We start from the raw sequence: 72,089 nt of genomic DNA, 5'->3' as shown, positions 1-72,089 counted from the left end.
CGTTAAGCAGCCATAGTGTGTTTTCTGCATGTGTGACTCTGTTCTGTTTTTTAATTCAGTTCAAGTGTAACGGTTTTTACATTCCCTCTATAAGTGACACCTTATGAGAAGTGTCCTTTTCTGTGTGACTTATTTCACTTAGAATCGTCTTACCTAAATCCACTCATCATGCTGCTACTAGCCTTATGACATTGATTTCATGGCTGAGTGTTATTCCATTGTACATAAGGACCACAACTTTTTGATCCATTTTTCGCTTTCCTGGCATATTTAAGGTGGAATGAAGTGGAGGTCCTTGTCAACAGAGCAGCCCTAAACTTTGGGGTGCTTGTGTCTTGCTGATTTTCAATTTTCCCACTTTATCTCCCCATGCGTGGAAGTGCCCTGTGCTCTCTAAGCTGTGTTTTTTAGATGTTTCAGGACACACCGTACACTTCTCCAGAGTGGCTGCTGGCAATTTACATCTCGCCCATCAGTGTAGCAAGGCTCCCATTTCTCCATGGCCTGTCCTGCATTTCTGGATTTGACACTTTTTTCAGCATGGCCCTTTTGACCGATGGGAAGCGAGACTTCTTTGTAGCGCTGATTTGCCTTTCCAGGTTGCTTGGTTGGCCAAAAAGGGCGTATGCGTTTTTTCCTGAATATATTCAGGAAAAAACGCATACGCGCTTTTTGGCCAAGGGCATCATTGTCAACGTTTTGCCGCTTTTCATGTGCTTTAAAGGTGATTCGAATCTACCTCCTGAAATCTGTTTCCTGCAATTCTGCCTTGATTTCAAATCCTCTTCTTTGCCTTCCCTCAATATATTTGTGGACGAGAGTTATCATTTATAACTCTGCAGGTTTGTGAATTGCAGTGCCCTGAAGCTCCATTTTACAAGTCGCTTTTTTGGGAGCTGGCCGCAAAAGCGCAGGATGGCTTCAGGCCCTGTTATGGTTCCGGGGGGCAGGCTGAGCCTGTGGTTAATTCTTCTTCCTGATGGAAAAATAGAGTGACCTCTGCCTGTCCCAACACCAAGAGCTAGTCTCTCATTGGTTCCCCGTCTTCCCGTTCATCCTCAGGACAAATTGCAACCTGTACGGAACAGGAGGTTAAAGGTGCTGATGCTCCAAGTAGGGAGATTGCTAGTAAAGTGGCTGGAATGGCGAACCCGAGCACAAGGAGATGAGAAATGAGGTGCGTTTTAGAAACCTTTCCCCATCACACGGTGTACCATCTTCTGGGTTTCTCATGCATGTTTTCGATGTAGGAAGATGCCCTTGAACCTGGAGATTTGGGACCCATGCGATGGGTAGCACGCAGTATTACTTTAAAGGGTCTGCATTTGCTCACCCAACCTCACCAAACCTCTCAGCCCCAAGAGTGTCCACCCTTATGTCTCATCCAGCTGTGGGTCTAGATATGGTCAATCCAGGTTGCATCACAGCCCCTGAACGAATTGTGTAAGAATTTCTCTCTCTTTCCCTGTCTTTGTTTCATGGGTTTTTAAAAGTAATTTATTTTTATAATGGGGTTTAGCTGCTTTTCACGGCTGTGTTTATGCCGCTTTACACCCACTTGACACACTAACAGAGAGATATCAATACATAGGTTTTAAGATTATTACTAGTCAGATATATTCTTGTGCGGTGAATCGGGCGTGTTGAGTCCAGTTCTCTGAGCAAGGAGTAGGTCTTGTCTATTACATATTGGGTTTATGGAACGGTATCTGAGCTAATTTGAAACTCTTGTTTTATGTATCACCCCACCTCACCTTTCCCGTTAAGCAGCCATAGTGTGTTTTCTGCATGTGTGACTCTGTTCTGTTTTGTAATTCAGTTCAAGTGTAACGGTTTTTACATTCCCTCTATAAGTGACACCTTATGAGAAGTGTCCTTTTCTGTGTGACTTATTTCACTTAGAATCGTCTTACCTAAATCCACTCATCATGCTGCTACTAGCCTTATGACATTGATTTCATGGCTGAGTGATATTCCATTGTACATAAGGACCACAACTTTTTGATCCATTTTTCGCTTTCCTGGGATATTTAAGGTGGAATGAAGTGGAGGTCCTTGTCAACAGAGCAGCCCTAAACTTTGGGGTGCTTGTGTCTTGCTGATTTTCAATTTTCCCACTTTATCTCCCCATGCGTGGAAGTGCCCTATGCTCTCTAAGCTGTGTTTTTTAGATGTTTCAGGACACACCGTACACTTCTCCAGAGTGGCTGTTTGCAATTTACATCCCACCTATCAGTGTAGCAAGGCTCCCATTTCTCCATGGCCTGTCCTGCATTTCTGGTTTTGACACTTTTTTCAGCATGGCCCTTTTGACCGATGGGAAGCGAGACTACTTTGTAGCGCTGATTTGCCTTTCCAGGTTGCTTGGTTGGCCAAAAAGGGCGTATGCGTTTTTTCCTGAATATATTCAGGAAAAAACGCATACGCCCTTTTTGGCCAAGGGCATCATTGTCAACGTTTTGCCGCTTTTCATGTGCTTTAAAGGCGATTCGAATCTACCTCCTGAAATCTGTTTCCTGCAATTCTGCCTTTATTTCAAATCCTCTTCTTTGCCTTCCCTCAATATATTTGTGGACGAGAGTTATCATTTATAACTCTGCAGGTTTGTGAATTGCAGTGCCCTGAAGCTCCATTTTACAAGTCGCTTTCTTGGGAGCTGGCCGCAAAAGCGCAGGATGGCTTCAGGCCCTGTTCTGGTTCCGGGGGGCAGGCTGAGCCTGTGGTTAATTCTTCTTCCTGATGGGAAAATAGAGTGACCTGTGCCTGTCCCAACACCAAGAGCTAGTCTCTCATTGGTTCCCCGTCTTCCCGTTCATCCTCAGGACAAATTGCAACCTGTACGGAACAGGAGGTTAAAGGTGCTGATGCTCCAAGTAGGGAGATTGCTAGTAAAGTGGCTGGAATGGCGAACCCGAGCACAAGGAGATGAGAAATGAGGTGCGTTTCAGAAACCTTTCCCCATCACACGGTGTACCATCTTCTGGGTTTCTCATGCATGTTTTCGATGTAGGAAGATGCCCTTGAACCTGGAGATTTGGGACCCATGCGATGGGTAGCACGCAGCATTACTTTAAAGGGTCTGCGTTTGCTCACCCAACCTCACCAAACCTCTCAGCCCCAAGAGTGTCCACCCTTATGTCTCATCCAGCTGTGGGTCTAGATATGGTCAATCCAGGTTGCATCACAGCCCCTGAACGAATTGTGTAAGAATTTATCTCTCTTTCCCTGTCTTTGTTTCATGGGTTTTTAAAAGTAATTTATTTTTATAATGGGGTTTAGCTGCTTTTCACGGCTGTGTTTATGCCGCTTTACACCCACTTGACACACTAACAGAGAGATATCAATACATAGGTTTTAAGATTATTACTAGTCAGATATATTCTTGTGCGGTGAATCGGGCGTGTTGAGTCCAGTTCTCTGAGCAAGGAGTAGGTCTTGTCTATTACATATTGGGTTTATGGAACGGTATCTGAGCTAATTTGAAACTCTTGTTTTATGTATCACCCCACCTCACCTTTCCCGTTAAGCAGCCATAGTGTGTTTTCTGCATGTGTGACTCTGTTCTGTTTTGTAATTCAGTTCAAGTGTAACGGTTTTTACATTCCCTCTATAAGTGACACCTTATGAGAAGTGTCCTTTTCTGTGTGACTTATTTCACTTAGAATCGTCTTACCTAAATCCACTCATCATGCTGCTACTAGCCTTATGACATTGATTTCATGGCTGAGTGTTATTCCATTGTACATAAGGACCACAACTTTTTGATCCATTTTTCGCTTTCCTGGGACATTTAAGGTGGAATGAAGTGGAGGTCCTTGTCAACAGAGCAGCCCTAAACTTTGGGGTGCTTGTGTCTTGCTGATTTTCAATTTTCCCACTTTATCTCCCCATGCGTGGAAGTGCCCTGTGCTCTCTAAGCTGTGTTTTTTAGATGTTTCAGGACACACCATACACTTCTCCAGAGTGGCTGTTGGCAATTTACATGTCGCCCATCAGTGTAGCAAGGCTCCCATTTCGCCATGGCCTGTCCTGCATTTCTGGTTTTGACACTTTTTTCTGCATGGCCCTTTTGACCGATGGGAAGCGAGACTTCTTTGTAGCGCTGATTTGCCTTTGCAGGTTGCTTGGTTGGCCAAAAAGGGCGTATGCGTTTTTTCCTGAATATATTCAGGAAAAAACGCATACGCCCTTTTTGGCCAAGGGCATCATTGTCAACGTTTTGCCGCTTTTCATGTGCTTTAAAGGCGATTCGAATCTACCTCCTGAAATCTGTTTCCTGCAATTCTGCCTTGATTTCAAATCCTCTTCTTTGCCTTCCCTCAATATATTTGTGGACGAGAGTTATCATTTATAACTCTGCAGGTTTGTGAATTGCAGTGCCCTGAAGCTCCATTTTACAAGTCGCTTTTTTGGGAGCTGGCCGCAAAAGCGCAGGATGGCTTCAGGCCCTGTTCTGGTTCCGGGGGGCAGGCTGAGCCTGTGGTTAATTCTTCTTCCTGATGGGAAAATAGAGTGACCTGTGCCTGTCCCAACACCAAGAGCTAGTCTCTCATTGGTTCCCCGTCTTCCCGTTCATCCTCAGGACAAATTGCAACCTGTACGGAACAGGAGGTTAAAGGTGCTGATGCTCCAAGTAGGGAGATTGCTAGTAAAGTGGCTGGAATGGCGAACCCGAGCACAAGGAGATGAGAAATGAGGTGCGTTTTAGAAACCTTTCCCCATCACACGGTGTACCATCTTCTGGGTTTCTCATGCATGTTTTCGATGTAGGAAGATGCCCTTGAACCTGGAGATTTGGGACCCATGCGATGGGTAGCACGCAGCATTACTTTAAAGGGTCTGCGTTTGCTCACCCAACCTCACCAAACCTCTCAGCCCCAAGAGTGTCCACCCTTATGTCTCATCCAGCTGTGGGTCTAGATATGGTCAATCCAGGTTGCATCACAGCCCCTGAACGAATTGTGTAAGAATTTCTCTCTCTTTCCCTGTCTTTGTTTCATGGGTTTTTAAAAGTAATTTATTTTTATAATGGGGTTTAGCTGCTTTTCACGGCTGTGTTTATGCCGCTTTACACCCACTTGACACACTAACAGAGAGATATCAATACATAGGTTTTAAGATTATTACTAGTCAGATATATTCTTGTGCGGTGAATCGGGCGTGTTGAGTCCAGTTCTCTGAGCAAGGAGTAGGTCTTGTCTATTACATATTGGGTTTATGGAACGGTATCTGAGCTAATTTGAAACTCTTGTTTTATGTATCACCCCACCTCACCTTTCCCGTTAAGCAGCCATAGTGTGTTTTCTGCATGTGTGACTCTGTTCTGTTTTGTAATTCAGTTCAAGTGTAACGGTTTTTACATTCCCTCTATAAGTGACACCTTATGAGAAGTGTCCTTTTCTGTGTGACTTATTTCACTTAGAATCGTCTTACCTAAATCCACTCATCATGCTGCTACTAGCCTTATGACATTGATTTCATGGCTGAGTGATATTCCATTGTACATAAGGACCACAACTTTTTTATCCATTTTTCGCTTTCCTGGGATATTTAAGGTGGAATGAAGTGGAGGTCCTTGTCAACAGAGCAGCCCTAAACTTTGGGGTGCTTGTGTCTTGCTGATTTTCACTTTTCCCACTTTATCCACCCATGCGTGGAAGTGCCCTATGCTCTCTAAGATGTGTTTTTTAGATGTTTCAGGACACACCGTACACTTCTCCAGAGTGGCTGTTGGCGATTTACATCCCGCCCATCAGTGTAGCAAGGCTCCCATTTCTCCATGGCCTGTCCTGCATTTCCGGTTTTGACACTTTTTTCAGCATGGCCCTTTTGTCCGATGGGAAGCGAGACTTCTTTGTAGCGCTGATTTGCCTTTCCAGGATGCTTGGTTGGCAAAAAGTGCGTATGCGTTTTTTCCTGAATATATTCAGGAAAAAACGCATACGCCCTTTTTGGACAAGGGCATCATTGTCAACGTTTTGCCGCTTTTCATGTACTTTAAAGGCGATTCGAATCTACCTCCTGAAATCTGTTACCTGCAATTCTGCCTTGATTTCAAATCCTCTTCTTTGCCTTCCCTCAATATATTTGTGGACGAGAGTTATCATTTATAACTCTGCAGGTTTGTGAATTGCAGTGCCCTGAAGCTCCATTTTACAAGTCGCATTTTTGGGAGATGGCCGCAAAAGCGCAGGATGGCTTCAGGCCCTGTTCTGGTTCCGGGGGGCAGGCTGAGCCTGTGGTTAATTCTTCTTCCTGATGGGAAAATAGAGTGACCTGTGCCTGTCCCAACACCAAGAGCTAGTCTCTCATTGGTTCCCCGTCTTCCCGTTCATCCTCAGGACAAATTGCAACCTGTACGGAACAGGAGGTTAAAGGTGCTGATGCTCCAATTAGGGAGATTGCTAGTAAAGTGGCTGGAATGGCGAACCCGAGCACAAGGAGATGAGAAATGAGGTGCGTTTTAGAAACCTTTCCCCATCACACGGTGTACCATCTTCTGGGTTTCTCATGCATGTTTTCGATGTAGGAAGATGCCCTTGAACCTGGAGATTTGGGACCCATGCGATGGGTAGCACGCAGTATTTCTTTAAAGGGTCTGCGTTTGCTCACCCAACCTCACCAAACCTCTCAGCCCCAAGAGTGTCCACCCTTATGTCTCATCCAGCTGTGGGTCTAGATATGGTCAATCCAGGTTGCATCACAGCCCCTGAACGAATTGTGTAAGAATTTCTCTCTCTTTCCCTGTCTTTGTTTCATGGGTTTTTAAAAGTAATTTATTTTTATAATGGGGTTTAGCTGCTTTTCACGGCTGTGTTTATGCCGCTTTACACCCACTTGACACACTAACAGAGAGATATCAATACATAGGTTTTAAGATTATTACTAGTCAGATATATTCTTGTGCGGTGAATCGGGCGTGTTGAGTCCAGTTCTCTGAGCAAGGAGTAGGTCTTGTCTATTACATATTGGGTTTATGGAACGGTATCTGAGCTAATTTGAAACTCTTGTTTTATGTATCACCCCACCTCACCTTTCCCGTTAAGCAGCCATAGTGTGTTTTCTGCATGTGTGACTCTGTTCTGTTTTGTAATTCAGTTCAAGTGTAACGGTTTTTACATTCCCTCTATAAGTGACACCTTATGAGAAGTGTCCTTTTCTGTGTGACTTATTTCACTTAGAATCGTCTTACCTAAATCCACTCATCATGCTGCTACTAGCCTTATGACATTGATTTCATGGCTGAGTGATATTCCATTGTACATAAGGACCACAACTTTTTGATCCATTTTTCGCTTTCCTGGGATATTTAAGGTGGAATGAAGTGGAGGTCCTTGTCAACAGAGCAGCCCTAAACTTTGGGGTGCTTGTGTCTTGCTGATTTTCAATTTTCCCACTTTATCCCCCCATGCGTGGAAGTGCCCTATGCTCTCTAAGCTGTGTTTCTTAGATGTTTCAGGACACACCGTACACTTCTCCAGAGTGGCTGTTGGCAATTTACATCCCACCCATCAGTGTAGCAAGGCTCCAATTTCTCCATGGCCTGTCCTGCATTTCTGGTTTTGACACTTTTTTCAGCATGGCCCTTTTGACCGATGGGAAGCGAGACTTCTTTGTAGCGCTGATTTGCCTTTCCAGGTTGCTTGGTTGGCCAAAAAGGGCGTATGCGTTTTTTCCTGAATATATTCAGGAAAAAACGCATACGCCCTTTTTGGCCAAGGGAATCATTGTCAACGTTTTGCCGCTTTTCATGTGCTTTAAAGGCGATTCGAATCTACCTCCTGAAATCTGTTTCTTGCAATTCTGCCTTGATTTCAAATCCTCTTCTTTGCCTTCCCTCAATATATTTGTGGACGAGAGTTATCATTTATAACTCTGCAGGTTTGTGAATTGCAGTGCCCTGAAGCTCCATTTTACAAGTCGCATTTTTGGGAGCTGGCCGCAAAAGCGCAGGATGGCTTCAGGCCCTGTTCTGGTTCCGGGGGCAGGCTGAGCCTGTGGTTAATTCTTCTTCCTGATGGGAAAATAGAGTGACCTGTGCCTGTCCCAACACCAATAGCTAGTCTCTCATTGGTTCCCCGTCTTCCCGTTCATCCTCAGGACAAATTACAACCTGTACGGAACAGGAGGTTAAAGGTGCTGATGCTCCAAGTAGGGAGATTGCTAGTAAAGTGGCTGGAATGGCGAACCCGAGCACAAGGAGATGAGAAATGAGGTGCGTTTTAGAAACCTTTCCCCATCACACGGTGTACCATCTTCTGGGTTTCTCATGCATGTTTTCGATGTAGGAAGATGCCCTTGAACCTGGAGATTTGGGACCCATGCGATGGGTAGCACGCAGTATTACTTTAAACGGTCTGTGTTTGCTCACCCAACCTCACCAAACCTCTCAGCCCCAAGAGTGTCCACCGTTATGTCTCATCCAGCTGTGGGTCTAGATATGGTCAATCCAGGTTGCATCACAGCCCCTGAACGAATTGTGTAAGAATTTCTCTCTCTTTCCCTGTTTGTGTTTCATGGGTTTTTAAAAATAATTTATTTTTATAATGGGCTTTAGCTGCTTTTCACGGCTGTGTTTATGCCGCTTTACACCCTCTTGACACACTAACAGAGAGATATCAATACATAGGTTTTAAGATTATTACTAGTCAGATATTTTCTTGTGCGGTGAATCGGGCGTGTTGAGTCCAGTTCTCTGAGCAAGGAGTAGGTCTTGTCTATTACATATTGGGTTTATGGAACGGTATCTGAGCTAATTTGAAACTCTTGTTTTATGTATCACCCCACCTCACCTTTCCCGTTAAGCAGCCATAGTGTGTTTTCTGCATGTGTGACTCTGTTCTGTTTTGTAATTCAGTTCAAGTGTAACGGTTTTTACATTCCCTCTATAAGTGACACCTTATGAGAAGTGTCCTTTTCTGTGTGACTTATTTCACTTAGAATCGTCTTACCTAAATCCACTCATCATGCTGCTACTAGCCTTATGACATTGATTTCATGGCTGAGTGTTATTCCATTGTACATAAGGACCACAACTTTTTGATCCATTTTTCGCTTTCCTGGGATATTTAAGGTGGAATGAAGTGGAGGTCCTTGTCAACAGAGCAGCCCTAAACTTTGGGGTGCTTGTGTCTTGCTGATTTTCAATTTTCCCACTTTATCTCCCCATGCGTGGAAGTGCCCTGTGCTCTCTAAGCTGTGTTTTTTAGATGTTTCAGGACACACCGTACACTTCTCCAGAGTGGCTGTTGGCAATTTACATCTCGCCCATCAGTGTAGCAAGGCTCCCATTTCTCCATGGCCTGTCCTGCATTTCTGGTTTTGACACTTTTTTCAGCATGGCCCTTTTGACCGATGGGAAGCGAGACTTCTTTGTAGCGCTGATTTGCCTTTCCAGGTTGCTTGGTTGGCCAAAAAGGGCGTATGCGTTTTTTCCTGAATATATTCAGGAAAAAACGCATACGCCCTTTTTGGCCAAGGGCATCATTGTCAACGTTTTGCCGCTTTTCATGTGCTTTAAAGGCGATTCGAATCTACCTCCTGAAATCTGTTTCCTGCAATTCTGCCTTGATTTCAAATCCTCTTCTGTGCCTTCCCTCAATATATTTGTGGACGAGAGTTATCATTTATAACTCTGCAGGTTTGTGAATTGCAGTACCCTGAAGCTCCATTTTACAAGTCGCTTTCTTGGGAGCTGGCCGCAAAAGCGCAGGATGGCTTCAGGCCCTGTTCTGGTTCCGGGGGGCAGGCTGAGCCTGTGGTTAATTCTTCTTCCTGATGGGAAAATAGAGTGACCTGTGCCTGTCCCAACACCAAGAGCTAGTCTCTCATTGGTTCCCCGTCTTCCCGTTCATCCTCAGGACAAATTGCAACCTGTACGGAACAGGAGGTTAAAGGTGCTGATGCTCCAAGTAGGGAGATTGCTAGTAAAGTGGCTGGAATGGCGAACCCGAGCACAAGGAGATGAGAAATGAGGTGCGTTTTAGAAACCTTTCCCCATCACACGGTGTACCATCTTCTGGGTTTCTCATGCATGTTTTCGATGTAGGAAGATGCCCTTGAACCTGGAGATTTGGGACCCATGCGATGGGTAGCACGCAGTATTACTTTAAAGGGTCTGCATTTGCTCACCCAACCTCACCAAACCTCTCAGCCCCAAGAGTGTCCACCCTTATGTCTCATCCAGCTGTCGGTCTAGATATGGTCAATCCAGGTTGCATCACAGCCCCTGAACGAATTGTGTAAGAATTTCTCTCTCTTTCCCTGTCTTTGTTTCATGGGTTTTTAAAAGTAATTTATTTTTATAATGGGGTTTAGCTGCTTTTCACGGCTGTGTTTATGCCGCTTTACACCCACTTGACACACTAACAGAGAGATATCAATACATAGGTTTTAAGATTATTACTAGTCAGATATATTCTTGTGCGGTGAATCGGGCGTGTTGAGTCCAGTTCTCTGAGCAAGGAGTAGGTCTTGTCTATTACATATTGGGTTTATGGAACGGTATCTGAGCTAATTTGAAACTCTTGTTTTATGTATCACCCCACCTCACCTTTCCCGTTAAGCAGCCATAGTGTGTTTTCTGCATGTGTGACTCTGTTCTGTTTTTTAATTCAGTTCAAGTGTAACGGTTTTTACATTCCCTCTATAAGTGACACCTTATGAGAAGTGTCCTTTTCTGTGTGACTTATTTCACTTAGAATCGTCTTACCTAAATCCACTCATCATGCTGCTACTAGCCTTATGACATTGATTTCATGGCTGAGTGTTATTCCATTGTACATAAGGACCACAACTTTTTGATCCATTTTTCGCTTTCCTGGCATATTTAAGGTGGAATGAAGTGGAGGTCCTTGTCAACAGAGCAGCCCTAAACTTTGGGGTGTTTGTGTCTTGCTGATTTTCAATTTTCCCACTTTATCTCCCCATGCGTGGAAGTGCCCTGTGCTCTCTAAGCTGTGTTTTTTAGATGTTTCAGGACACACCGTACACTTCTCCAGAGTGGCTGCTGGCAATTTACATCTCGCCCATCAGTGTAGCAAGGCTCCCATTTCTCCATGGCCTGTCCTGCATTTCTGGATTTGACACTTTTTTCAGCATGGCCCTTTTGACCGATGGGAAGCGAGACTTCTTTGTAGCGCTGATTTGCCTTTCCAGGTTGCTTGGTTGGCCAAAAAGGGCGTATGCGTTTTTTCCTGAATATATTCAGGAAAAAACGCATACGCGCTTTTTGGCCAAGGGCATCATTGTCAACGTTTTGCCGCTTTTCATGTGCTTTAAAGGTGATTCGAATCTACCTCCTGAAATCTGTTTCCTGCAATTCTGCCTTGATTTCAAATCCTCTTCTTTGCCTTCCCTCAATATATTTGTGGACGAGAGTTATCATTTATAACTCTGCAGGTTTGTGAATTGCAGTGCCCTGAAGCTCCATTTTACAAGTCGCTTTTTTGGGAGCTGGCCGCAAAAGCGCAGGATGGCTTCAGGCCCTGTTATGGTTCCGGGGGGCAGGCTGAGCCTGTGGTTAATTCTTCTTCCTGATGGAAAAATAGAGTGACCTCTGCCTGTCCCAACACCAAGAGCTAGTCTCTCATTGGTTCCCCGTCTTCCCGTTCATCCTCAGGACAAATTGCAACCTGTACGGAACAGGAGGTTAAAGGTGCTGATGCTCCAAGTAGGGAGATTGCTAGTAAAGTGGCTGGAATGGCGAACCCGAGCACAAGGAGATGAGAAATGAGGTGCGTTTTAGAAACCTTTCCCCATCACACGGTGTACCATCTTCTGGGTTTCTCATGCATGTTTTCGATGTAGGAAGATGCCCTTGAACCTGGAGATTTGGGACCCATGCGATGGGTAGCACGCAGTATTACTTTAAAGGGTCTGCGTTTGCTCACCCAACCTCACCAAACCTCTCAGCCCCAAGAGTGTCCACCCTTATGTCTCATCCAGCTGTGGGTCTAGATATGGTCAATCCAGGTTGCATCACAGCCCCTGAACGAATTGTGTAAGAATTTCTCTCTCTTTCCCTGTCTTTGTTTCATGGGTTTTTAAAAGTAATTTATTTTTATAATGGGGTTTAGCTGCTTTTCACGGCTGTGTTTATGCCGCTTTACACCCACTTGACACACTAACAGAGAGATATCAATACATAGGTTTTAAGATTATTACTAGTCAGATATATTCTTGTGCGGTGAATCGGGCGTGTTGAGTCCAGTTCTCTGAGCAAGGAGTAGGTCTTGTCTATTACATATTGGGTTTATGGAACGGTATCTGAGCTAATTTGAAACTCTTGTTTTATGTATCACCCCACCTCACCTTTCCCGTTAAGCAGCCATAGTGTGTTTTCTGCATGTGTGACTCTGTTCTGTTTTGTAATTCAGTTCAAGTGTAACGGTTTTTACATTCCCTCTATAAGTGACACCTTATGAGAAGTGTCCTTTTCTGTGTGACTTATTTCACTTAGAATCGTCTTACCTAAATCCACTCATCATGCTGCTACTAGCCTTATGACATTGATTTCATGGCTGAGTGATATTCCATTGTACATAAGGACCACAACTTTTTGATCCATTTTTCGCTTTCCTGGGATATTTAAGGTGGAATGAAGTGGAGGTCCTTGTCAACAGAGCAGCCCTAAACTTTGGGGTGCTTGTGTCTTGCTGATTTTCAATTTTCCCACTATATCCCCCCATGCGTGGAAGTGCCCTATGCTCTCTAAGCTGTGTTTTTTAGATGTTTCAGGACACACCGTACACTTCTCCAGAGTGGCTGTTGGCAATTTACATCTCACCTATCAGTGTAGCAAGGGTCCCATTTCTCCATGGACTGTCCTGCATTTCTGGTTTTGACACTTTTTTCAGCATGGCCCTTTCGACCGATGGGAAGCGAGACTTCTTTGTAGGGCTGATTTGCCTTTCCAGGTTGCTTGGTTGGCCAAAAAGGGCGTATGCGTTTTTTCCTGAATATATTCAGGAAAAAACGCATACGCCCTTTTTGGCCAAGGGCATCATTGTCAACGTTTTGCCGCTTTTCATGTGCTTTAAAGGCGATTCGAATCTACCTCCTGAAATCTGTTTCCTGCAATTCTGCCTTGATTTCAAATCCTCTTCTGTGCCTTCCCTCAATATATTTGTGGACGAGAGTTATCATTTATAACTCTGCAGGTTTGTGAATTGCAGTGCCCTGAACCTCCATTTTACAAGTCGCTTTTTTGGGAGCTGGCCGCAAAAGCGCAGGATGGCTTCAGGCCCTGTTCTGGTTCCGGGGGGCAGGCTGAGCCTGTGGTTAATTCTTCTTCCTGATGGGAAAATAGAGTGACCTGTGCCTGTCCCAACACCAAGAGCTAGTCTCTCATTGGTTCCCCGTCTTCCCGTTCATCCTCAGGACAAATTGCAACCTGTACGGAACAGGAGGTTAAAGGTGCTGATGCTCCAAGTAGGGAGATTGCTAGTAAAGTGGCTGGAATGGCGAACCCGAGCACAAGGAGATGAGAAATGAGGTGCGTTTTAGAAACCTTTCCCCATCACACGGTGTACCATCTTCGGGGTTTCTCATGCATGTTTTCGATGTAGGAAGATGCCCTTGAACCTGGAGATTTGGGACCCATGCGATGGATAGCACGCAGTATTACTTTAAAGGGTCTGCATTTGCTCACCCAACCTCACCAAACCTCTCAGCCCCAAGAGTGTCCACCCTTATGTCTCATCCAGCTGTGGGTCTAGATATGGTCAATCCAGGTTGCATCACAGCCCCTGAACGAATTGTGTAAGAATTTCTCTCTCTTTCCCTGTCTTTGTTTCATGGGTTTTTAAAAGTAATTTATTTTTATAATGGGGTTTAGCTGCTTTTCACGGCTGTGTTTATGCCGCTTTACACCCACTTGACACACTAACAGAGAGATATCAATACATAGGTTTTAAGATTATTACTAGTCAGATATATTCTTGTGCGGTGAATCGGGCGTGTTGAGTCCAGTTCTCTGAGCAAGGAGTAGGTCTTGTCTATTACATATTGGGTTTATGGAACGGTATCTGAGCTAATTTGAAACTCTTGTTTTATGTATCACCCCACCTCACCTTTCCCGTTAAGCAGCCATAGTGTGTTTTCTGCATGTGTGACTCTGTTCTGTTTTGTAATTCAGTTCAAGTGTAACGGTTTTTACATTCCCTCTATAAGTGACACCTTATGAGAAGTGTCCTTTTCTGTGTGACTTATTTCACTTAGAATCGTCTTACCTAAATCCACTCATCATGCTGCTACTAGCCTTATGACATTGATTTCATGGCTGAGTGTTATTCCATTGTACATAAGGACCACAACTTTTTGATCCATTTTTCGCTTTCCTGGGATATTTAAGGTGGAATGAAGTGGAGGTCCTTGTCAACAGAGCAGCCCTAAACTTTGGGGTGCTTGTGTCTTGCTGATTTTCAATTTTCCCACTTTATCTCCCCATGCGTAGAAGTGCCCTGTGCTCTCTAAGCTGTGTTTTTTAGATGTTTCAGGACACACCGTACACTTCTCCAGAGTGGCTGTTGGCAATTTACATCCCGCCCATCAGTGTAGCAAGGCTCCCATTTCTCCATGGCCTGTCCTGCATTTCTGGTTTTGACACTTTTTTCAGCATGGCCCTTTTGACCGATGGGAAGCGAGACTTCTTTGTAGCGCTGATTTGCCTTTCCAGGTTGCTTGGTTGGCCAAAAAGGGCGTATGCGTTTTTTCCTGAATATATTCAGGAAAAAACGCATACGCCCTTTTTGGCCAAGGGCATCATTGTCAACGTTTTGCCGCTTTTCATGTGCTTTAAAGGCGATTCGAATCTACCTCCTGAAATCTGTTTTCTGCAATTCTGCCTTGATTTCAAATCCTCTTCTTTGCCTTCCCTCAATATATTTGTGGACGAGAGTTATCATTTAAAACTCTGCAGGTTTGTGAATTGCAGTGCCCTGAAGCTCCATTTTACAAGTCGCTTTTTTGGGAGCTGGCCGCAAAAGCGCAGGATGGCTTCAGGCCCTGTTCTGGTTCCGGGGGGCAGGCTGAGCCTGTGGTTAATTCTTCTTCCTGATGGGAAAATAGAGTGACCTGTGCCTGTCCCAACACCAAGAGCTAGTCTCTCATTGGTTCCCCGTCTTCCCGTTCATTCTCAGGACAAATTGCAACCTGTACGGAACAGGAGGTTAAAGGTGCTGATGCTCCAAGTAGGGAGATTGCTAGTAAAGTGGCTGGAATGGCGAACCCGAGCACAAGGAGATGAGAAATGAGGTGCGTTTTAGAAACCTTTCCCCATCACACGGTGTACCATCTTCTGGGTTTCTCATGCATGTTTTCGGTGTAGGAAGATGCCCTTGAACCTGGAGATTTGGGACCCATGCGATGGGTAGCACGCAGTATTACTTTAAAGGGTCTGCGTTTGCTCACCCAACCTCACCAAACCTCTCAGCCCCAAGAGTGTCCACCCTTATGTCTCATCCAGCTGTGGGTCTAGATATGGTCAATCCAGGTTGCATCACAGCCCCTGAACGAATTGTGTAAGAATTTCTCTCTCTTTCCCTATCTTTGTTTCATGGGTTTTTAAAAGTAATTTATTTTTATAATGGGGTTTAGCTGCTTTTCACGGCTGTGTTTATGCCGCTTTACACCCACTTGACACACTAACAGAGAGATATCAATACATAGGTTTTAAGATTATTACTAGTCAGATATATTCTTGTGCGGTGAATCGGGCGTGTTGAGTCCAGTTCTCTGAGCAAGGAGTAGGTCTTGTGTATTACATATTGGGTTTATGGAACGGTATCTGAGCTAATTTGAAACTCTTGTTTTATGTATCACCCCACCTCACCTTTCCCGTTAAGCAGCCATAGTGTGTTTTCTGCATGTGTGACTCTGTTCTGTTTTGTAATTCAGTTCAAGTGTAACGGTTTTTACATTCCCTCTATAAGTGACACCTTATGAGAAGTGTCCTTTTCTGTGTGACTTATTTCACTTAGAATCGTCTTACCTAAATCCACTCATCATGCTGCTACTAGCCTTATGACATTGATTTCATGGCTGAGTGATATTCCATTGTACATAAGGACCACAACTTTTTGATCCATTTTTCGCTTTCCTGGGATATTTAAGGTGGAATGAAGTGGAGGTCCTTGTCAACAGAGCAGCCCTAAACTTTGGGGTGCTTGTGTCTTGCTGATTTTCAATTTTCCCACTTTATCCCCCCATGCGTGGAAGTGCCCTATGCTCTCTAAGCTGTGTTTTTTAGATGTTTCAGGACACACCGTACACTTCTCCAGAGTGGCTGTTGGCAATTTACATCCCACCCATCAGTGTAGCAAGGCTCCCATTTCTCCATGGCCTGTCCTGCTTTTCTGGTTTTGACACTTTTTTCAGCATGGCCCTTTTGACCGATGGGAAGCGAGACTTCTTTGTAGCGCTGATTTGCCTTTCCAGGTTGCTTGGTTGGCCAAAAAGGGCGTATGCGTTTTTTCCTGAATATATTCAGGAAAAAACGCATACGCCCTTTTTGGCCAAGGGCATCATTGTCAACGTTTTGCCGCTTTTCATGTGCTTTAAAGGCGATTCGAATCTACCTCCTGAAATCTGTTTCCTGCAATTCTGCCTTGATTTCAAATCCTCTTCTTTGCCTTCCCTCAATATATTTGTGGACGAGAGTTATCATTTATAACTCTGCAGGTTTGTGAATTGCAGTGCCCTGAACCTCCATTTTACAAGTCGCTTTTTTGGGAGCTGGCCGCAAAAGCGCAGGATGGCTTCAGGCCCTGTTCTGGTTCCGGGGGGCAGGCTGAGCCTGTGGTTAATTCTTCTTCCTGATGGGAAAATAGAGTGACCTGTGCCTGTCCCAACACCAAGAGCTAGTCTCTCATTGGTTCCCCGTCTTCCCGTTCATCCTCAGGACAAATTGCAACCTGTACGGAACAGGAGGTTAAAGGTGCTGATGCTCCAAGTAGGGAGATTGCTAGTAAAGTGGCTGGAATGGCGAACCCGAGCACAAGGAGATGAGAAATGAGGTGCGTTTTAGAAACCTTTCCCCATCACACGGTGTACCATCTTCTGGGTTTCTCATGCATGTTTTCGATGTAGGAAGATGCCCTTGAACCTGGAGATTTGGGACCCATGCGATGGGTAGCACGCAGTATTACTTTAAAGGGTCTGCATTTGCTCACCCAACCTCACCAAACCTCTCAGCCCCAAGAGTGTCCACCCTTATGTCTCATCCAGCTGTGGGTCTAGATATGGTCAATCCAGGTTGCATCACAGCCCCTGAACGAATTGTGTAAGAATTTCTCTCTCTTTCCCTGTTTGTGTTTCATGGGTTTTTAAAAGTAATTTATTTTTATAATGGGGTTTAGCTGCTTTTCACGGCTGTGTTTATGCCGCTTTACACCCACTTGACACACTAACAGAGAGATATCAATACATAGGTTTTAAGATTATTACTAGTCAGATATATTCTTGTGCGGTGAATCGGGCGTGTTGAGTCCAGTTCTCTGAGCAAGGAGTAGGTCTTGTCTATTACATATTGGGTTTATGGAACGGTATCTGAGCTAATTTGAAACTCTTGTTTTATGTATCACCCCACCTCACCTTTCCCGTTAAGCAGCCATAGTGTGTTTTCTGCATGTGTGACTCTGTTCTGTTTTGTAATTCAGTTCAAGTGTAACGGTTTTTACATTCCCTCTATAAGTGACACCTTATGAGAAGTGTCCTTTTCTGTGTGACTTATTTCACTTAGAATCGTCTTACCTAAATCCACTCATCATGCTGCTACTAGCCTTATGACATTGATTTCATGGCTGAGTGATATTCCATTGTACATAAGGACCACAACTTTTTGATCCATTTTTCGCTTTCCTGGGATATTTAAGGTGGAATGAAGTGGAGGTCCTTGTCAACAGAGCAGCCCTAAACTGTGGGGTGCTTGTGTCTTGCTGATTTTCACTTTTCCCACTTTATCCCCCCATGCGTGGAAGTGCCCTATGCTCTCTAAGCTGTGTTTTTTAGATGTTTCAGGACACACCGTACACTTCTCCAGAGTGGCTGTTGGCGATTTACATCCCGCCCATCAGTGTAGCAAGGCTCCCATTTCTCCATGGCCTGTCCTGCATTTCTGGTTTTGACACTTTTTTCAGCATGGCCCTTTTGACCGATGGGAAGCGAGACTTCTTTGTAGCGCTGATTTGCCTTTCCAGGTTGCTTGGTTGGCCAAAAAGGGCGTATGCGTTTTTTCCTGAATATATTCAGGAAAAAACGCATACTCCCTTTTTGGCCAAGGGCATCATTGTCAACGTTTTGCCGCTTTTCATGTGCTTTAAAGGCGATTCGAATCTACCTCCTGAAATCTGTTTCCTGCAATTCTGCCTTGATTTCAAATCCTCTTCTTTGCCTTCCCTCAATATATTTGTGGACGAGAGTTATCATTTATAACTCTGCAGGTTTGTGAATTGCAGTGCCCTGAAGCTCCATTTTACAAGTCGCTTTTTTGGGAGCTGGCCGCAAAAGCGCAGGATGGCTTCAGGCCCTGTTCTGGTTCCGGGGGGCAGGCTGAGCCTGTGGTTAATTCTTCTTCCTGATGGGAAAATAGAGTGACCTGTGCCTGTCCCAACACCAAGAGCTAGTCTCTCATTGGTTCCCCGTCTTCCCGTTCATCCTCAGGACAAATTGCAACCTGTACGGAACAGGAGGTTAAAGGTGCTGAGGCTCCAAGTAGGGAGATTGCTAGTAAAGTGGCTGGAATGGCGAACCCGAGCACTAGGAGATGAGAAATGAGGTGCGTTTTAGAAACCTTTCCCCATCACACGGTGTACCATCTTCTGGGTTTCTCATGCATGTTTTCGATGTAGGAAGTTGCCCTTGAACCTGGAGATTTGGGACCCATGCGATGGGTAGCACGCAGTATTACTTTAAAGTGTCTGCGTTTGCTCACCCAACCTCACCAAACCTCTCAGCCCCAAGAGTGTCCACCCTTATGTCTCATCCAGCTGTGGGTCTAGATACGGTCAGTCCAGGTTGCATCACAGCCCCTGAACGAATTGTGTAAGAATTTCTCTCTCTTTCCCTGTCTTTGTTTCATGGGTTTTTAAAAGTAATTTATTTTTATAATGGGGTTTAGCTGCTTTTCACGGCTGTGCTTATGCCGCCTTACACCCACTTGACACACTAACAGAGAGATATCAATACATAGGTTTTAAGATTATTACTAATCAGATATATTCTTGTGCGGTGAATCGGGCGTGTTGAGTCCAGTTCTCTGAGCAAGGAGTAGGTCTTGTCTATTACATATTGGGTTTATGGAACGGTATCTGAGCTAATTTGAAGCTCTTTTTTTATGTATCACCCCACCTCACCTTTCCCGTTAAGCAGCTATAGTGTGTTTTCTGCATGTGTGACTCTGTTCTGTTTTGTAATTCAGTTCAAGTGTAACGGTTTTTACATTCCCTCTATAAGTGACACCTTATGAGAAGTGTCCTTTTCTGTGTGACTTATTTCACTTAGAATCGTCTTACCTAAATCCACTCATCATGCTGCTACTAGCCTTATGACATTGATTTCATGGCTGAGTGATATTCCATTGTACATAAGGACCACAACTTTTTGATCCATTTTTCGCTTTCCTGGGATATTTAAGGTGGAATGAAGTGGAGGTCCTTGTCAACAGAGCAGCCCTAAACTTTGGGGTGCTTGTGTCTTGCTGATTTTCAATTTTCCCACTTTATCCCCCCATGCGTGGAAGTGCCCTATGCTCTCTAAGCTGTGTTTTTTAGATGTTTCAGGACACACCGTACACTTCTCCAGAGTGGCTGTTGGCAATTTACATCCCGCCCATCAGTGTAGCAAGGCTCCCATTTCTCCATGGCCTGTCCTGCATTTCTGGTTTTGACACTTTTTTCAGCATGGCCCTTTTGACCGATGGGAAGCGAGACTTCTTTGTAGCGCTGATTTGCCTTTCCAGGTTGCTTGGTTGGCCAAAAAGGGCGTATGCGCTTTTTCCTGAATATATTCAGGAAAAAACGCATACGCCCTTTTTGGCCAAGGGCATCATTGTCAACGTTTTGCCGCTTTTCATGTGCTTTAAAGGCGATTCGAATCTACCTCCTGAAATCTGTTTCCTGCAATTCTGCCTTGATTTCAAATCCTCTTCTTTGCCTTCCCTCAATATATTTGTGGACGAGAGTTATCATTTATAACTCTGCAGGTTTGTGAATTGCAGTGCCCTGAAGCTCCATTTTACAAGTCGCTTTTTTGGGAGCTGGCCGCAAAAGCGCAGGATGGCTTCAGGCCCTGTTCTGGTTCCGCGGGTCAGGCTGAGCCTGTGGTTAATTCTTCTTCCTGATGGGAAAATAGAGTGACCTGTGCCTGTCCCAACACCAAGAGCTAGTCTCTCATTGGTTCCCCGTCTTCCCGTTCATCCTCAGGACAAATTGCAACCTGTACAGAACAGGAGGTTAAAGGTGCTGAGGCTCCAAGTAGGGAGATTGCTAGTAAAGTGGCTGGAATGGCGAACCCGAGCACAAGGAGATGAGAAATGAGGTGCGTTTTAGAAACCTTTCCCCATCACACGGTGTACCATCTTCTGGGTTTCTCATGCATGTTTTCGATGTAGGAAGATGCCCTTGAACCTGGAGATTTGGGACCCATGCGATGGGTAGCACGCAGTATTACTTTAAAGGGTCTGCGTTTGCTCACCCAACCTCACCAAACCTCTCAGCCCCAAGAGTGTCCACCCTTATGTCTCATCCAGCTGTGGGTCTAGATATGGTCAGTCCAGGTTGCATCACAGCCCCTGAACAAATTGTGTAAGAATTTCTCTCTCTTTCCCTGTCTTTGTTTCATGGGTTTTTAAAAGTAATTTATTTTTATAATGGGGTTTAGCTGCTTTTCACGGCTGTGTTTATGCCGCCTTACACCCACTTGACACACTAACAGAGAGATATCAATACATAGGTTTTAAGATTATTACTAGTCAGATATATTCTTGTGCGGTGAATCGGGCGTGTTGAGTCCAGTTCTCTGAGCAAGGAGTAGGTCTTGTCTATTACATATTGGGTTTATGGACCGGTATCTGAGCTAATTTGAAGCTCTTGTTTTATGTATCACCCCACCTCACCTTTCCCGTTAAGCAGCCATAGTGTGTTTTCTGCACGTGTGACTCTGTTCTGTTTTGTAATTCAGTTCAAGTGTAACGGTTTTTACATTCCCTCTATAAGTGACACCTTATGAGAAGTGTCCTTTTCTGTGTGACTTATTTCACTTAGAATCGTCTTACCTAAATCCACTCATCATGCTGCTACTAGCCTTATGACATTGATTTCATGGCTGAGTGATATTCCATTGTACATAAGGACCACAACTTTTTGATCCATTTTTCGCTTTCCTGGGATATTTAAGGTGGAATGAAGTGGAGGTCCTTGTCAACAGAGCAGCCCTAAACTTTGGGGTGCTTGTGTCTTGCTGATTTTCAATTTTCCCACTTTATCCCCCCATGCGTGGAAGTGCCCTATGCTCTCTAAGCTGTGTTTTTTAGATGTTTCAGGACACACCGTACACTTCTCTAGAGTGGCTGTTGGCAATTTACATCCCGCCCATCAGTGTAGCAAGGCTCCCATTTCTCCATGGCCTGTCCTGCATTTCTGGTTTTGACACTTTTTTCAGCATGGCCCTTTTGACCGATGGGAAGCGAGACTTCTTTGTAGCGCTGATTTGCCTTTCCAGGTTGCTAGGTTGGCCAAAAAGGGCGTATGCGTTTTTTCCTGAATATATTCAGGAAAAAACGCATACGCCCTTTTTGGCCAAGGGCATCATTGTCAACGTTTTGCCGCTTTTCATGTGCTTTAAAGGCGATTCGAATCTACCTCCTGAAATCTGTTTCCTGCAATTCTGCCTTGATTTCAAATCCTCTTCTTTGCCTTCCCTCAATATATTTGTGGACGAGAGTTATCATTTATAACTCTGCAGGTTTGTGAATTGCAGTGCCCTGAAGCTCCATTTTACAAGTCGCTTTTTTGGGAGCTGGCCGCAAAAGCGCAGGATGGCTTCAGGCCCTGTTCTGGTTCCGCGGGTCAGGCTGAGCCTGTGGTTAATTCTTCTTCCTGATGGGAAAATAGAGTGACCTGTGCCTGTCCCAACACCAAGAGCTAGTCTCTCATTGGTTCCCCGTCTTCCCGTTCATCCTCAGGACAAATTGCAACCTGTACGGAACAGGAGGTTAAAGGTGCTGAGGCTCCAAGTAGGGAGATTGCTAATAAAGTGGCTGGAATGGCGAACCCGAGCACAAGGAGATGAGAAATGAGGTGCGTTTTAGAAACCTTTCCCCATCACACGGTGTACCATCTTCTGGGTTTCTCATGCATGTTTTCGATGTAGGAAGTTGCCCTTGAACCTGGAGATTTGGGACCCATGTGATGGGTAGCACGCAGTATTATTTAAAGGGTCTGCATTTGCTCACCCAACCTCACCAAACCTCTCAGCCCCAAGAGTGTCCACCCTTATGTCTCATCCAGCTGTGGGTCTAGATATGGTCAGTCCAGGTTGCATCACAGCCCCTGAACGAATTGTGTAAGAATTTCTCTCTCTTTCCCTGTCTTTGTTTCATGGGTTTTTAAAAGTAATTTATTTTTATAATGGGGTTTAGCTGCTTTTCACGGCTGTGTTTATGCCGCCTTACACCCACTTGACACACTAACAGAGAGATATCAATACATAGGTTTTAAGATTATTACTAGTCAGATATATTCATGTGCGGTGAATCGGGCGTGTTGAGTCCAGTTCTCTGAGCAAGGAGTAGGTCTTGTCTATTACATATTGGGTTTATGGAACGGTATCTGAGCTAATTTGAAGCTCTTGTTTTATGTATCACCCCACCTCACCTTTCCCGTTAAGCAGCCATAGTGTGTTTTCTGCACGTGTGACTCTGTTCTGTTTTGTAATTCAGTTCAAGTGTAACGGTTTTTACATTCCCTCTATAAGTGACACCTTATGAGAAGTGTCCTTTTCTGTGTGACTTATTTCACTTAGAATCGTCTTACCTAAATCCACTCATCATGCTGCTACTAGCCTTATGACATTGATTTCATGGCTGAGTTATATTCCATTGTACATAAGGACCACAACTTTTTTATCTATTTTTCGGTTTCCTGGGATATTTAAGGTGGAATGAAGTGGAGGTCCTTGTCAACAGAGCAGCCCTAAACTTTGGGGTGCTTGTGTCTTGCTGATTTTCAATTTTCCCACTTTATCCCCCCATGCGTGGAAGTGCCCTATGCTCTCTAAGCTGTGTTTTTTAGATGTTTCAGGACACACCGTACACTTCTCCAGAGTGGCTGTTGGCAATTTACATCCCGCCCATCAGTGTAGCAAGGCTCCCATTTCTCCATGGCCTGTCCTGCATTTCTGGTTTTGACACTTTTTTCAGCATGGCCCTTTTGACCGATGGGAAGCGAAACTTCTTTGTAGCGCTGATTTGCCTTTCCAGGTTGCTTGGTTGGCCAAAAAGGGCGTATGTGTTTTTTCCTGAATATATTCAGGAAAAAACGCATACGCCCTTTTTGGCCAAGGGCATCATTGTCAACGTTTTGCCGCTTTTCATGTGCTTTAAAGGCGATTCGAATCTACCTCCTGAAATCTGTTTCCTGCAATTCTGCCTTGATTTCAAATCCTCTTCTTTGCCTTCCCTCAATATATTTGTGGACGAGAGTTATCATTTATAACTCTGCAGGTTTGTGAATTGCAGTGCCCTGAAGCTCCATTTTACAAGTCGCTTTTTTGGGAGCTGGCCGCAAAAGCGCAGGATGGCTTCAGGCCCTGTTCTGGTTCCGCGGGTCAGGCTGAGCCTGTGGTTAATTCTTCTTCCTGATGGGAAAATAGAGTGACCTGTGCCTGTCCCAACACCAAGAGCTAGTCTCTCATTGGTTCCCCGTCTTCCCGTTCATCCTCAGGACAAATTGCAACCTGTACGGAACAGGAGGTTAAAGGTGCTGAGGCTCCAAGTAGGGAGATTGCTAGTAAAGTGGCTGGAATGGCGAACCCGAGCACAAGGAGATGAGAAATGAGGTGCGTTTTAGAAACCTTTCCCCATCACACGGTGTACCATCTTCTGGGTTTCTCATGCATGTTTTCGATGTAGGAAGTTGCCCTTGAACCTGGAGATTTGGGACCCATGCGATGGGTAGCACGCAGTATTACTTTAAAGGGTCTGCGTTTGCTCACCCAACCTCACCAAACCTCTCAGCCCCAAGAGTGTCCACCCTTATGTCTCATCCAGCTGTGGGTCTAGATATGGTCAGTCCAGGTTGCATCACAGCCCCTGAACAAATTGTGTAAGAATTTCTCTCTCTTTCCCTGTCTTTGTTTCATGTGTTTTTAAAAGTAATTTATTTTTATAATGGGGTTTAGCTGCTTTTCACGGCTGTGTTTATGCCGCCTTACACCCACTTGACACACTAACAGAGAGATATCAATACATAGGTTTTAAGATTATTACTAGTCAGATATATTCTTGTGCGGTGAATCGGGCGTGTTGAGTCCAGTTCTCTGAGCAAGGAGTAGGTCTTGTCTATTACATATTGGGTTTATGGAACGGTATCTGAGCTAATTTGAAGCTCCTGTTTTATGTATCACCCCACCTCACCTTTCCCGTTAAGCAGCCATAGTGTGTTTTCTGCATGTGTGACTCTGTTCTGTTTTGTAATTCAGTTCAAGTGTAACGGTTTTTACATTCCCTCTATAAGTGACACCTTATGAGAAGTGTCCTTTTCTGTGTGACTTATTTCACTTAGAATCGTCTTACCTAAATCCACTCATCATGCTGCTACTAGCCTTATGACATTGATTTCATGGCTGAGTGATATTCCATTGTACATAAGGACCACAACTTTTTTATCCATTTTTCGCTTTCCTGGGATATTTAAGGTGGAATGAAGTGGAGGTCCTTGTCAACAGAGCAGCCCTAAACTTTGGGGTGCTTGTGTCTTGCTGATTTTCAATTTTCCCACTTTATCCCCCCATGCGTGGAAGTGCCCTATGCTCTCTAAGCTGTGTTTTTTAGATGTTTCAGGACACACCGTACACTTCTCCAGAGTGGCTGTTGGCAATTTACATCCCGCCCATCAGTGTAGCAAGGCTCCCATTTCTCCATGGCCTGTCCTGCATTTCTGGTTTTGACACTTTTTTCAGCATGGCCCTTTTGACCGATGGGAAGCGAGACTTCTTTGTAGCGCTGATTTGCCTTTCCAGGTTGCTTGGTTGGCCAAAAAGGGCGTATGCGCTTTTTCCTGAATATATTCAGGAAAAAACGCATACGCCCTTTTTGGCCAAGGGCATCATTGTCAACGTTTTGCCGCTTTTCATGTGCTTTAAAGGCGATTCGAATCTACCTCCTGAAATCTGTTTCCTGCAATTCTGCCTTGATTTCAAATCCTCTTCTTTGCCTTCCCTCAATATATTTGTGGACGAGAGTTATCATTTATAACTCTGCAGGTTTGTGAATTGCAGTGCCCTGAAGCTCCATTTTACAAGTCGCTTTTTTGGGAGCTGGCCGCAAAAGCGCAGGATGGCTTCAGGCCCTGTTCTGGTTCCGCGGGTCAGGCTGAGCCTGTGGTTAATTCTTCTTCCTGATGGGAAAATAGAGTGACCTGTGCCTGTCCCAACACCAAGAGCTAGTCTCTCATTGGTTCCCCGTCTTCCCGTTCATCCTCAGGACAAATTGCAACCTGTACAGAACAGGAGGTTAAAGGTGCTGAGGCTCCAAGTAGGGAGATTGCTAGTAAAGTGGCTGGAATGGCGAACCCGAGCACAAGGAGATGAGAAATGAGGTGCGTTTTAGAAACCTTTCCCCATCACACGGTGTACCATCTTCTGGGTTTCTCATGCATGTTTTCGATGTAGGAAGATGCCCTTGAACCTGGAGATTTGGGACCCATGCGATGGGTAGCACGCAGTATTACTTTAAAGGGTCTGCGTTTGCTCACCCAACCTCACCAAACCTCTCAGCCCCAAGAGTGTCCACCCTTATGTCTCATCCAGCTGTGGGTCTAGATATGGTCAGTCCAGGTTGCATCACAGCCCCTGAACGAATTGTGTAAGAATTTCTCTCTCTTTCCCTGTCTTTGTTTCATGGGTTTTTAAAAGTAATTTATTTTTATAATGGGGTTTAGCTGCTTTTCACGGCTGTGTTTATGCCGCCTTACACCCACTTGACACACTAACAGAGAGATATCAATACATAGGTTTTAAGATTATTACTAGTCAGATATATTCATGTGCGGTGAATCGGGCGTGTTGAGTCCAGTTCTCTGAGCAAGGAGTAGGTCTTGTCTATTACATATTGGGTTTATGGAACGGTATCTGAGCTAATTTGAAGCTCTTGTTTTATGTATCACCCCACCTCACCTTTCCCGTTAAGCAGCCATAGTGTGTTTTCTGCACGTGTGACTCTGTTCTGTTTTGTAATTCAGTTCAAGTGTAACGGTTTTTACATTCCCTCTATAAGTGACACCTTATGAGAAGTGTCCTTTTCTGTGTGACTTATTTCACTTAGAATCGTCTTACCTAAATCCACTCATCATGCTGCTACTAGCCTTATGACATTGATTTCATGGCTGAGTTATATTCCATTGTACATAAGGACCACAACTTTTTTATCTATTTTTCGGTTTCCTGGGATATTTAAGGTGGAATGAAGTGGAGGTCCTTGTCAACAGAGCAGCCCTAAACTTTGGGGTGCTTGTGTCTTGCTGATTTTCAATTTTCCCACTTTATCCCCCCATGCGTGGAAGTGCCCTATGCTCTCTAAGCTGTGTTTTTTAGATGTTTCAGGACACACCGTACACTTCTCCAGAGTGGCTGTTGGCAATTTACATCCCGCCCATCAGTGTAGCAAGGCTCCCATTTCTCCATGGCCTGTCCTGCATTTCTGGTTTTGACACTTTTTTCAGCATGGCCCTTTTGACCGATGGGAAGCGAAACTTCTTTGTAGCGCTGATTTGCCTTTCCAGGTTGCTTGGTTGGCCAAAAAGGGCGTATGTGTTTTTTCCTGAATATATTCAGGAAAAAACGCATACGCCCTTTTTGGCCAAGGGCATCATTGTCAACGTTTTGCCGCTTTTCATGTGCTTTAAAGGCGATTCGAATCTACCTCCTGAAATCTGTTTCCTGCAATTCTGCCTTGATTTCAAATCCTCTTCTTTGCCTTCCCTCAATATATTTGTGGACGAGAGTTATCATTTATAACTCTGCAGGTTTGTGAATTGCAGTGCCCTGAAGCTCCATTTTACAAGTCGCTTTTTTGGGAGCTGGCCGCAAAAGCGCAGGATGGCTTCAGGCCCTGTTCTGGTTCCGCGGGTCAGGCTGAGCCTGTGGTTAATTCTTCTTCCTGATGGGAAAATAGAGTGACCTGTGCCTGTCCCAACACCAAGAGCTAGTCTCTCATTGGTTCCCCGTCTTCCCGTTCATCCTCAGGACAAATTGCAACCTGTACGGAACAGGAGGTTAAAGGTGCTGAGGCTCCAAGTAGGGAGATTGCTAGTAAAGTGGCTGGAATGGCGAACCCGAGCACAAGGAGATGAGAAATGAGGTGCGTTTTAGAAACCTTTCCCCATCACACGGTGTACCATCTTCTGGGTTTCTCATGCATGTTTTCGATGTAGGAAGTTGCCCTTGAACCTGGAGATTTGGGACCCATGCGATGGGTAGCACGCAGTATTACTTTAAAGGGTCTGCGTTTGCTCACCCAACCTCACCAAACCTCTCAGCCCCAAGAGTGTCCACCCTTATGTCTCATCCAGCTGTGGGTCTAGATATGGTCAGTCCAGGTTGCATCACAGCCCCTGAACAAATTGTGTAAGAATTTCTCTCTCTTTCCCTGTCTTTGTTTCATGTGTTTTTAAAAGTAATTTATTTTTATAATGGGGTTTAGCTGCTTTTCACGGCTGTGTTTATGCCGCCTTACACCCACTTGACACACTAACAGAGAGATATCAATACATAGGTTTTAAGATTATTACTAGTCAGATATATTCTTGTGCGGTGAATCGGGCGTGTTGAGTCCAGTTCTCTGAGCAAGGAGTAGGTCTTGTCTATTACATATTGGGTTTATGGAACGGTATCTGAGCTAATTTGAAGCTCCTGTTTTATGTATCACCCCACCTCACCTTTCCCGTTAAGCAGCCATAGTGTGTTTTCTGCATGTGTGACTCTGTTCTGTTTTGTAATTCAGTTCAAGTGTAACGGTTTTTACATTCCCTCTATAAGTGACACCTTATGAGAAGTGTCCTTTTCTGTGTGACTTATTTCACTTAGAATCGTCTTACCTAAATCCACTCATCATGCTGCTACTAGCCTTATGACATTGATTTCATGGCTGAGTGATATTCCATTGTACATAAGGACCACAACTTTTTTATCCATTTTTCGCTTTCCTGGGATATTTAAGGTGGAATGAAGTGGAGGTCCTTGTCAACAGAGCAGCCCTAAACTTTGGGGTGCTTGTGTCTTGCTGATTTTCAATTTTCCCACTTTATCCCCCCATGCGTGGAAGTGCCCTATGCTCTCTAAGCTGTGTTTTTTAGATGTTTCAGGACACACCGTACACTTCTCCAGAGTGGCTGTTGGCAATTTACATCCCGCCCATCAGTGTAGCAAGGCTCCCATTTCTCCATGGCCTGTCCTGCATTTCTGGTTTTGACACTTTTTTCAGCATGGCCCTTTTGACCGATGGGAAGCGAGACTTCTTTGTAGCGCTGATTTGCCTTTCCAGGTTGCTTGGTTGGCCAAAAAGGGCGTATGCGTTTTTTCCTGAATATATTCAGGAAAAAACGCATACGCCCTTTTTGGCCAAGGGCATCATTGTCAACGTTTTGCCGCTTTTCATGTGCTTTAAAGGCGATTCGAATCTACCTCCTGAAATCTGTTTCCTGCAATTCTGCCTTGATTTCAAATCCTCTTCTTTGCCTTCCCTCAATATATTTGTGGACGAGAGTTATCATTTATAACTCTGCAGGTTTGTGAATTGCAGTGCCCTGAAGCTCCATTTTACAAGTCGCTTTTTTGGGAGCTGGCCGCAAAAGCGCAGGATGGCTTCAGGCCCTGTTCTGGTTCCGCGGGTCAGGCTGAGCCTGTGGTTAATTCTTCTTCCTGATGGGAAAATAGAGTGACCTGTGCCTGTCCCAACACCAAGAGCTAGTCTCTCATTGGTTCCCCGTCTTCCCGTTCATCCTCAGGACAAATTGCAACCTGTACGGAACAGGAGGTTAAAGGTGCTGAGGCTCCAAGTAGGGAGATTGCTAGTAAAGTGGCTGGAATGGCGAACCCGAGCACAAGGAGATGAGAAATGAGGTGCGTTTTAGAAACCTTTCCCCATCACACGGTGTACCATCTTCTGGGTTTCTCATGCATGTTTTCGATGTAGGAAGTTGCCCTTGAACCTGGAGATTTGGGACCCATGCGATGGGTAGCACGCAGTATTACTTTAAAGGGTCTGCGTTTGCTCACCCAACCTCACCAAACCTCTCAGCCCCAAGAGTGTCCACCCTTATGTCTCATCCAGCTGTGGGTCTAGATATGGTCAGTCCAGGTTGCATCACAGCCCCTGAACGAATTGTGTAAGAATTTCTCTCTCTTTCCCTGTCTTTGTTTCATGGGTTTTTAAAAGTAATTTATTTTTATAATGGGGTTTAGCTGCTTTTCACGGCTGTGTTTATGCCGCCTTACACCCACTTGACACACTAACAGAGAGATATCAATACATAGGTTTTAAGATTATTACTAGTCAGATATATTCATGTGCGGTGAATCGGGCGTGTTGAGTCCAGTTCTCTGAGCAAGGAGTAGGTCTTGTCTGTTACATATTGGGTTTATGGAACGGTATCTGAGCTAATTTGAAGCTCTTGTTTTATGTATCACCCCACCTCACCTTTCCCGTTAAGCAGCCATAGTGTGTTTTCTGCATGTGTGACTCTGTTCTGTTTTGTAATTCAGTTCAAGTGTAACGGTTTTTACATTCCCTCTATAAGTGACACCTTATGAGAAGTGTCCTTTTCTGTGTGACTTATTTCACTTAGAATCGTCTTACCTAAATCCACTCATCATGCTGCTACTAGCCTTATGACATTGATTTCATGGCTGAGTGATATTCCATTGTACATAAGGACCACAACTTTTTTATCCATTTTTCGCTTTCCTGGGATATTTAAGGTGGAATGAAGTGGAGGTCCTTGTCAACAGAGCAGCCCTAAACTTTGGGGTGCTTGTGTCTTGCTGATTTTCAATTTTCCCACTTTATCCCCCCATGCGTGGAAGTGCCCTATGCTCTCTAAGCTGTGTTTTTTAGATGTTTCAGGACACACCGTACACTTCTCCAGAGTGGCTGTTGGCAATTTACATCCCGCCCATCAGTGTAGCAAGGCTCCCATTTCTCCATGGCCTGTCCTGCATTTCTGGTTTTGACACTTTTTTCAGCATGGCCCTTTTGACCGATGGGAAGCGAGACTTCTTTGTAGCGCTGATTTGCCTTTCCAGGTTGCTTGGTTGGCCAAAAAGGGCGTATGCGTTTTTTCCTGAATATATTCAGGAAAAAACGCATACGCCCTTTTTGGCCAAGGGCATCATTGTCAACGTTTTGCCGCTTTTCATGTGCTTTAAAGGCGATTCGAATCTACCTCCTGAAATCTGTTTCCTGCAATTCTGCCTTGATTTCAAATCCTCTTCTTTGCCTTCCCTCAATATATTTGTGGACGAGAGTTATCATTTATAACTCTGCAGGTTTGTGAATTGCAGTGCCCTGAAGCTCCATTTTACAAGTCGCTTTTTTGGGAGCTGGCCGCAAAAGCGCAGGATGGCTTCAGGCCCTGTTCTGGTTCCGCGGGTCAGGCTGAGCCTGTGGTTAATTCTTCTTCCTGATGGGAAAATAGAGTGACCTGTGCCTGTCCCAACACCAAGAGCTAGTCTCTCATTGGTTCCCCGTCTTCCCGTTCATCCTCAGGACAAATTGCAACCTGTACGGAACAGGAGGTTAAAGGTGCTGAGGCTCCAAGTAGGGAGATTGCTAGTAAAGTGGCTGGAATGGCGAACCCGAGCACAAGGAGATGAGAAATGAGGTGCGTTTTAGAAACCTTTCCCCATCACACGGTGTACCATCTTATGGGTTTCTCATGCATGTTTTCGATGTAGGAAGTTGCCCTTGAACCTGGAGATTTGGGACCCATGCGATGGGTAGCACGCAGTATTACTTTAAAGGGTCTGCGTTTGCTCACCCAACCTCACCAAACCTCTCAGCCCCAAGAGTGTCCACCCTTATGTCTCATCCAGCTGTGGGTCTAGATATGGTCAGTCCAGGTTGCATCACAGCCCCTGAACGAATTGTGTAAGAATTTCTCTCTCTTTCCCTGTCTTTGTTTCATGGGTTTTTAAAAGTAATTTATTTTTATAATGGGGTTTAGCTGCTTTTCACGGCTGTGTTTATGCCGCCTTACACCCACTTGACACACTAACAGAGAGATATCAATACATAGGTTTTAAGATTATTACTAGTCAGATATATTCATGTGCGGTGAATCGGGCGTGTTGAGTCCAGTTCTCTGAGCAAGGAGTAGGTCTTGTCTATTACATATTGGGTTTATGGAACGGTATCTGAGCTAATTTGAAGCTCTTGTTTTATGTATCACCCCACCTCACCTTTCCCGTTAAGCAGCCATAGTGTGTTTTCTGCATGTGTGACTCTGTTCTGTTTTGTAATTCAGTTCAAGTGTAACGGTTTTTACATTCCCTCTATAAGTGACACCTTATGAGAAGTGTCCTTTTCTGTGTGACTTATTTCACTTAGAATCGTCTTACCTAAATCCACTCATCATGCTGCTACTAGCCTTATGACATTGATTTCATGGCTGAGTGATATTCCATTGTACATAAGGACCACAACTTTCTTATCTATTTTTCGCTTTCCTGGGATATTTAAGGTGGAATGAAGTGGAGGTCCTTGTCAACAGAGCAGCCCTAAACTTTGGGGTGCTTGTGTCTTGCTGATTTTCAATTTTCCCACTTTATCCCCCCATGCGTGGAAGTGCCCTATGCTCTCTAAGCTGTGTTTTTTAGATGTTTCAGGACACACCGTACACTTCTCCAGAGTGGCTGTTGGCAATTTACATCCCGCCCATCAGTGTAGCAAGGCTCCCATTTCTCCATGGCCTGTCCTGCATTTCTGGTTTTGACACTTTTTTCAGCATGGCCCTTTTGACCGATGGGAAGCGAAACTTCTTTGTAGCGCTGATTTGCCTTTCCAGGTTGCTTGGTTGGCCAAAAAGGGCGTATGCGTTTTTTCCTGAATATATTCAGGAAAAAACGCATACGCCCTTTTTGGCCAAGGGCATCATTGTCAACGTTTTGCCGCTTTTCATGTGCTTTAAAGGCGATTCGAATCTACCTCCTGAAATCTGTTTCCTGCAATTCTGCCTTGATTTCAAATCCTCTTCTTTGCCTTCCCTCAATATATTTGTGGACGAGAGTTATCATTTATAACTCTGCAGGTTTGTGAATTGCAGTGCCCTGAAGCTCCATTTTACAAGTCGCTTTTTTGGGAGCTGGCCGCAAAAGCGCAGGATGGCTTCAGGCCCTGTTCTGGTTCCGCGGGTCAGGCTGAGCCTGTGGTTAATTCTTCTTCCTGATGGGAAAATAGAGTGACCTGTGCCTGTCCCAACACCAAGAGCTAGTCTCTCATTGGTTCCCCGTCTTCCCGTTCATCCTCAGGACAAATTGCAACCTGTACGGAACAGGAGGTTAAAGGTGCTGAGGCTCCAAGTAGGGAGATTGCTAGTAAAGTGGCTGGAATGGCGAACCCGAGCACAAGGAGATGAGAATTGAGGTGCGTTTTAGAAACCTTTCCCCATCACACGGTGTACCATCTTCTGGGTTTCTCATGCATGTTTTCGATGTAGGAAGTTGCCCTTGAACCTGGAGATTTGGGACCCATGCGATGGGTAGCACGCAGTATTACTTTAAAGGGTCTGCGTTTGCTCACCCAACCTCACCAAACCTCTCAGCCCCAAGAGTGTCCACCCTTATGTCTCATCCAGCTGTGGGTCTAGATATGGTCAGTCCAGGTTGCATCACAGCCCCTGAACAAATTGTGTAAGAATTTCTCTCTCTTTCCCTGTCTTTGTTTCATGGGTTTTTAAAAGTAATTTATTTTTATAATGGGGTTTAGCTGCTTTTCACGGCTGTGTTTATGCCGCCTTACACCCACTTGACACACTAACAGAGAGATATCAATACATAGGTTTTAAGATTATTACTAGTCAGATATATTCTTGTGCGGTGAATCGGGCGTGTTGAGTCCAGTTCTCTGAGCAAGGAGTAGGTCTTGTCTATTACATATTGGGTTTATGGAACGGTATCTGAGCTAATTTGAAGCTCTTGTTTTATGTATCACCCCACCTCACCTTTCCCGTTAAGCAGCCATAGTGTGTTTTCTGCATGTGTGACTCTGTTCTGTTTTGTAATTCAGTTCAAGTGTAACGGTTTTTACATTCCCTCTATAAGTGACACCTTATGAGAAGTGTCCTTTTCTGTGTGACTTATTTCACTTAGAATCGTCTTACCTAAATCCACTCATCATGCTGCTACTAGCCTTATGACATTGATTTCATGGCTGAGTGATATTCCATTGTACATAAGGACCACAACTTTTTTATCCATTTTTCGCTTTCCTGGGATATTTAAGGTGGAATGAAGTGGAGGTCCTTGTCAACAGAGCAGCCCTAAACTTTGGGGTGCTTGTGTCTTGCTGATTTTCAATTTTCCCACTTTATCCCCCCATGCGTGGAAGTGCCCTATGCTCTCTAAGCTGTGTTTTTTAGATGTTTCAGGACACACCGTACACTTCTCCAGAGTGGCTGTTGGCAATTTACATCCTGCCCATCAGTGTAGCAAGGCTCCCATTTCTCCATGGCCTGTCCTGCATTTCTGGTTTTGACACTTTTTTCAGCATGGCCCTTTTGATCGATGGGAAGCGAGACTTCTTTGTAGCGCTGATTTGCCTTTCCAGGTTGCTTGGTTGGCCAAAAAGGGCGTATGCGTTTGTTCCTGAATATATTCAGGAAAAAACGCATACGCCCTTTTTGGCCAAGGGCATCATTGTCAACGTTTTGCCGCTTTTCATGTGCTTTAAAGGCGATTCGAATCTACCTCCTGAAATCTGTTTCCTGCAATTCTGCCTTGATTTCAAATCCTCTTCTTTGCCTTCCCTCAATATATTTGTGGACGAGAGTTATCATTTTAACTCTGCAGGTTTGTGAATTGCAGTGCCCTGAAGCTCCATTTTACAAGTCGCTTTTTTGGGAGCTGGCCGCAAAAGCGCAGGATGGCTTCAGGCCCTGTTCTGGTTCCGGGGGGCAGGCTGAGCCTGTGGTTAATTCTTCTTCCTGATGGGAAAATAGAGTGACCTGTGCCTGTCCCAACACCAAGAGCTAGTCTCTCATTGGTTCCCCGTCTTCCCGTTCATCCTCAGGACAAATTGCAACCTGTACGGAACAGGAGGTTAAAGGTGCTGAGGCTCCAAGTAGGGAGATTGCTAGTAAATTGGCTGGAATGGCGAACCCGAGCACAAGGAGATGAGAAATGAGGTGCGTTTTAGAAACCTTTCCCCATCACACGGTGTACCATCTTCTGGGTTTCTCATGCATGTTTTCGATGTAGGAAGTTGCCCTTGAACCTGGAGATTTGGGACCCATGCGATGGGTAGCACGCAGTATTACTTTAAAGGGTCTGCGTTTGCTCACCCAACCTCACCAAACCTCTCAGCCCCAAGAGTGTCCACCCTTATGTCTCATCCAGCTGTGGGTCTAGATATGGTCAGTCCAGGTTGCATCACAGCCCCTGAACGAATTGTGTAAGAATTTCTCTCTCTTTCCCTGTCTTTGTTTCATGGGTTTTTAAAAGTAATTTATTTTTATAATGGGGTTTAGCTGCTTTTCACGGCTGTGTTTATGCCGCCTTACACCCACTTGACACACTAACAGAGAGATATCAATACATAGGTTTTAAGATTATTACTAGTCAGATATATTCATGTGCGGTGAATCGGGCGTGTTGAGTCCAGTTCTCTGAGCAAGGAGTAGGTCTTGTCTATTACATATTGGGTTTATGGAACGGTATCTGAGCTAATTTGAAGCTCTTGTTTTATGTATCACCCCACCTCACCTTTCCCGTTAAGCAGCCATAGTGTGTTTTCTGCATGTGTGACTCTGTTCTGTTTTGTAATTCAGTTCAAGTGTAACGGTTTTTACATTCCCTCTATAAGTGACACCTTATGAGAAGTGTCCTTTTCTGTGTGACTTATTTCACTTAGAATCGTCTTACCTAAATCCACTCATCATGCTGCTACTAGCCTTATGACATTGATTTCATGGCTGAGTGATATTCCATTGTACATAAGGACCACAACTTTTTTATCCATTTTTCGCTTTCCTGGGATATTTAAGGTGGAATGAAGTGGAGGTCCTTGTCAACAGAGCAGCCCTAAACTTTGGGGTGCTTGTGTCTTGCTGATTTTCAATTTTCCCACTTTATCCCCCCATGCGTGGAAGTGCCCTATGCTCTCTAAGCTGTGTTTTTTAGATGTTTCAGGACACACCGTACACTTCTCCAGAGTGGCTGTTGGCAATTTACATCCTGCCCATCAGTGTAGCAAGGCTCCCATTTCTCCATGGCCTGTCCTGCATTTCTGGTTTTGACACTTTTTTCAGCATGGCCCTTTTGATCGATGGGAAGCGAGACTTCTTTGTAGCGCTGATTTGCCTTTCCAGGTTGCTTGGTTGGCCAAAAAGGGCGTATGCGTTTGTTCCTGAATATATTCAGGAACAAACGCATACGCCCTTTTTGGCCAAGGGCATCATTGTCAACGTTTTGCCGCTTTTCATGTGCTTTAAAGGCGATTCGAATCTACCTCCTGAAATCTGTTTCCTGCAATTCTGCCTTGATTTCAAATCCTCTTCTTTGCCTTCCCTCAATATATTTGTGGACGAGAGTTATCATTTTAACTCTGCAGGTTTGTGAATTGCAGTGCCCTGAAGCTCCATTTTACAAGTCGCTTTTTTGGGAGCTGGCCGCAAAAGCGCAGGATGGCTTCAGGCCCTGTTCTGGTTCCGGGGGGCAGGCTGAGCCTGTGGTTAATTCTTCTTCCTGATGGGAAAATAGAGTGACCTGTGCCTGTCCCAACACCAAGAGCTAGTCTCTCATTGGTTCCCCGTCTTCCCGTTCATCCTCAGGACAAATTGCAACCTGTACGGAACAGGAGGTTAAAGGTGCTGAGGCTCCAAGTAGGGAGATTGCTAGTAAATTGGCTGGAATGGCGAACCCGAGCACAAGGAGATGAGAAATGAGGTGCGTTTTAGAAACCTTTCCCCATCACACGGTGTACCATCTTCTGGGTTTCTCATGCATGTTTTCGATGTAGGAAGTTGCCCTTGAACCTGGAGATTTGGGACCCATGCGATGGGTAGCACGCAGTATTACTTTAAAGGGTCTGCGTTTGCTCACCCAACCTCACCAAACCTCTCAGCCCCAAGAGTGTCCACCCTTATGTCTCATCCAGCTGTGGGTCTAGATATGGTCAGTCCAGGTTGCATCACAGCCCCTGAACGAATTGTGTAAGAATTTCTCTCTCTTTCCCTGTCTTTGTTTCATGGGTTTTTAAAAGTAATTTATTTTTATAATGGGGTTTAGCTGCTTTTCACGGCTGTGTTTATGCCGCCTTACACCCACTTGACACACTAACAGAGAGATATCAATACATAGGTTTTAAGATTATTACTAGTCAGATATATTCATGTGCGGTGAATCGGGCGTGTTGAGTCCAGTTCTCTGAGCAAGGAGTAGGTCTTGTCTATTACATATTGGGTTTATGGAACGGTATCTGAGCTAATTTGAAGCTCTTGTTTTATGTATCACCCCACCTCACCTTTCCCGTTAAGCAGCCATAGTGTGTTTTCTGCATGTGTGACTCTGTTCTGTTTTGTAATTCAGTTCAAGTGTAACGGTTTTTACATTCCCTCTATAAGTGACACCTTATGAGAAGTGTCCTTTTCTGTGTGACTTATTTCACTTAGAATCGTCTTACCTAAATCCACTCATCATGCTGCTACTAGCCTTATGACATTGATTTCATGGCTGAGTGATATTCCATTGTACATAAGGACCACAACTTTTTTATCCATTTTTCGCTTTCCTGGGATATTTAAGGTGGAATGAAGTGGAGGTCCTTGTCAACAGAGCAGCCCTAAACTTTGGGGTGCTTGTGTCTTGCTGATTTTCAATTTTCCCACTTTATCCCCCCATGCGTGGAAGTGCCCTATGCTCTCTAAGCTGTGTTTTTTAGATGTTTCAGGACACACCGTACACTTCTCCAGAGTGGCTGTTGGCAATTTACATCCTGCCCATCAGTGTAGCAAGGCTCCCATTTCTCCATGGCCTGTCCTGCATTTCTGGTTTTGACACTTTTTTCAGCATGGCCCTTTTGATCGATGGGAAGCGAGACTTCTTTGTAGCGCTGATTTGCCTTTCCAGGTTGCTTGGTTGGCCAAAAAGGGCGTATGCGTTTGTTCCTGAATATATTCAGGAAAAAACGCATACGCCCTTTTTGGCCAAGGGCATCATTGTCAACGTTTTGCCGCTTTTCATGTGCTTTAAAGGCGATTCGAATCTACCTCCTGAAATCTGTTTCCTGCAATTCTGCCTTGATTTCAAATCCTCTTCTTTGCCTTCCCTCAATATATTTGTGGACGAGAGTTATCATTTTAACTCTGCAGGTTTGTGAATTGCAGTGCCCTGAAGCTCCATTTTACAAGTCGCTTTTTTGGGAGCTGGCCGCAAAAGCGCAGGATGGCTTCAGGCCCTGTTCTGGTTCCGGGGGGCAGGCTGAGCCTGTGGTTAATTCTTCTTCCTGATGGGAAAATAGAGTGACCTGTGCCTGTCCCAACACCAAGAGCTAGTCTCTCATTGGTTCCCCGTCTTCCCGTTCATCCTCAGGACAAATTGCAACCTGTACGGAACAGGAGGTTAAAGGTGCTGAGGCTCCAAGTAGGGAGATTGCTAGTAAATTGGCTGGAATGGCGAACCCGAGCACAAGGAGATGAGAAATGAGGTGCGTTTTAGAAACCTTTCCCCATCACACGGTGTACCATCTTCTGGGTTTCTCATGCATGTTTTCGATGTAGGAAGTTGCCCTTGAACCTGGAGATTTGGGACCCATGCGATGGGTAGCACGCAGTATTACTTTAAAGGGTCTGCGTTTGCTCACCCAACCTCACCAAACCTCTCAGCCCCAAGAGTGTCCACCCTTATGTCTCATCCAGCTGTGGGTCTAGATATGGTCAGTCCAGGTTGCATCACAGCCCCTGAACGAATTGTGTAAGAATTTCTCTCTCTTTCCCTGTCTTTGTTTCATGGGTTTTTAAAAGTAATTTATTTTTATAATGGGGTTTAGCTGCTTTTCACGGCTGTGTTTATGCCGCCTTACACCCACTTGACACACTAACAGAGAGATATCAATACATAGGTTTTAAGATTATTACTAGTCAGATATATTCATGTGCGGTGAATCGGGCGTGTTGAGTCCAGTTCTCTGAGCAAGGAGTAGGTCTTGTCTATTACATATTGGGTTTATGGAACGGTATCTGAGCTAATTTGAAGCTCTTGTTTTATGTATCACCCCACCTCACCTTTCCCGTTAAGCAGCCATAGTGTGTTTTCTGCATGTGTGACTCTGTTCTGTTTTGTAATTCAGTTCAAGTGTAACGGTTTTTACATTCCCTCTATAAGTGACACCTTATGAGAAGTGTCCTTTTCTGTGTGACTTATTTCACTTAGAATCGTCTTACCTAAATCCACTCATCATGCTGCTACTAGCCTTATGACATTGATTTCATGGCTGAGTGATATTCCATTGTACATAAGGACCACAACTTTTTTATCCATTTTTCGCTTTCCTGGGATATTTAAGGTGGAATGAAGTGGAGGTCCTTGTCAACAGAGCAGCCCTAAACTTTGGGGTGCTTGTGTCTTGCTGATTTTCAATTTTCCCACTTTATCCCCCCATGCGTGGAAGTGCCCTATGCTCTCTAAGCTGTGTTTTTTAGATGTTTCAGGACACACCGTACACTTCTCCAGAGTGGCTGTTGGCAATTTACATCCTGCCCATCAGTGTAGCAAGGCTCCCATTTCTCCATGGCCTGTCCTGCATTTCTGGTTTTGACACTTTTTTCAGCATGGCCCTTTTGATCGATGGGAAGCGAGACTTCTTTGTAGCGCTGATTTGCCTTTCCAGGTTGCTTGGTTGGCCAAAAAGGGCGTATGCGTTTGTTCCTGAATATATTCAGGAAAAAACGCATACGCCCTTTTTGGCCAAGGGCATCATTGTCAACGTTTTGCCGCTTTTCATGTGCTTTAAAGGCGATTCGAATCTACCTCCTGAAATCTGTTTCCTGCAATTCTGCCTTGATTTCAAATCCTCTTCTTTGCCTTCCCTCAATATATTTGTGGACGAGAGTTATCATTTTAACTCTGCAGGTTTGTGAATTGCAGTGCCCTGAAGCTCCATTTTACAAGTCGCTTTTTTGGGAGCTGGCCGCAAAAGCGCAGGATGGCTTCAGGCCCTGTTCTGGTTCCGCGGGTCAGGCTGAGCCTGTGGTTAATTCTTCTTCCTGATGGGAAAATAGAGTGACCTGTGCCTGTCCCAACACCAAGAGCTAGTCTCTCATTGGTTCCCCGTCTTCCCGTTCATCCTCAGGACAAATTGCAACCTGTACGGAACAGGAGGTTAAAGGTGCTGAGGCTCCAAGTAGGGAGATTGCTAGTAAAGTGGCTGGAATGGCGAACCCGAGCACAAGGAGATGAGAAATGAGGTGCGTTTTAGAAACCTTTCCCCATCACACGGTGTACCATCTTCTGGGTTTCTCATGCATGTTTTCGATGTAGGAAGTTGCCCTTGAACCTGGAGATTTGGGACCCATGCGATGGGTAGCACGCAGTATTACTTTAAAGGGTCTGCGTTTGCTCACCCAACCTCACCAAACCTCTCAGCCCCAAGAGTGTCCACCCTTATGTCTCATCCAGCTGTGGGTCTAGATATGGTCAGTCCAGGTTGCATCACAGCCCCTGAACGAATTGTGTAAGAATTTCTCTCTCTTTCCCTGTCTTTGTTTCATGGGTTTTTAAAAGTAATTTATTTTTATAATGGGGTTTAGCTGCTTTTCACGGCTGTGTTTATGCCGCCTTACACCCACTTGACACACTAACAGAGAGATATCAATACATAGGTTTTAAGATTATTACTAGTCAGATATATTCTTGTGCGGTGAATCGGGCGTGTTGAGTCCAGTTCTCTGAGCAAGGAGTAGGTCTTGTCTATTACATATTGGGTTTATGGAACGGTATCTGAGCTAATTTGAAGCTCTTGTTTTATGTATCACCCCACCTCACCTTTCCCGTTAAGCAGCCATAGTGTGTTTTCTGCATGTGTGACTCTGTTCTGTTTTGTAATTCAGTTCAAGTGTAACGGTTTTTACATTCCCTCTATAAGTGACACCTTATGAGAAGTGTCCTTTTCTGTGTGACTTATTTCACTTAGAATCGTCTTACCTAAATCCACTCATCATGCTGCTACTAGCCTTATGACATTGATTTCATGGCTGAGTGATATTCCATTGTACATAAGGACCACAACTTTTTTATCCATTTTTCGCTTTCCTGGGATATTTAAGGTGGAATGAAGTGGAGGTCCTTGTCAACAGAGCAGCCCTAAACTTTGGGGTGCTTGTGTCTTGCTGATTTTCAATTTTCCCACTTTATCCCCCCATGCGTGGAAGTGCCCTATGCTCTCTAAGCTGTGTTTTTTAGATGTTTCAGGACACACCGTACACTTCTCCAGAGTGGCTGTTGGCAATTTACATCCCGCCCATCAGTGTAGCAAGGCTCCCATTTCTCCATGGCCTGTCCTGCATTTCTGGTTTTGACACTTTTTTCAGCATGGCCCTTTTGACCGATGGGAAGCGAGACTTCTTTGTAGCGCTGATTTGCCTTTCCAGGTTGCTTGGTTGGCCAAAAAGGGCGTATGCGTTTTTTCCTGAATATATTCAGGAAAAAACGCATACGCCCTTTTTGGCCAAGGGCATCATTGTCAACGTTTTGCCGCTTTTCATGTGCTTTAAAGGCGATTCGAATCTACCTCCTGAAATCTGTTTCCTGCAATTCTGCCTTGATTTCAAATCCTCTTCTTTGCTTTCCCTCAATATATTTGTGGACGAGAGTTTTCATTTATAACTCTGCAGGTTTGTGAATTGCAGTGCCCTGAAGCTCCATTTTACAAGTCGCTTTTTTGGGAGCTGGCCGCAAAAGCGCAGGATGGCTTCAGGCCCTGTTCTGGTTCCGTGGGTCAGGCTGAGCCTGTGGTTAATTCTTCTTCCTGATGGGAAAATAGAGTGACCTGTGCCTGTCCCAACACCAAGAGCTAGTCTCTCATTGGTTCCCCGTCTTCCCGTTCATCCTCAGGACAAATTGCAACCTGTACGGAACAGGAGGTTAAAGGTGCTGAGGCTCCAAGTAGGGAGATTGCTAGTAAAGTGGCTGGAATGGCGAACCCGAGCACAAGGAGATGAGAAATGAGGTGCGTTTTAGAAACCTTTCCCCATCACACGGTGTACCATCTTCTGGGTTTCTCATGCATGTTTTCGATGTAGGAAGTTGCCCTTGAACCTGGAGATTTGGGACCCATGCGATGGGTAGCACGCAATATTACTTTAAAGGGTCTGCATTTGCTCACCCAACCTCACCAAACCTCTCAGCCCCAAGAGTGTCCACCCTTATGTCTCATCCAGCTGTGGGTCTAGATATGGTCAATCCAGGTTGCATCAGAGCCCCTGAACGAATTGTGTAAGAATTTCTCTCTCTTTCCCTGTCTTTGTTTCATGGGTTTTTAAAAGTAATTTATTTTTATAATGGGGTTTAGCTGCTTTTCACGGCTGTGTTTATGCCGCCTTACACCCACTTGACACACTAACAGAGAGATATCAATACATAGGTTTTAAGATTATTACTAGTCAGATATATTCTTGTGCGGTGAATCGGGCGTGTTGAGTCCAGTTCTCTGAGCAAGGAGTAGGTCTTGTCTATTACATATTGGGTTTATGGAACGGTATCTGAGCTAATTTGAAACTCTTGTTTTATGTATCACCCCACCTCACCTTTCCCGTTAAGCAGCCATAGTGTGTTTTCTGCATGTGTGACTCTGTTCTGTTTTGTAATTCAGTTCAAGTGTAACGGTTTTTACATTCCCTCTATAAGTGACACCTTATGAGAAGTGTCCTTTTCTGTGTGACTTATTTCACTTAGAATCGTCTTACCTAAATCCACTCATCATGCTGCTACTAGCCTTATGACATTGATTTCATGGCTGAGTGATATTCCATTGTACATAAGGACCACAACTTTTTTATCCATTTTTCGCTTTCCTGGGATATTTAAGGTGGAATGAAGTGGAGGTCCTTGTCAACAGAGCAGCCCTAAACTTTGGGGTGCTTGTGTCTTGCTGATTTTCAATTTTCCCACTTTATCCCCCCATGCGTGGAAGTGCCCTATGCTCTCTAAGCTGTGTTTTTTAGATGTTTCAGGACACACCGTACACTTCTCCAGAGTGGCTGTTGGCAATTTACATCCCGCCCATCAGTGTAGCAAGGCTCCCATTTCTCCATGGCCTGTCCTGCATTTCTGGTTTTGACACTTTTTTCAGCATGGCCCTTTTTACCGATGGGAAGCGAGACTTCTTTGTAGCGCTGATTTGCCTTTCCAGGTTGCTTGGTTGGCCAAAAAGGGCGTATGCGTTTTTTCCTGAATATATTCAGGAAAAAACGCATACGCCCTTTTTGGCCAAGGGCATCATTGTCAACGTTTTGCCGCTTTTCATGTGCTTTAAAGGCGATTCGAATCTACCTCCTGAAATCTGTTTCCTGCAATTCTGCCTTGATTTCAAATCCTCTTCTTTGCCTTCCCTCAATATATTTGTGGACGAGAGTTTTCATTTATAACTCTGCAGGTTTGTGAATTGCAGTGCCCTGAAGCTCCATTTTACAAGTCGCTTTTTTGGGAGCTGGCCGCAAAAGCGCAGGATGGCTTCAGGCCCTGTTCTGGTTCCGTGGGTCAGGCTGAGCCTGTGGTTAATTCTTCTTCCTGATGGGAAAATAGAGTGACCTGTGCCTGTCCCAACACCAAGAGCTAGTCTCTCATTGGTTCCCCGTCTTCCCGTTCATCCTCAGGACAAATTGCAACCTGTACGGAACAGGAGGTTAAAGGTGCTGAGGCTCCAAGTAGGGAGATTGCTAGTAAAGTGGCTGGAATGGCGAACCCGAGCACAAGGAGATGAGAAATGAGGTGCGTTTTAGAAACCTTTCCCCATCACACGGTGTACCATCTTCTGGGTTTCTCATGCATGTTTTCGATGTAGGAAGTTGCCCTTGAACCTGGAGATTTGGGACCCATGCGATGGGTAGCACGCAATATTACTTTAAAGGGTCTGCATTTGCTCACCCAACCTCACCAAACCTCTCAGCCCCAAGAGTGTCCACCCTTATGTCTCATCCAGCTGTGGGTCTAGATATGGTCAATCCAGGTTGCATCACAGCCCCTGAACGAATTGTGTAAGAATTTCTCTCTCTTTCCCTGTCTTTGTTTCATGGGTTTTTAAAAGTAATTTATTTTTATAATGGGGTTTAGCTGCTTTTCACGGCTGTGTTTATGCCGCCTTACACCCACTTGACACACTAACAGAGAGATATCAATACATAGGTTTTAAGATTATTACTAGTCAGATATATTCATGTGCGGTGAATCGGGCGTGTTGAGTCCAGTTCTCTGAGCAAGGAGTAGGTCTTGTCTATTACATATTGGGTTTATGGAACGGTATCTGAGCTAATTTGAAGCTCTTGTTTTATGTATCACCCCACCTCACCTTTCCCGTTAAGCAGCCATAGTGTGTTTTCTGCATGTGTGACTCTGTTCTGTTTTGTAATTCAGTTCAAGTGTAACGGTTTTTACATTCCCTCTATAAGTGACACCTTATGAGAAGTGTCCTTTTCTGTGTGACTTATTTCACTTAGAATCGTCTTACCTAAATCCACTCATCATGCTGCTACTAGCCTTATGACATTGATTTCATGGCTGAGTGATATTCCATTGTACATAAGGACCACAACTTTTTTATCTATTTTTCGCTTTCCTGGGATATTTAAGGTGGAATGAAGTGGAGGTCCTTGTCAACAGAGCAGCCCTAAACTTTGGGGTGCTTGTGTCTTGCTGATTTTCAATTTTCCCACTTTATCCCCCCATGCGTGGAAGTGCCCTATGCTCTCTAAGCTGTGTTTTTTAGATGTTTCAGGACACACCGTACACTTCTCCAGAGTGGCTGTTGGCAATTTACATCCCGCCCATCAGTGTAGCAAGGCTCCCATTTCTCCATGGCCTGTCCTGCATTTCTGGTTTTGACACTTTTTTCAGCATGGCCCTTTTGACCGATGGGAAGCGAAACTTCTTTGTAGCGCTGATTTGCCTTTCCAGGTTGCTTGGTTGGCCAAAAAGGGCGTATGCGTTTTTTCCTGAATATATTCAGGAAAAAACGCATACGCCCTTTTTGGCCAAGGGCATCATTGTCAACGTTTTGCCGCTTTTCATGTGCTTTAAAGGCGATTCGAATCTACCTCCTGAAATCTGTTTCCTGCAATTCTGCCTTGATTTCAAATCCTCTTCTTTGCCTTCCCTCAATATATTTGTGGACGAGAGTTATCATTTATAACTCTGCAGGTTTGTGAATTGCAGTGCCCTGAAGCTCCATTTTACAAGTCGCTTTTTTGGGAGCTGGCCGCAAAAGCGCAGGATGGCTTCAGGCCCTGTTCTGGTTCCGCGGGTCAGGCTGAGCCTGTGGTTAATTCTTCTTCCTGATGGGAAAATAGAGTGACCTGTGCCTGTCCCAACACCAAGAGCTAGTCTCTCATTGGTTCCCCGTCTTCCCGTTCATCCTCAGGACAAATTGCAACCTGTACGGAACAGGAGGTTAAAGGTGCTGAGGCTCCAAGTAGGGAGATTGCTAGTAAAGTGGCTGGAATGGCGAACCCGAGCACAAGGAGATGAGAAATGAGGTGCGTTTTAGAAACCTTTCCCCATCACACGGTGTACCATCTTCTGGGTTTCTCATGCATGTTTTCAATGTAGGAAGTTGCCCTTGAACCTGGAGATTTGGGACCCATGCGATGGGTAGCACGCAGTATTACTTTAAAGGGTCTGCGTTTGCTCACCCAACCTCACCAAACCTCTCAGCCCCAAGAGTGTCCACCCTTATGTCTCATCCAGCTGTGGGTCTAGATATGGTCAGTCCAGGTTGCATCACAGCCCCTGAACAAATTGTGTAAGAATTTCTCTCTCTTTCCCTGTCTTTGTTTCATGGGTTTTTAAAAGTAATTTATTTTTATAATGGGGTTTAGCTGCTTTTCACGGCTGTGTTTATGCCGCCTTACACCCACTTGACACACTAACAGAGAGATATCAATACATAGGTTTTAATATTATTACTAGTCAGATATATTCTTGTGCGGTGAATCGGGCGTGTTGAGTCCAGTTCTCTGAGCAAGGAGTAGGTCTTGTCTATTACATATTGGGTTTATGGAACGGTATCTGAGCTAATTTGAAGCTCTTGTTTTATGTATCACCCCACCTCACCTTTCCCGTTAAGCAGCCATAGTGTGTTTTCTGCATGTGTGACTCTGTTCTGTTTTGTAATTCAGTTCAAGTGTAACGGTTTTTACATTCCCTCTATAAGTGACACCTTATGAGAAGTGTCCTTTTCTGTGTGACTTATTTCACTTAGAATCGTCTTACCTAAATCCACTCATCATGCTGCTACTAGCCTTATGACATTGATTTCATGGCTGAGTGATATTCCATTGTACATAAGGACCACAACTTTTTTATCCATTTTTCGCTTTCCTGGGATATTTAAGGTGGAATGAAGTGGAGGTCCTTGTCAACAGAGCAGCCCTAAACTTTGGGGTGCTTGTGTCTTGCTGATTTTCAATTTTCCCACTTTATCCCCCCATGCGTGGAAGTGCCCTATGCTCTCTAAGCTGTGTTTTTTAGATGTTTCAGGACACACCGTACACTTCTCCAGAGTGGCTGTTGGCAATTTACATCCCGCCCATCAGTGTAGCAAGGCTCCCATTTCTCCATGGCCTGTCCTGCATTTCTGGTTTTGACACTTTTTTCAGCATGGCCCTTTTTACCGATGGGAAGCGAGACTTCTTTGTAGCGCTGATTTGCCTTTCCAGGTTGCTTGGTTGGCCAAAAAGGGCGTATGCGTTTTTTCCTGAATATATTCAGGAAAAAACGCATACGCCCTTTTTGGCCAAGGGCATCATTGTCAACGTTTTGCCGCTTTTCATGTGCTTTAAAGGCGATTCGAATCTACCTCCTGAAATCTGTTTCCTGCAATTCTGCCTTGATTTCAAATCCTCTTCTTTGCCTTCCCTCAATATATTTGTGGACGAGAGTTTTCATTTATAACTCTGCAGGTTTGTGAATTGCAGTGCCCTGAAGCTCCATTTTACAAGTCGCTTTTTTGGGAGCTGGCCGCAAAAGCGCAGGATGGCTTCAGGCCCTGTTCTGGTTCCGTGGGTCAGGCTGAGCCTGTGGTTAATTCTTCTTCCTGATGGGAAAATAGAGTGACCTGTGCCTGTCCCAACACCAAGAGCTAGTCTCTCATTGGTTCCCCGTCTTCCCGTTCATCCTCAGGACAAATTGCAACCTGTACGGAACAGGAGGTTAAAGGTGCTGAGGCTCCAAGTAGGGAGATTGCTAGTAAAGTGGCTGGAATGGCGAACCCGAGCACAAGGAGATGAGAAATGAGGTGCGTTTTAGAAACCTTTCCCCATCACACGGTGTACCATCTTCTGGGTTTCTCATGCATGTTTTCGATGTAGGAAGTTGCCCTTGAACCTGGAGATTTGGGACCCATGCGATGGGTAGCACGCAATATTACTTTAAAGGGTCTGCATTTGCTCACCCAACCTCACCAAACCTCTCAGCCCCAAGAGTGTCCACCCTTATGTCTCATCCAGCTGTGGGTCTAGATATGGTCAATCCAGGTTGCATCACAGCCCCTGAACGAATTGTGTAAGAATTTCTCTCTCTTTCCCTGTCTTTGTTTCATGGGTTTTTAAAAGTAATTTATTTTTATAATGGGGTTTAGCTGCTTTTCACGGCTGTGTTTATGCCGCCTTACACCCACTTGACACACTAACAGAGAGATAGCAATACATAGGTTTTAAGATTATTACTAGTCAGATATATTCTTGTGCGGTGAATCGGGCGTGTTGAGTCCAGTTCTCTGAGCAAGGAGTAGGTCTTGTCTATTACATATTGGGTTTATGGAACGGTATCTGAGCTAATTTGAAGCTCTTGTTTTATGTATCACCCCACCTCACCTTTCCCGTTAAGCAGCCATAGTGTGTTTTCTGCATGTGTGACTCTGTTCTGTTTTGTAATTCAGTTCAAGTGTAACGGTTTTTACATTCCCTCTATAAGTGACACCTTATGAGAAGTGTCCTTTTCTGTGTGACTTATTTCACTTAGAATCGTCTTACCTAAATCCACTCATCATGCTGCTACTAGCCTTATGACATTGATTTCATGGCTGAGTGATATTCCATTGTACATAAGGACCACAACTTTTTGATCCATTTTTCGCTTTCCTGGGATATTTAAGGTGGAATGAAGTGGAGGTCCTTGTCAACAGAGCAGCCCTAAACTTTGGGGTGCTTGTGTCTTGCTGATTTTCAATTTTCCCACTTTATCCCCCCATGCGTGGAAGTGCCCTATGCTCTCTAAGAGGTGTTTTTTAGATGTTTCAGGACACACCGTACACTTCTCCAGAGTGGCTGTTGGCAATTTACATCCCGCCCATCAGTGTAGCAAGGCTCCCATTTCTCCATGGCCTGTCCTGCATTTCTGGTTTTGACACTTTTTTCAGCATGGCCCTTTTGACCGATGGGAAGCGAGACTTCTTTGTAGCGCTGATTTGCCTTTCCAGGTTGCTTGGTTGGCCAAAAAGGGCGTATGCGTTTTTTCCTGAATATATTCAGGAAAAAACGCATACGCCCTTTTTGGCCAAGGGCATCATTGTCAACGTTTTGCCGCTTTTCATGTGCTTTAAAGGCGATTCGAATCTACCTCCTGAAATCTGTTTCCTGCAATTCTGCCTTGATTTCAAATCCTCTTCTTTGCCTTCCCTCAATATATTTGTGGACGAGAGTTATCATTTATAACTCTGCAGGTTTGTGAATTGCAGTGCCCTGAAGCTCCATTTTACAAGTCGCTTTTTTGGGAGCTGGCCGCAAAAGCGCAGGATGGCTTCAGGCCCTGTTCTGGTTCCGCGGGTCAGGCTGAGCCTGTGGTTAATTCTTCTTCCTGATGGGAAAATAGAGTGACCTGTGCCTGTCCCAACACCAAGAGCTAGTCTCTCATTGGTTCCCCGTCTTCCCGTTCATCCTCAGGACAAATTGCAACCTGTACGGAACAGGAGGTTAAAGGTGCTGAGGCTCCAAGTAGGGAGATTGCTAGTAAAGTGGCTGGAATGGCGAACCCGAGCACAAGGAGATGAGAAATGAGGTGCGTTTTAGAAACCTTTCCCCATCACACGGTGTACCATCTTATGGGTTTCTCATGCATGTTTTCGATGTAGGAAGTTGCCCTTGAACCTGGAGATTTGGGACCCATGCGATGGGTAGCACGCAGTATTACTTTAAAGGGTCTGCGTTTGCTCACCCAACCTCACCAAACCTCTCAGCCCCAAGAGTGTCCACCCTTATGTCTCATCCAGCTGTGGGTCTAGATATGGTCAGTCCAGGTTGCATCACAGCCCCTGAACGAATTGTGTAAGAATTTCTCTCTCTTTCCCTGTCTTTGTTTCATGGGTTTTTAAAAGTAATTTATTTTTATAATGGGGTTTAGCTGCTTTTCACGGCTGTGTTTATGCCGCCTTACACCCACTTGACACACTAACAGAGAAATATCAATACATAGGTTTTAAGATTATTACTAGTCAGATATATTCATGTGCGGTGAATCGGGCGTGTTGAGTCCAGTTCTCTGAGCAAGGAGTAGGTCTTGTCTATTACATATTGGGTTTATGGAACGGTATCTGAGCTAATTTGAAGCTCTTGTTTTATGTATCACCCCACCTCACCTTTCCCGTTAAGCAGCCATAGTGTGTTTTCTGCATGTGTGACTCTGTTCTGTTTTGTAATTCAGTTCAAGTGTAACGGTTTTTACATTCCCTCTATAAGTGACACCTTATGAGAAGTGTCCTTTTCTGTGTGACTTATTTCACTTAGAATCGTCTTACCTAAATCCACTCATCATGCTGCTACTAGCCTTATGACATTGATTTCATGGCTGAGTGATATTCCATTGTACATAAGGACCAGAACTTTTTTATCTATTTTTCGCTTTCCTGGGATATTTAAGGTGGAATGAAGTGGAGGTCCTTGTCAACAGAGCAGCCCTAAACTTTGGGGTGCTTGTGTCTTGCTGATTTTCAATTTTCCCACTTTATCCCCCCATGCGTGGAAGTGCCCTATGCTCTCTAAGCTGTGTTTTTTAGATGTTTCAGGACACACCGTACACTTCTCCAGAGTGGCTGTTGGCAATTTACATCCCGCCCATCAGTGTAGCAAGGCTCCCATTTCTCCATGGCCTGTCCTGCATTTCTGGTTTTGACACTTTTTTCAGCATGGCCCTTTTGACCGATGGGAAGCGAAACTTCTTTGTAGCGCTGATTTGCCTTTCCAGGTTGCTTGGTTGGCCAAAAAGGGCGTATGCGTTTTTTCCTGAATATATTCAGGAAAAAACGCATACGCCCTTTTTGGCCAAGGGCATCATTGTCAACGTTTTGCCGCTTTTCATGTGCTTTAAAGGCGATTCGAATCTACCTCCTGAAATCTGTTTCCTGCAATTCTGCCTTGATTTCAAATCCTCTTCTTTGCCTTCCCTCAATATATTTGTGGACGAGAGTTATCATTTATAACTCTGCAGGTTTGTGAATTGCAGTGCCCTGAAGCTCCATTTTACAAGTCGCTTTTTTGGGAGCTGGCCGCAAAAGCGCAGGATGGCTTCAGGCCCTGTTCTGGTTCCGCGGGTCAGGCTGAGCCTGTGGTTAATTCTTCTTCCTGATGGGAAAATAGAGTGACCTGTGCCTGTCCCAACACCAAGAGCTAGTCTCTCATTGGTTCCCCGTCTTCCCGTTCATCCTCAGGACAAATTGCAACCTGTACGGAACAGGAGGTTAAAGGTGCTGAGGCTCCAAGTAGGGAGATTGCTAGTAAAGTGGCTGGAATGGCGAACCCGAGCACAAGGAGATGAGAAATGAGGTGCGTTTTAGAAACCTTTCCCCATCACACGGTGTACCATCTTCTGGGTTTCTCATGCATGTTTTCGATGTAGGAAGATGCCCTTGAACCTGGAGATTTGGGACCCATGCGATGGGTAGCACGCAGTATTACTTTAAAGGGTCTGCGTTTGCTCACCCAACCTCACCAAACCTCTCAGCCCCAAGAGTGTCCACCCTTATGTCTCATCCAGCTGTGGGTCTAGATATGGTCAGTCCAGGTTGCATCACAGCCCCTGAACAAATTGTGTAAGAATTTCTCTCTCTTTCCCTGTCTTTGTTTCATGGGTTTTTAAAAGTAATTTATTTTTATAATGGGGTTTAGCTGCTTTTCACGGCTGTGTTTATGCCGCCTTACACCCACTTGACACACTAACAGAGAGATATCAATACATAGGTTTTAAGATTATTACTAGTCAGATATATTCTTGTGCGGTGAATCGGGCGTGTTGAGTCCAGTTCTCTGAGCAAGGAGTAGGTCTTGTCTATTACATATTGGGTTTATGGAACGGTATCTGAGCTAATTTGAAGCTCTTGTTTTATGTATCACCCCACCTCACCTTTCCCGTTAAGCAGCCATAGTGTGTTTTCTGCATGTGTGACTCTGTTCTGTTTTGTAATTCAGTTCAAGTGTAACGGTTTTTACATTCCCTCTATAAGTGACACCTTATGAGAAGTGTCCTTTTCTGTGTGACTTATTTCACTTAGAATCGTCTTACCTAAATCCACTCATCATGCTGCTACTAGCCTTATGACATTGATTTCATGGCTGAGTGATATTCCATTGTACATAAGGACCACAACTTTTTTATCCATTTTTCGCTTTCCTGGGATATTTAAGGTGGAATGAAGTGGAGGTCCTTGTCAACAGAGCAGCCCTAAACTTTGGGGTGCTTGTGTCTTGCTGATTTTCAATTTTCCCACTTTATCCCCCCATGCGTGGAAGTGCCCTATGCTCTCTAAGCTGTGTTTTTTAGATGTTTCAGGACACACCGTACACTTCTCCAGAGTGGCTGTTGGCAATTTACATCCTGCCCATCAGTGTAGCAAGGCTCCCATTTCTCCATGGCCTGTCCTGCATTTCTGGTTTTGACACTTTTTTCAGCATGGCCCTTTTGATCGATGGGAAGCGAGACTTCTTTGTAGCGCTGATTTGCCTTTCCAGGTTGCTTGGTTGGCCAAAAAGGGCGTATGCGTTTGTTCCTGAATATATTCAGGAAAAAACGCATACGCCCTTTTTGGCCAAGGGCATCATTGTCAACGTTTTGCCCCTTTTCATGTGCTTTAAAGGCGATTCGAATCTACCTCCTGAAATCTGTTTCCTGCAATTCTGCCTTGATTTCAAATCCTCTTCTTTGCCTTCCCTCAATATATTTGTGGACGAGAGTTATCATTTTAACTCTGCAGGTTTGTGAATTGCAGTGCCCTGAAGCTCCATTTTACAAGTCGCTTTTTTGGGAGCTGGCCGCAAAAGCGCAGGATGGCTTCAGGCCCTGTTCTGGTTCCGGGGGGCAGGCTGAGCCTGTGGTTAATTCTTCTTCCTGATGGGAAAATAGAGTGACCTGTGCCTGTCCCAACACCAAGAGCTAGTCTCTCATTGGTTCCCCGTCTTCCCGTTCATCCTCAGGACAAATTGCAACCTGTACGGAACAGGAGGTTAAAGGTGCTGAGGCTCCAAGTAGGGAGATTGCTAGTAAAGTGGCTGGAATGGCGAACCCGAGCACAAGGAGATGAGAAATGAGGTGCGTTTTAGAAACCTTTCCCCATCACACGGTGTACCATCTTCTGGGTTTCTCATGCATGTTTTCGATGTAGGAAGTTGCCCTTGAACCTGGAGATTTGGGACCCATGCGATGGGTAGCACGCAGTATTACTTTAAAGGGTCTGCGTTTGCTCACCCAACCTCACCAAACCTCTCAGCCCCAAGAGTGTCCACCCTTATGTCTCATCCAGCTGTGGGTCTAGATATGGTCAGTCCAGGTTGCATCACAGCCCCTGAACAAATTGTGTAAGAATTTCTCTCTCTTTCCCTGTCTTTGTTTCATGGGTTTTTAAAAGTAATTTATTTTTATAATGGGGTTTAGCTGCTTTTCACGGCTGTGTTTATGCCGCCTTACACCCACTTGACACACTAACAGAGAGATATCAATACATAGGTTTTAAGATTATTACTAGTCAGATATATTCTTGTGCGGTGAATCGGGCGTGTTGAGTCCAGTTCTCTGAGCAAGGAGTAGGTCTTGTCTATTACATATTGGGTTTATGGAACGGTATCTGAGCTAATTTGAAGCTCTTGTTTTATGTATCACCCCACCTCACCTTTCCCGTTAAGCAGCCATAGTGTGTTTTCTGCATGTGTGACTCTGTTCTGTTTTGTAATTCAGTTCAAGTGTAACGGTTTTTACATTCCCTCTATAAGTGACACCTTATGAGAAGTGTCCTTTTCTGTGTGACTTATTTCACTTAGAATCGTCTTACCTAAATCCACTCATCATGCTGCTACTAGCCTTATGACATTGATTTCATGGCTGAGTGATATTCCATTGTACATAAGGACCACAACTTTTTTATCCATTTTTCGCTTTCCTGGGATATTTAAGGTGGAATGAAGTGGAGGTCCTTGTCAACAGAGCAGCCCTAAACTTTGGGGTGCTTGTGTCTTGCTGATTTTCAATTTTCCCACTTTATCCCCCCATGCGTGGAAGTGCCCTATGCTCTCTAAGCTGTGTTTTTTAGATGTTTCAGGACACACCGTACACTTCTCCAGAGTGGCTGTTGGCAATTTACATCCTGCCCATCAGTGTAGCAAGGCTCCCATTTCTCCATGGCCTGTCCTGCATTTCTGGTTTTGACACTTTTTTCAGCATGGCCCTTTTGATCGATGGGAAGCGAGACTTCTTTGTAGCGCTGATTTGCCTTTCCAGGTTGCTTGGTTGGCCAAAAAGGGCGTATGCGTTTGTTCCTGAATATATTCAGGAAAAAACGCATACGCCCTTTTTGGCCAAGGGCATCATTGTCAACGTTTTGCCGCTTTTCATGTGCTTTAAAGGCGATTCGAATCTACCTCCTGAAATCTGTTTCCTGCAATTCTGCCTTGATTTCAAATCCTCTTCTTTGCCTTCCCTCAATATATTTGTGGACGAGAGTTATCATTTTAACTCTGCAGGTTTGTGAATTGCAGTGCCCTGAAGCTCCATTTTACAAGTCGCTTTTTTGGGAGCTGGCCGCAAAAGCGCAGGATGGCTTCAGGCCCTGTTCTGGTTCCGCGGGTCAGGCTGAGCCTGTGGTTAATTCTTCTTCCTGATGGGAAAATAGAGTGACCTGTGCCTGTCCCAACACCAAGAGCTAGTCTCTCATTGGTTCCCCGTCTTCCCGTTCATCCTCAGGACAAATTGCAACCTGTACGGAACAGGAGGTTAAAGGTGCTGATGCTCCAAGTAGGGAGATTGCTAGTAAAGTGGCTGGAATGGCGAACCCGAGCACAAGGAGATGAGAAATGAGGTGCGTTTTAGAAACCTTTCCCCATCACACGGTGTACCATCTTCTGGGTTTCTCATGCATGTTTTCGATGTAGGAAGTTGCCCTTGAACCTGGAGATTTGGGACCCATGCGATGGGTAGCACGCAGTATTACTTTAAAGGGTCTGCGTTTGCTCACCCAACCTCACCAAACCTCTCAGCCCCAAGAGTGTCCACCCTTATGTCTCATCCAGCTGTGGGTCTAGATATGGTCAATCCAGGTTGCATCACAGCCCCTGAACGAATTGTGTAAGAATTTCTCTCTCTTTCCCTGTCTTTGTTTCATGGGTTTTTAAAAGTAATTTATTTTTATAATGGGGTTTAGCTGCTTTTCACGGCTGTGTTTATGCCGCCTTACACCCACTTGACACACTAACAGAGAGATATCAATACATAGGTTTTAAGATTATTACTAGTCAGATATATTCTTGTGCGGTGAATCGGGCGTGTTGAGTCCAGTTCTCTGAGCAAGGAGTAGGTCTTGTCTATTACATATTGGGTTTATGGAACGGTATCTGAGCTAATTTGAAGCTCTTGTTTTATGTATCACCCCACCTCACCTTTCCCGTTAAGCAGCCATAGTGTGTTTTCTGCATGTGTGACTCTGTTCTGTTTTGTAATTCAGTTCAAGTGTAACGGTTTTTACATTCCCTCTATAAGTGACACCTTATGAGAAGTGTCCTTTTCTGTGTGACTTATTTCACTTAGAATCGTCTTACCTAAATCCACTCATCATGCTGCTACTAGCCTTATGACATTGATTTCATGGCTGAGTGATATTCCATTGTACATAAGGACCACAACTTTTTTATCCATTTTTCGCTTTCCTGGGATATTTAAGGTGGAATGAAGTGGAGGTCCTTGTCAACAGAGCAGCCCTAAACTTTGGGGTGCTTGTGTCTTGCTGATTTTCAATTTTCCCACTTTATCCCCCCATGCGTGGAAGTGCCCTATGCTCTCTAAGCTGTGTTTTTTAGATGTTTCAGGACACACCGTACACTTCTCCAGAGTGGCTGTTGGCAATTTACATCCCGCCCATCAGTGTAGCAAGGCTCCCATTTCTCCATGGCCTGTCCTGCATTTCTGGTTTTGACACTTTTTTCAGCATGGCCCTTTTGACCGATGGGAAGCGAGACTTCTTTGTAGCGCTGATTTGCCTTTCCAGGTTGCTTGGTTGGCCAAAAAGTGCGTATGCGTTTTTTCCTGAATATATTCAGGAAAAAACGCATACGCCCTTTTTGGCCAAGGGCATCATTGTCAACGTTTTGCCGCTTTTCATGTGCTTTAAAGACGATTCAAATGTACCTCCTGAAATCTGTTTCCTGCAATTCTGCCTTGATTTCAAATCCTCTTCTTTGCCTTCCCTCAATATATTTGTGGACGAGAGTTATCATTTATAACTCTGCAGGTTTGTGAATTGCAGTGCCCTGAAGCTCCATTTTACAAGTCGCTTTTTTGGGAGCTGGCCGCAAAAGCGCAGGATGGCTTCAGGCCCTGTTCTGGTTAGGGGGGCAGGCTGAGCCTGTGGTTAATTCTTCTTCCTGATGGGAAAATAGAGTGACCTGTGCCTGTCCCAACACCAAGAGCTAGTCTCTCATTGGTTCCCCGTCTTCCCGTTCATCCTCAGGACAAATTGCAACCTGTACGGAACAGGAGGTTAAAGGTGCTGATGCTCCAAGTAGGGAGATTGCTAGTAAAGTGGCTGGGATGGCGAACCCGAGCACAAGGAGATGAGAAATGAGGTGCGTTTTAGAAACCTTTCCCCATCACACGGTGTACCATCTTCTGGGTTTCTCATGCATGTTTTCGATGTAGGAAGTTGCCCTTGAACCTGGAGATTTGGGACCCATGCGATGGGTAGCACGCAGTATTACTTTAAAGGGTCTGCGTTTGCTCACCCAACCTCACCAAACCTCTCAGCCCCAAGAGTGTCCACCCTTATGTCTCATCCAGCTGTGGGTCTAGATATGGTCAGTCCAGGTTGCATCACAGCCCCTGAACGAATTGTGTAAGAATTTCTCTCTCTTTCCCTGTCTTTGTTTCATGGGTTTTTAAAAGTAATTTATTTTTATAATGTGGTTTAGCTGCTTTTCACGGATGTGCTTATGCCGCCTTACACCCACTTGACACACTAACAGAGAGATATCAATACATAGGTTTTAAGATTATTACTAGTCAGATATATTCTTGTGCGGTGAATCGGGCGTGTTGAGTCCAGTTCTCTGAGCAAGGAGTAGGTCTTGTCTATTACATATTGGGTTTATGGAACGGTATCTGAGCTAATTTGAAGCTCTTGTTTTATGTATCACCCCACCTCACCTTTCCCGTTAAGCAGCCATAGTGTGTTTTCTGCATGTGTGACTCTGTTCTGTTTTGTAATTCAGTTCAAGTGTAACGGTTTTTACATTCCCTCTATAAGTGACACCTTATGAGAAGTGTCCTTTTCTGTGTGACTTATTTCACTTAGAATCGTCTTACCTAAATCCACTCATCATGCTGCTACTAGCCTTATGACATTGATTTCATGGCTGAGTGATATTCCATTGTACATAAGGACCACAACTTTTTTATCCATTTTTCGCTTTCCTGGGATATTTAAGGTGGAATGAAGTGGAGGTCCTTGTCAACAGAGCAGCCCTAAACTTTGGGGTGCTTGTGTCTTGCTGATTTTCAATTTTCCCACTTTATCCCCCCATGCGTGGAAGTGCCCTATGCTCTCTAAGCTGTGTTTTTTAGATGTTTCAGGACACACCGTACACTTCTCCAGAGTGGCTGTTGGCAATTTACATCCCGCCCATCAGTGTAGCAAGGCTCCCATTTCTCCATGGCCTGTCCTGCATTTCTGGTTTTGACACTTTTTTCAGCATGGCCCTTTTTACCGATGGGAAGCGAGACTTCTTTGTAGCGCTGATTTGCCTTTCCAGGTTGCTTGGTTGGCCAAAAAGGGCGTATGCGTTTTTTCCTGAATATATTCAGGAAAAAACGCATACGCCCTTTTTGGCCAAGGGCATCATTGTCAACGTTTTGCCGCTTTTCATGTGCTTTAAAGGCGATTCGAATCTACCTCCTGAAATCTGTTTCCTGCAATTCTGCCTTGATTTCAAATCCTCTTCTTTGCCTTCCCTCAATATATTTGTGGACGAGAGTTTTCATTTATAACTCTGCAGGTTTGTGAATTGCAGTGCCCTGAAGCTCCATTTTACAAGTCGCTTTTTTGGGAGCTGGCCGCAAAAGCGCAGGATGGCTTCAGGCCCTGTTCTGGTTCCGTGGGTCAGGCTGAGCCTGTGGTTAATTCTTCTTCCTGATGGGAAAATAGAGTGACCTGTGCCTGTCCCAACACCAAGAGCTAGTCTCTCATTGGTTCCCCGTCTTCCCGTTCATCCTCAGGACAAATTGCAACCTGTACGGAACAGGAGGTTAAAGGTGCTGAGGCTCCAAGTAGGGAGATTGCTAGTAAAGTGGCTGGAATGGCGAACCCGAGCACAAGGAGATGAGAAATGAGGTGCGTTTTAGAAACCTTTCCCCATCACACGGTGTACCATCTTCTGGGTTTCTCATGCATGTTTTCGATGTAGGAAGTTGCCCTTGAACCTGGAGATTTGGGACCCATGCGATGGGTAGCACGCAGTATTACTTTAAAGGGTCTGCGTTTGCTCACCCAACCTCACCAAACCTCTCAGCCCCAAGAGTGTCCACCCTTATGTCTCATCCAGCTGTGGGTCTAGATATGGTCAGTCCAGGTTGCATCACAGCCCCTGAACGAATTGTGTAAGAATTTCTCTCTCTTTCCCTGTCTTTGTTTCATGGGTTTTTAAAAGTAATTTATTTTTATAATGGGGTTTAGCTGCTTTTCACGGCTGTGTTTATGCCGCCTTACACCCACTTGACACACTAACAGAGAGATATCAATACATAGGTTTTAAGATTATTACTAGTCAGATATATTCTTGTGCGGTGAATCAGGCGTGTTGAGTCCAGTTCTCTGAGCAAGGAGTAGGTCTTGTCTATTACATATTGGGTTTATGGAACGGTATCTGAGCTAATTTGAAGCTCTTGTTTTATGTATCACCCCACCTCACCTTTCCCGTTAAGCAGCCATAGTGTGTTTTCTGCATGTGTGACTCTGTTCTGTTTTGTAATTCAGTTCAAGTGTAACGGTTTTTACATTCCCTCTATAAGTGACACCTTATGAGAAGTGTCCTTTTCTGTGTGACTTATTTCACTTAGAATCGTCTTACCTAAATCCACTCATCATGCTGCTACTAGCCTTATGACATTGATTTCATGGCTGAGTGATATTCCATTGTACATAAGGACCACAACTTTTTGATCCATTTTTCACTTTCCTGGGATATTTAAGGTGGAATGAAGTGGAGGTCCTTGTCAACAGAGCAGCCCTAAACTTTGGGGTGCTTGTGTCTTGCTGATTTTCAATTTTCCCACTTTATCCCCCCATGCGTGGAAGTGCCCTATGCTCTCTAAGCTGTGTTTTTTAGATGTTTCAGGACACACCGTACACTTCTCCAGCGTGGCTGTTGGCAATTTACATCCCGCCCATCAGTGTAGCAAGGCTCCCATTTCTCCATGGCCTGTCCTGCATTTCTGGTTTTGACACTTTTTTCAGCATGGCCCTTTTGACCGATGGGAAGCGAGACTTCTTTGTAGCGCTGATTTGCCTTTCCAGGTTGCTTGGTTGGCCAAAAAGGGCGTATGCGTTTTTTCCTGAATATATTCAGGAAAAAACGCATACGCCCTTTTTGGCCAAGGGCATCATTGTCAACGTTTTGCCGCTTTTCATGTGCTTTAAAGGCGATTCGAATCTACCTCCTGAAATCTGTTTCCTGCAATTCTGCCTTGATTTCAAATCCTCTTCTTTGCCTTCCCTCAATATATTTGTGGACGAGAGTTATCGTTTATAACTCTGCAGGTTTGTGAATTGCAGTGCCCTGAAGCTCCATTTTACAAGTCGCTTTTTTGGGAGCTGGCCGCAAAAGCGCAGGATGGCTTCAGACCCTGTTCTGGTTCCGGGGGGCAGGCTGAGCCTGTGGTTAATTCTTCTTCCTGATGGGAAAATAGAGTGACCTGTGCCTGTCCCAACACCAAGAGCTAGACTCTCATTGGTTCCCCGTCTTCCCGTTCATCCTCAGGACAAATTGCAACCTGTACGGAAAAGGAGGTTAAAGGTGCTGAGGCTCCAAGTAGGGAGATTGCTAGTAAAGTGGCTGGAATGGCGAACCCGAGCACAAGGAGATGAGAAATGAGGTGCGTTTTAGAAACCTTTCCCCATCACACGGTGTACCATCTTCTGGGTTTCTCATGCATGTTTGCGATGTAGGAAGATGCCCTTGAACCTGGAGATTTGGGACCCATGCGATGGGTAGCACGCAGTATTACTTGAAAGGGTCTGCGTTTGCTCACCCAACCTCACCAAACCTCTCAGCCCCAAGAGTGTCCACCCTTATGTCTCATCCAGCTGTGGGTCTAGATATGGTCAATCCAGGTTGCATCACAGCCCCTGAACGAATTGTGTAAGAATTTCTCTCTCTTTCCCTGTCTTTGTTTCATGGGTTTTTAAAAGTAATTTATTTTTATAATGGGGTTTAGCTGCTTTTCACGGCTGTGCTTATGCCGCCTTACACCCACTTGACACACTAACAGAGAGATATCAATACATAGGTTTTAAGATTATTACTAGTCAGATATATTCTTGTGCGGTGAATCGGGCGTGTTGAGTCCAGTTCTCTGAGCAAGGAGTAGGTCTTGTCTATTACATATTGGGTTTATGGAACGGTATCTGAGCTAATTTGAAGCTCTTGTTTTCTGTATCACCCCACCTCACCTTTCCCATTAAGCAGCCATAGTGTGTTTTCTGCATGTGTGACTCTGTTCTGTTTTTTAATTCAGTTCAAGTGTAACGGTTTTTACATTCCCTCTATAAGTGACACCTTATGAGAAGTGTCCTTTTCTGTGTGACTTATTTCACTTAGAATCGTCTTACCTAAATCCACTCATCATGCTGCTACTAGCCTTATGACATTGATTTCATGGCTGAGTGATATTCCATTGTACATAAGGACCACAACTTTTTTATCCATTTTTCGCTTTCCTGGGATATTTAAGGTGGAATGAAGTGGAGGTCCTTGTCAACAGAGCAGCCCTAAACTTTGGGGTGCTTGTGTCTTGCTGATTTTCAATTTTCCCACTTTATCCCCACATGCGTGGAAGTGCCCTATGCTCTCTAAGCTGTGTTTTTTAGATGTTTCAGGACACACCGTACACTTCTCCAGAGTGGCTGTTGGCAATTTACATCCCGCCCATCAGTGTAGCAAGGCTCCCATTTCTCCATGGCCTGTCCTGCATTTCTGGTTTTGACACTTTTTTCAGCATGGCCCTTTTGACCGATGGGAAGCGAGACTTCTTTGTAGCGCTGATTTGCCTTTCCAGGTTGCTTGGTTGGCCAAAAAGGGCGTATGCGTTTTTTCCTGAATATATTCAGGAAAAAACGCATACGCCCTTTTTGGCCAAGGGCATCATTGTCAACGTTTTGCCGCTTTTCATGTGCTTTAAAGACGATTCGAATCTACCTCCTGAAATCTGTTTCCTGCAATTCTGCCTTGATTTCAAATCCTCTTCTTTGCCTTCCCTCAATATATTTGTGGACGAGAGTTATCATTCATAACTCTGCAGGTTTGTGAATTGCAGTGCCCTGAAGCTCCATTTTACAAGTCGCTTTTTTGGGAGCTGGCCGCAAAAGCGCAGGATGGCTTCAGGCCCTGTTCTGGTTCCGGGGGGCAGGCTGAGCCTGTGGTTAATTCTTCTTCCTGATGGGAAAATAGAGTGACCTGTGCCTGTCCCAACACCAAGAGCTAGTCTCTCATTGGTTCCCCGTCTTCCCGATCATCCTCAGGACAAATTGCAACCTGTACGGAACAGGAGGTTAAAGGTGCTGAGGCTCCAAGTAGGGAGATTGCTAGTAAAGTGGCTGGAATGGCGAACCCGAGCACAAGGAGATGAGAAATGAGGTGCGTTTTAGAAACCTTTCCCCATCACACGGTGTACCATCTTCTGGGTTTCTCATGCATGTTTTCGATGTAGGAAGTTGCCCTTGAACCTGGAGATTTGGGACCCATGCGATGGGTAGCACGCAGTATTACTTTAAAGGGTCTGCGTTTGCTCACCCAACCTCACCAAACCTCTCAGCCCCAAGAGTGTCCACCCTTATGTCTCATCCAGCTGTGGGTCTAGATATGGTCAGTCCAGGTTGCATCACAGCCCCTGAACGAATTGTGTAAGAATTTCTCTCTCTTTCCCTGTCTTTGTTTCATGGGATTTTAAAAGTAATTTATCTTTATAATGGGGTTTAGCTGCTTTTCACGGCTGTGTTTATGCCGCTTTACACCCACTTGACACACTAACAGAGAGATATCAATACATAGGTTTTAAGATTATTACTAGTCAGATATATTCATGTGCGGTGAATCGGGCGTGTTGAGTCCAGTTCTCTGAGCAAGGAGTAGGTCTTGTCTATTACATATTGGGTTTATGGAACGGTATCTGAGCTAATTTGAAGCTCTTGTTTTATGTATCACCCCACCTCACCTTTCCCGTTAAGCAGCCATAGTGTGTTTTCTGCATGTGTGACTCTGTTCTGTTTTGTAATTCAGTTCAAGTGTAACGGTTTTTACATTCCCTCTATAAGTGACACCTTATGAGAAGTGTCCTTTTCTGTGTGACTTATTTCACTTAGAATCGTCTTACCTAAATCCACTCATCATGCTGCTACTAGCCTTATGACATTGATTTCATGGCTGAGTGATATTCCATTGTACATAAGGACCACAACTTTTTTATCCATTTTTCGCTTTGCTGGGATATTTAAGGTGGAATGAAGTGGAGGTCCTTGTCAACAGAGCAGCCCTAAACTTTGGGGTGCTTGTGTCTTGCTGATTTTCAATTTTCCCACTTTATCCCCCCATGCGTGGAAGTGCCCTATGCTCTCTAAGCTGTGTTTTTTAGATGTTTCAGGACACACCATACACTTCTCCAGAGTGGCTGTTGGCAATTTACATCCCGCCCATCAGTGTAGCAAGGCTCCCATTTCTCCATGGCCTGTCCTGCATTTCTGGTTTTGACACTTTTTTCAGCATGGCCCTTTTGACCGATGGGAAGCGAGACTTCTTTGTAGCGCTGATTTGCCTTTCCAGGTTGCTTGGTTGGCCAAAAAGGGCGTATGCGTTTTTTCCTGAATATATTCAGGAAAAAACGCATACGCCCTTTTTGGCCAAGGGCATCATTGTCAACGTTTTGCCTCTTTTCATGTGCTTTAAAGGCGATTCGAATCTACCTCCTGAAATCTGTTTCCTGCAATTCTGCCTTGATTTCAAATCCTCTTCTTTGCCTTCCCTCAATATATTTGTGGACGAGAGTTATCATTTATAACTCTGCAGGTTTGTGAATTGCAGTGCCCTGAAGCTCCATTTTACAAGTCGCATTTTTGGGAGCTGGCCGCAAAAGCGCAGGATGGCTTCAGGCCCTGTTCTGGTTCCGCGGGTCAGGCTGAGCCTGTGGTTAATTCTTCTTCCTGATGGGAAAATAGAGTGACCTGTGCCTGTCCCAACACCAAGAGCTAGTCTCTCATTGGTTCCCCGTCTTCCCGTTCATCCTCAGGACAAATTGCAACCTGTACGGAACAGGAGGTTAAAGGTGCTGAGGCTCCAAGTAGGGAGATTGCTAGTAAAGTGGCTGGAATGGCGAACCCGAGCACAAGGAGATGAGAAATGAGGTGCGTTTTAGAAACCTTTCCCCATCACACGGTGTACCATCTTCTGGGTTTCTCATGCATGTTTTCGATGTAGGAAGTTGCCCTTGAACCTGGAGATTTGGGACCCATGCGATCGGTAGCACGCAGTATTACTTTAAAGGGTCTGCGTTTGCTCACCCAACCTCACCAAACCTCTCAGCCCCAAGAGTGTCCACCCTTATGTCTCATCCAGCTGTGGGTCTAGATATGGTCAGTCCAGGTTGCATCACAGCCCCTGAACGAATTGTGTAAGAATTTCTCTCTCTTTCCCTGTCTTTGTTTCATGGGTTTTTAAAAGTAATTTATTTTTATAATGGGGTTTAGCTGCTTTTCACGGCTGTGTTTATGCCGCCTTACACCCACTTGACACACTAACAGAGAGATATCAATACATAGGTTTTAAGATTATTACTAGTCAGATATATTCTTGTGCGGTGAATCAGGCGTGTTGAGTCCAGTTCTCTGAGCAAGGAGTAGGTCTTGTCTATTACATATTGGGTTTATGGAACGGTATCTGAGCTAATTTGAAGCTCTTGTTTTATGTATCACCCCACCTCACCTTTCCCGTTAAGCAGCCATAGTGTGTTTTCTGCATGTGTGACTCTGTTCTGTTTTGTAATTCAGTTCAAGTGTAACGGTTTTTACATTCCCTCTATAAGTGACACCTTATGAGAAGTGTCCTTTTCTGTGTGACTTATTTCACTTAGAATCGTCTTACCTAAATCCACTCATCATGCTGCTACTAGCCTTATGACATTGATTTCATGGCTGAGTGATATTCCATTGTACATAAGGACCACAACTTTTTGATCCATTTTTCACTTTCCTGGGATATTTAAGGTGGAATGAAGTGGAGGTCCTTGTCAACAGAGCAGCCCTAAACTTTGGGGTGCTTGTGTCTTGCTGATTTTCAATTTTCCCACTTTATCCCCCCATGCGTGGAAGTGCCCTATGCTCTCTAAGCTGTGTTTTTTAGATGTTTCAGGACACACCGTACACTTCTCCAGAGTGGCTGTTGGCAATTTACATCCCGCCCATCAGTGTAGCAAGGCTCCCATTTCTCCATGGCCTGTCCTGCATTTCTGGTTTTGACACTTTTTTCAGCATGGCCCTTTTGACCGATGGGAAGCGAGACTTCTTTGTAGCGCTGATTTGCCTTTCCAGGTTGCTTGGTTGGCCAAAAAGGGCATATGCGTTTTTTCCTGAATATATTCAGGAAAAAACGCATACGCCCTTTTTGGCCAAGGGCATCATTGTCAACGTTTTGCCGCTTTTCATGTGCTTTAAAGGCGATTCGAATCTACCTCCTGAAATCTGTTTCCTGCAATTCTGCCTTGATTTCAAATCCTCTTCTTTGCCTTCCCTCAATATATTTGTGGACGAGAGTTATCGTTTATAACTCTGCAGGTTTGTGAATTGCAGTGCCCTGAAGCTCCATTTTACAAGTCGCTTTTTTGGGAGCTGGCCGCAAAAGCGCAGGATGGCTTCAGACCCTGTTCTGGTTCCGGGGGGCAGGCTGAGCCTGTGGTTAATTCTTCTTCCTGATGGGAAAATAGAGTGACCTGTGCCTGTCCCAACACCAAGAGCTAGACTCTCATTGGTTCCCCGTCTTCCCGTTCATCCTCAGGACAAATTGCAACCTGTACGGAAAAGGAGGTTAAAGGTGCTGAGGCTCCAAGTAGGGAGATTGCTAGTAAAGTGGCTGGAATGGCGAACCCGAGCACAAGGAGATGAGAAATGAGGTGCGTTTTAGAAACCTTTCCCCATCACACGGTGTACCATCTTCTGGGTTTCTCATGCATGTTTGCGATGTAGGAAGATGCCCTTGAACCTGGAGATTTGGGACCCATGCGATGGGTAGCACGCAGTATTACTTGAAAGGGTCTGCGTTTGCTCACCCAACCTCACCAAACCTCTCAGCCCCAAGAGTGTCCACCCTTATGTCTCATCCAGCTGTGGGTCTAGATATGGTCAATCCAGGTTGCATCACAGCCCCTGAACGAATTGTGTAAGAATTTCTCTCTCTTTCCCTGTCTTTGTTTCATGGGTTTTTAAAAGTAATTTATTTTTATAATGGGGTTTAGCTGCTTTTCACGGCTGTGCTTATGCCGCCTTACACCCACTTGACACACTAACAGAGAGATATCAATACATAGGTTTTAAGATTATTACTAGTCAGATATATTCTTGTGCGGTGAATCGGGCGTGTTGAGTCCAGTTCTCTGAGCAAGGAGTAGGTCTTGTCTATTACATATTGGGTTTATGGAACGGTATCTGAGCTAATTTGAAGCTCTTGTTTTCTGTATCACCCCACCTCACCTTTCCCATTAAGCAGCCATAGTGTGTTTTCTGCATGTGTGACTCTGTTCTGTTTTTTAATTCAGTTCAAGTGTAACGGTTTTTACATTCCCTCTATAAGTGACACCTTATGAGAAGTGTCCTTTTCTGTGTGACTTATTTCACTTAGAATCGTCTTACCTAAATCCACTCATCATGCTGCTACTAGCCTTATGACATTGATTTCATGGCTGAGTGATATTCCATTGTACATAAGGACCACAACTTTTTTATCCATTTTTCGCTTTCCTGGGATATTTAAGGTGGAATGAAGTGGAGGTCCTTGTCAACAGAGCAGCCCTAAACTTTGGGGTGCTTGTGTCTTGCTGATTTTCAATTTTCCCACTTTATCCCCACATGCGTGGAAGTGCCCTATGCTCTCTAAGCTGTGTTTTTTAGATGTTTCAGGACACACCGTACACTTCTCCAGAGTGGCTGTTGGCAATTTACATCCCGCCCATCAGTGTAGCAAGGCTCCCATTTCTCCATGGCCTGTCCTGCATTTCTGGTTTTGACACTTTTTTCAGCATGGCCCTTTTGACCGATGGGAAGCGAGACTTCTTTGTAGCGCTGATTTGCCTTTCCAGGTTGCTTGGTTGGCCAAAAAGGGCGTATGCGTTTTTTCCTGAATATATTCAGGAAAAAACGCATACGCCCTTTTTGGCCAAGGGCATCATTGTCAACGTTTTGCCGCTTTTCATGTGCTTTAAAGACGATTCGAATCTACCTCCTGAAATCTGTTTCCTGCAATTCTGCCTTGATTTCAAATCCTCTTCTTTGCCTTCCCTCAATATATTTGTGGACGAGAGTTATCATTCATAACTCTGCAGGTTTGTGAATTGCAGTGCCCTGAAGCTCCATTTTACAAGTCGCTTTTTTGGGAGCTGGCCGCAAAAGCGCAGGATGGCTTCAGGCCCTGTTCTGGTTCCGGGGGGCAGGCTGAGCCTGTGGTTAATTCTTCTTCCTGATGGGAAAATAGAGTGACCTGTGCCTGTCCCAACACCAAGAGCTAGTCTCTCATTGGTTCCCCGTCTTCCCGATCATCCTCAGGACAAATTGCAACCTGTACGGAACAGGAGGTTAAAGGTGCTGAGGCTCCAAGTAGGGAGATTGCTAGTAAAGTGGCTGGAATGGCGAACCCGAGCACAAGGAGATGAGAAATGAGGTGCGTTTTAGAAACCTTTCCCCATCACACGGTGTACCATCTTCTGGGTTTCTCATGCATGTTTTCGATATAGGAAGTTGCCCTTGAACCTGGAGATTGGGGACCCATGCGATGGGTAGCACGCAGTATTACTTTAAAGGGTCTGCGTTTGCTCACCCAACCTCACCAAACCTCTCAGCCCCAAGAGTGTCCACCCTTATGTCTCATCCAGCTGTGGGTCTAGATATGGTCAGTCCAGGTTGCATCACAGCCCCTGAACGAATTGTGTAAGAATTTCTCTCTCTTTCCCTGTCTTTGTTTCATGGGATTTTAAAAGTAATTTATTTTTATAATGGGGTTTAGCTGCTTTTCACGGCTGTGTTTATGCCGCTTTACACCCACTTGACACACTAACAGAGAGATATCAATACATAGGTTTTAAGATTATTACTAGTCAGATATATTCATGTGCGGTGAATCGGGCGTGTTGAGTCCAGTTCTCTGAGCAAGGAGTAGGTCTTGTCTATTACATATTGGGTTTATGGAACGGTATCTGAGCTAATTTGAAGCTCTTGTTTTATGTATCACCCCACCTCACCTTTCCCGTTAAGCAGCCATAGTGTGTTTTCTGCATGTGTGACTCTGTTCTGTTTTGTAATTCAGTTCAAGTGTAACGGTTTTTACATTCCCTCTATAAGTGACACCTTATGAGAAGTGTCCTTTTCTGTGTGACTTATTTCACTTAGAATCGTCTTACCTAAATCCACTCATCATGCTGCTACTAGCCTTATGACATTGATTTCATGGCTGAGTGATATTCCATTGTACATAAGGACCACAACTTTTTTATCCATTTTTCGCTTTGCTGGGATATTTAAGGTGGAATGAAGTGGAGGTCCTTGTCAACAGAGCAGCCCTAAACTTTGGGGTGCTTGTGTCTTGCTGATTTTCAATTTTCCCACTTTATCCCCCCATGCGTGGAAGTGCCCTATGCTCTCTAAGCTGTGTTTTTTAGATGTTTCAGGACACACCATACACTTCTCCAGAGTGGCTGTTGGCAATTTACATCCCGCCCATCAGTGTAGCAAGGCTCCCATTTCTCCATGGCCTGTCCTGCATTTCTGGTTTTGACACTTTTTTCAGCATGGCCCTTTTGACCGATGGGAAGCGAGACTTCTTTGTAGCGCTGATTTGCCTTTCCAGGTTGCTTGGTTGGCCAAAAAGGGCGTATGCGTTTTTTCCTGAATATATTCAGGAAAAAACGCATACGCCCTTTTTGGCCAAGGGCATCATTGTCAACGTTTTGCCGCTTTTCATGTGCTTTAAAGGCGATTCGAATCTACCTCCTGAAATCTGTTTCCTGCAATTCTGCCTTGATTTCAAATCCTCTTCTTTGCCTTCCCTCAATATATTTGTGGACGAGAGTTATCATTTATAACTCTGCAGGTTTGTGAATTGCAGTGCCCTGAAGCTCCATTTTACAAGTCGCATTTTTGGGAGCTGGCCGCAAAAGCGCAGGATGGCTTCAGGCCCTGTTCTGGTTCCGCGGGTCAGGCTGAGCCTGTGGTTAATTCTTCTTCCTGATGGGAAAATAGAGTGACCTGTGCCTGTCCCAACACCAAGAGCTAGTCTCTCATTGGTTCCCCGTCTTCCCGTTCATCCTCAGGACAAATTGCAACCTGTACGGAACAGGAGGTTAAAGGTGCTGAGGCTCCAAGTAGGGAGATTGCTAGTAAAGTGGCTGGAATGGCGAACCCGAGCACAAGGAGATGAGAAATGAGGTGCGTTTTAGAAACCTTTCCCCATCACACGGTGTACCATCTTCTGGGTTTCTCATGCATGTTTTCGATGTAGGAAGTTGCCCTTGAACCTGGAGATTTGGGACCCATGCGATCGGTAGCACGCAGTATTACTTTAAAGGGTCTGCATTTGCTCACCCAACCTCACCAAACCTCTCAGCCCCAAGAGTGTCCACCCTTATGTCTCATCCAGCTGTGGGTCTAGATATGGTCAGTCCAGGTTGCATCACAGCCCCTGAACAAATTGTGTAAGAATTTCTCTCTCTTTCCCTGTCTTTGTTTCATGGGTTTTTAAAAGTAATTTATTTTTATAATGGGGTTTAGCTGCTTTTCACGGCTGTGCTTATGCCGCCTTACACCCACTTGACACACTAACAGAGAGATATCAATACATAGGTTTTAAGATTATTACTAGTCAGATATATTCTTGTGCGGTGAATCGGGCGTGTTGAGTCCAGTTCTCTGAGCAAGGAGTAGGTCTTGTCTATTACATATTGGGTTTATGGAACGGTATCTGAGCTAATTTGAAACTCTTGCTTTATGTATCACCCCACCTCGCTTTCCCGTTAAGCAGCCATAGTGTGTTTTCTGCATGTGTGACTCTGTTCTGTTTTGTAATTCAGTTCAAGTGTAACGGTTTTTACATTCCCTCTATAAGTGACACCTTATGAGAAGTGTCCTTTTCTGTGTGACTTATTTCACTTAGAATCGTCTTACCTAAATCCACTCATCATGCTGCTACTAGCCTTATGACATTGATTTCATGGCTGAGTGATATTCCATTGTACATAAGGACCACAAATTTTTGATCCATTTTTCGCTTTCCTGGGATATTTAAGGTGGAATGAAGTGGAGGTCCTTGTCAACAGAGCAGCCCTAAACTTTGGGGTGCTTGTGTCTTGCTGATTTTCAATTTTCCCACTTTATCCCCCCATGCGTGGAAGTGCCCTATGCTCTCTAAGCTGTGTTTTTTAGATGTTTCAGGACACACCGTACACTTCTCCAGAGTGGCTGTTGGCAATTTACATCCCACCCATCAGTGTAGCAAGGCTCCCATTTCTCCATGGCCTGTCCTGCATTTCTGGTTTTGACACTTTTTTCAGCATGGCCCTTTTGACCGATGGGAAGCGAGACTTCTTTGTAGCGCTGATTTGCCTTTCCAGGTTGCTTGGTTGGCCAAAAAGGGCGTATGCGTTTTTTCCTGAATATATTCAGGAAAAAACGCATACGCCCTTTTTGGCCAAGGGCATCATTGTCAACGTTTTGCCGCTTTTAATGTGCTTTAAAGGCGATTCGAATCTACCTCCTGAAATCAGTTTCCTGCAATTCTGCCTTGATTTCAAATCCTCTTCTTTGCCTTCCCTCAATATATTTGTGGACGAGAGTTATCATTTATAACTCTGCAGGTTTGTGAATTGCAGTGCCCTGAAGCTCCATTTTACAAGTCTCTTTTTTGGGAGCTGGCCGCAGAAGCGCAGGATGGCTTCAGGCCCTGTTCTGGTTCCGCGGGTCAGGCTGAGCCTGTGGTTAATTCTTCTTCCTGATGGGAAAATAGAGTGACCTGTGCCTGTCCCAACACCAAGAGCTAGTCTCTCATTGGTTCCCCGTCTTCCCGTTCATCCTCAGGACAAATTGCAACCTGTACGGAACAGGAGGTTAAAGGTGCTGAGGCTCCAAGTAGGGAGATTGCTAGTAAAGTGGCTGGAATGGCGAACCCGAGCACAAGGAGATGAGAAATGAGGTGCGTTTTAGAAACCTTTCCCCATCACACGGTGTACCATCTTCTGGGTTTCTCATGCATGTTTTCGATGTAGGAAGTTGCCCTTGAACCTGGAGATTTGGGACCCATGCGATGGGTAGCACACAGTATTACTTTAAAGGGTCTGCGTTTGCTCACCCAACCTCACCAAACCTCTCAGCCCCAAGAGTGTCCACCCTTATGTCTCATCCAGCTGTGGGTCTAGATATGGTCAGTCCAGGTTGCATCACAGCCCCTGAACGAATTGTGTAAGAATTTCTCTCTCTTTCCCTGTCTTTGTTACATGGGTTTTTAAAAGTAATTTATTTTTTAATGGGGTTTAGCTGCTTTTCACGGCTGTGTTTATGCCGCTTTACACCCACTTGACACACTCTAGGTCTGAAGTGGGTCTCTTGTAGACAGCATATATATGGGTCTTGTTTTTGTATCCATTCAGCCAGCCTGTGTCTTTTGGTGGGAGCATTTAATCCATTTACATTCAAGGTAATTATCGATATGTATGTTCCTATTCCCATTTTCTTAAATGTTTTGGGTTTGTTATTGTAGGTGTTTTCCTTCTCTTGTGTTTCTTGCCTAGAAAAGTTCCTTTAGCATTTGTTGTAAAGCTGCTTTGGTGGTGCTGAACTCTCTCAGCTTTTGCTTGTCTGTAAAGGTTTTAATTTCTCCATCGAATCTGAATGAGATCCTTGCTGGGTAGTGTAATCTTGGTTGTAGGTTTTTCTCCTTCATCACTTTAAGTATATCCTGCCACTCCCTTCTGGCTTGCAGAGTTTCTGCTGAAAGATCAGATGTTAACCTTATGGGGATTCCCTTGTGTGTTATTTGTTTTTTTTCCCTTGCTGCCTTTAATATGTTTTCCTTATATTTAATTTTTGACAGTTTGATTAATATGTGTCTTGGTGTGTTTCTCCTTGGGTTTATCCTGTATGGGACTCTCTGTGCTTCCAGGACTTGATTAACTATTTCCTTTCCCATATTAGGGAAGTTTTCAACTATAATCTCTTCAAATATCTTCTCAGTCCCTTTCTTTTTCTCTTCTTCTTCTGGGACCCCTATAATTCGAATGTTGGTGCGTTTAATGTTGTCCCAGAGGTCTCTGAGACTGTCCTCAGTTCTTTTCATTCTTTTTTCTTTATCCTGCTCTGCAGTAGTTATTTCCACCATTTTATCTTCCAGGTCACTTATCCTTTCTTCTGCCTCAGTTATTCTGCTATTGATCCCATCTAGAGTATTTTTAATTTCATTTACTGTGGTTTTCATCATTGCTTGGTTCCTCTTTAGTTCTTCTACGTCCTTGTTAAATGTTTCTTGCATTTTGTCTATTCTGTTTCCAATATTTTGGATCATCCTTACTATCATTATTCTGAATTCTTTTTCAGGTAGACTACCTATTTCCTCTTCATTTGTTAAGTCTGGTATGTTCTGACCCTGCTCCTTCATCTGTTGTGTGTTTTTCTGTCGTCTCATTTTGCTTATCTTACTGTGTTTGGGGTCTCCTTTTCACAGGCTGCAGGTTCGTAGTTCCTGTTGTTTTTGGTATCTGTCCCCAGTGGCTAAGGTTGGTTCAGTGGGTTGTGTAGACTTCCTGGTGGAGGGAACTAGTGCCTGAGCTCTGGTGGATGAGGTTGGATCTTGTCTTTCTGGTGGGCACGTCCACGTCTGGTGGTGTATTTTGGGGTGTCTGTGGCCTTATTATGATTTTAGGCAGCCTCTCTGCTAATGGATGGGGCTGTGTTCCTGTCTTGCTAGTTGTTTGGCATAGGGTGTCCAGCACTGTAGCTTGCTCGTCGTTGAGTGAAGCTGGGTCTTGATGTTGAGATGGAGATCTCTGAGAGATTTTTGCCGTTTGGTATTACGTGGAGCTGGGAGGTCTCTTGTGGACCAGTGTCCTGACGTTGGCTCTCCCAACTCAGAGGCACGGCCCTCATGCCTGGCTGGAGCACCAAGAGCCTTTCGTCCACACAGCTCAGAGTAAAAGGGAGAAAAAATAGAAAGAAAAAAAGAAGGAAAGAGGCTATAATATAGTGAAGTAAAATAAAGCTATTGTAAAGCAAAGCTATACAGACAAAATCGCACCCAGAAGCATATACATATACACTCACAAATAAAAGGAAAAGGGGAAAAATTAATATATCCTGCTCCCAAAGTCCACCTCCTGAATTTGGGATGATTCGTTGTCTATTCAGGTATTCAACAGATGCAGGCACATCAAGTTTTTTGTGGAGTCTTAATCCGCTGCTTCTAAGGCTGCTGGGAGAGATTTCC

Source organism: Balaenoptera physalus (genome assembly GCF_965194825.1).
Source record: "Balaenoptera physalus genome assembly, contig: HAP1_SCAFFOLD_1062, whole genome shotgun sequence".
Taxonomy (NCBI): domain Eukaryota; kingdom Metazoa; phylum Chordata; class Mammalia; order Artiodactyla; family Balaenopteridae; genus Balaenoptera; species Balaenoptera physalus.
Note: the sequence above shows the minus strand (reverse complement) of the source record.